The following is a 72,089-nucleotide window of genomic DNA, read 5'->3' on the forward strand; positions in this document are numbered from 1 at the left end:
GCCAGAAATGGTCTTCCAAGAATTAATGAACCACGAGGCTCTGTATCTCCCCATCTCACAAACAACAAAATCGACAGGCACAAGAAATTTTCCTATTCTTACTAGAACATCCTCTACCAAGCCTTCCGGGTACCATGTGGTCTCGTCGGCTAAACGGAGTGTCAGCCTTGTCGGTTTCAAACTTGGTAAGTTCAATTTTTCAAAGTGATTTGAAGACATGACATTAATCGAAGCTCCGAGATCGGCTAGAGCATTTTGAGGATCCATGTTCTGTATAGAACAAGGAATCAACAAAGCTCCCGGGTCGCCCTTCTTTCTGGGGTGACCCTCAGTCAAACAAGCCGAAGACTCTTGGCTTAAGCAGGTAAAATGATCACAATTGTCGTCCTCAAATAACTCGCGACATTCTTTGTTATTGAAAAATTTTCGAATAAAAGCATTAATTTTACCTTCTCGTGCCGCTTCCTTTTCCTTTGCATTTTTGGTTTTGTCTCGTGATAGCTCCTTTTCTGTGGGGCGGTTTTCAGAAGTGGTTTTCTCATTGCTTTCCTTCATTGAAATTGTGCACGAAGCGCTCGTAGTCTTTGATTCAAGATTGGGGCTACAAGAGGTAGTCTCATCTCCCTTGCTTTTTTTTTTCTACATTGGCATATTCCGCAAACAATATCCATCGGGTCACAATTCTCGTGTTGTTCTTCCTTGGCATCAATAGCGTTGACTCTCACTTTTGGATTATTCTCTGTGTTACTAGGGAGTTGTCCGTAGTGTCTCTCAGACATCATCTTGAACATTTGTGAGATTTGATTCTCAATGGTCTTGAGTGTAGCCTTGGATTCTTGTCTGATACTAGAAATCGCTTGTTTGATTTCCTGAGTTATCTCTTGTTTAAGATTTGCTCGATCATTTTCTAATTCCATGATCGTCCTGGTAAGCCTTTCATCTACTTCACGGATATCATCCCTTCTCTGTTGAGTAAAGTCAAGTTGAGAGTTGTGTTGTGGCCTGAACTGGGTCATTTGGCCTCCATTGCCTTGATTTTGATTATACATCAATCTGCCCTTGTTATTTTGTCCATAAACAGGCTTGTTTCCATAATTGTATTGTCCTCGCTTTTGATATCCATCATTGTTGTTCCATCCCTCGCCCTGTTTCCAATTGTTATTCGACCTTTGATTTTGTCCATAGGCATTTTAGTTAGAGTTCCTTTGATAGTCCACCGCCTTAACCTGCTCAGATGCAGATGGTGAAATGCAGATATTAGTATCATGTGTTCCTCCACAGATGTTACAGTAAAGTGCCAAAGCCATACAAGGCTTGGGTTTTCCTTCCATTTTTTCTACCATGGCCTGTAACTTCTTGATCTCATGATTCATTGCCTCTATTTTCGCCTCACTCGCCACATGCCATTAATCTCATACATGCCTCCGTGCTCTCCTCGTCGGTCATACCAACAAGAGGTATTCTTAGATATTCTCTCGATCAATTCTTCAGCTTCGGGCAAAGCTAAGGAGACAAAGGCACCGCTGGAGGATGAGTCAAGTAACATCTTTCCTTCATCGGTTAGCCCTCCGTAGAATGAGCTAATCACGTCCCATGGGTGCATCAGATCTTGCGGGCATTGTCTTTTGAGAACCTTGAATCGTCTCTAAGCCTCCCCTAAACTCTCAAGCCTTCCTTGCTTGAATTCCTGTATTAGCCTTCGAATCCTCATAGTCTTTGTGATGGGGAAGAAGTTGTTCATGAATTCACGATGCAATTGTTGCCATGATCTGAAATGATTGTCGTCTTGGCTTTCCAACCAACGTGCTGCCTCTCTTATAATTGAAAATGGGAATAATTTAAGTCGAATTATCTGCTCACTAACGCCTTCTTGTTTGTACATCCCACATGCTCGTATGAACCTTGTTATGTGTGCATTGGGATCTTTGGGTGGCAATCCCGAGTATTGGTTGTTCTAGACCAGTGTGAGAATAGTTGGATGCACGTGAAAGTTGACGTTTTCCATCGGCGGTACATAGATTGAGTTGTGCATGTTAAAATCCGGAGTCATATAATCTACAATTGATCTCTGTGGTTCCTGAGGAATTCCATAGTATTCTTCTTCACGAATGTTTTCTTAGTGGTTCGCTCTGTTAGCTGGTGGTTCTTCAATAATTGGTTCTTCATGGTTAATTGGTCCTTGTGGATTAACTGGAACTGGGGGCGGGTTTGGTATAGCTGTTGCTCTTCCTTGTGGATTTCTTGTTGCACTTATGAAGCCATTTGTGACCTTTGGGTATTTTTCTTTCTAGTTACTCTATTGATTTCTGGAATGTGAGGTAGTAAGCCTTGATTTCCCTTTCCTCGCGTGTGCATTCACCTAGTAAGATTATCAATGAAGCAAAGATTCCACAATTGACTAGAAGTAGTCAACTAGGTAAGTAGCAAAAACAAATAAAATAGAAAATGAAACAAAAGAAAGTGGTATGGATTAACAATGCTCAAATCTAGCAATCATTCAATCAAAGTAAACAAAAACGTTTGACAACCTATTGCCTTCCCCGGCAACGGCGCCATTTTGAAGATGTAGTTTTGTGTAGGGTTGAATCGTCAAAAGATATGTGTGTGTTAAAACGGAAAGTCGGTGACTCCCCAAGTGTCGGTCTCGAAGGAAGGACGTGGAGGTGTGTCAAGTGTTCGGATGTTTACGTGATTGAGTCATGCAATGGATTCGAGTGTGGTGAATGGTGATTTGAAAGCGAAAGGAGTTCATTAGATTGGGTTTGGGTGAAAATGGTGTAAAGTAAAAGAGATTGAGAATTATGTAAAGAGGTAGGGATTGGATAGTGCTCATCTATGTTGCATCTTGGTGTGTCTAAGATAATGGATAAACAAGACAAAGATGTTGGCTATTCAAGAGTGTGTGTTCTTAGTCCTTTTCCACCTTTGTGTACTAAGGCTTCATGGACTTAGGAATGCCTTCAAGCAACCAAAGTTCTAAGAAGAATTTTATCAAACACTTTAGCTACACACTATCCTACTATTCTTAAAAAGTCCATAGGATCTATGATTGCTACAAAGCTTCAATTCCTAACTCTAATCAAAGACATGAAAGAGTCAAGATCTCAATCTCTCATCTAGATTGGCCAAATCCAAACAAGATATCATCAAAACAACAATCAATAGACAAGAATAGATAACCCAACAATCTAAGCATTTAGATCCAAAAATAGATATAAGATCATCACACTAGCAACATATCTTCACACAATCCAAATCCCTAGATTAAACTAGCCACTCATGATATGAAATTCAAGGCAAAAGCTAATTCAATCCAAGAACAAAATAATAATATATAATAGAAATGGAATAGAAATCACCTAGAGTGAAGTGATCCTTCAATCCAAGCTTGTTGTCTTCTACAATGGAAAATTATCTAAACTACTCCTAAAATTATCTAATGTAGATCCCAGAATTGGGAGAGAAAAAGGAAATTCTAAAAAATGGAAAAAGCTCTCGAAAATGGAAAAATCCCCCCTCTGAAAATCTATCAAGGGGGGTTAAATAGTCTCCGAAAAGCAACCCTAGAGAAATTCGCGCATTGTAGTCTCTACGCCGCTCCACACGCGTGTGATCGTGCGTGGGAGGCTATTGGATTGTGGCCACGCGCACTCACACGTGTGTGGCGGTCCTCTTGGGTCCTTCGGGGCTCCGGTCTTGCTTGGTTCGCTCCTTAAGCTTGGTTTTCGTTCCTATTGGCTCCCGGAACTCCTGTATCACCTCATTTAAGCTAAAAGTAGCTTTGCGTGTTGGTTAGTGAATTTAAAGCATATTTGATCACAATTCATCATGTAAGGATGCTATAAACGTGACGAAACACCCTAATATGTACTCAATTTATGGGTATCTTGGAGTCTTATCAGTGGCCGAGGTGCGGGACCTCGACCATGGCTGAGGTGATGACCTCGGCCAAAATTGGCCGAGGTGATGACCTCGGCAAAAATTGGCCGAGGTGACTACCTCGGCCCAAAATTGGCCGAGGTGAGGACCTCGGCTGAAGATTGGGCGAGGTAATGATCTCGGCATATTTATTTATTTATTTTTACGTAATTTGAGAGGTGACGACACTCGATGAGAAGGCGACGCCGTGGATTAGGAGACGACGTCATTGAGGATGCGACGTCACTTGACAAGCAGGACGCTGTTGTAGAAGGCGACGCCGTGGATGCGGAGGTGATGCCACTTGATGAGCAGGACGCTGCTTGAAGAAAGCGACGCCGTGGATGAGGAGACGACGCCATTGAGGATGCGGTGCCACTTGACGAGCAGGCACCGCTGGAGGAGGCAACGTCGTGGATGCAGAGACAATGCCACTAAGGATGCGACACGACTTGATTAGCAGGAGGCGACGCCACTTGTTGAGCAGGATGCTGCTTGAAGAAGGCGACGCCATAGCGAACCATCAGGCGACGCCATAGCGGACCATCAGCGAATGATATGTCTTTTGCGTTGCGCGAGCTTCTCCTCCAGCTCACGGTGTGACACCCCGTAAAATTATTCCAAATAAACGATATTATTTTAATACGAATATTTTCAAAAATAAAATTTACTTTTCAATCATAAATATTTTTTGCTTAAATGCTATTAAAATCAATTATTTTGTTTTAGACTTTAAATAAACTATTTTATGATCCACAAATTTTCTATCTAAAATCTATCTAAGAGAAGCCTGCCAACATCATTTTTATAACTACCAAACTTTCTAAGCCCAAATAATTTTTATTTCTAAGTCCAATGACTTTGCTTGAGCCCAAAATATTCCTAAGCCCAATTTTAGCCTTGACCCAATTATGAAAATTAGAATTCTCTAGAACCATAATCCTTACTATATATATAATGTATGTATTGTTTGATTAGCTCATTTTTTTCCACCATCCATCTCTCTCTTCTCTCACGCATCTCTCTCTCACTCTCAAAATCCTTCTCCAAGAAGCAAGATGAAGAACACTAGTCATCTCCTTCTTTCTTAAAAACTTGGTAAGGTTCCTTTTTCTCTTCTCCATTTCTTTCTCCATTAGGATGGATTGTGATGTTATTTTGTGTGGGTTTGTTGTGGTTTGAGGAAAGGGTTTGATGTTATGGTGGTGTTTTTGGCTTGAGAAAAGAAAAGGAGGGTTTAGAAGAGAAGATTAAGAGATGGATTTTTGGAGCTTTAGCTATGGAGGTAAGATTTCATGGATGCCCAAATTCAATTTTGCCCTATCTTGTGTGTTCTAATCTATGAAATTTATCTTTGATGTTGTTAATGGCTCAAATTTTAGATATATGTGTGTATATACATTACTATTTGGTCATTAGGATGTTTTTGTGGTTCAAAACTTCAAATCTTGAGTCGTGCATCTCTGTTTCTGCTGCCATTCATTTTTGGAAAAACTATATATATTGTATGCATTTTATTTGTGAAGTTCTACTGTTAACTTGTGATATAAGAATAAAATGATTTATTATTCTTAGAGTGACATTTGAACCTTGGACCTCATACTTAAATAGGTTGAGTTTCTTCCAATTAAGCTACTTGAACACCTTTAACACTATTTTGATGAAATAAACTATTATGTAAAATTTCCAGAGTTGTGTACTAATAAATTATTATTTTGGAAGGTTTATACCCTGCATATTCTTTAGTTTGATAAATTTTGCATCCATAATTAGAAATACTACGTCTTTTGAGAAAATATGAGATTTGGAAACTTATGTACCTAAAATTACGTATAATTATGTTTCGTGGGATATTATTGTATATTGCCATTATTATTATTAAGCCTGAGATAGGCCATTATTATTATTCAGCCTGAGATGGGCCATTATTATTATTAAGCCTGAGATGGGCCATTATTATTATTCAGCCTGAGATGAGCCATTATTATTATATATGCCTAAGATGGGCCATTATTATTGTTAAGCCTGAGATGGGCCATTATTATTATTAAACCTGAGATGGGCCATTATTATTATATATGCCTGAGATGGGCCATTATTATTAATATTAAGCCTGAGATGAGCCATTATTATTATTCAGCCTGAGATGGGCCATTATTATTACATAAGCCTGAGATGGGCCTTTACTATCATTAAGCCTGAGATGAGCTATTAATATTACTAAGCTTGAGGTGAGCTAGTATTATCATATAAACTTTAAATGAGTTACTATTGTTATATAACCTTGTTGATGAGACTTTTGTTATGCTTTGTTTTCTTCTTGTGTATATACTTATGTATATATTGAGTTATTGAAGTTATCATATGCTTGAGAATTGTTCTTGTGGAGTTATGCCTTTTTACTAGAGTCAAATTTGTTTACTATACGAAATAGATGATTGTATGAGGAAAAGTTTGTTCTTAAATGAAGTTCTTGCATCAGCTTAATGTTGGCTTATGTATATTGCACTTTGATTTGACACTTCACAAGTGTTCTAGTCTCTTTAAACGATTTACTCCTTTCCTATATTTAGTTTCCAAGTCTCATAGTATTCGTTTTAAAACTACCTTTTAAAAGTACATTATTTCCAAACTAAAATGTACATATTTTACGGGGCAAAATGAACCTTACTTAGCATTTTATGCTAATTTTGTTTGTTTGTGTTTTTCAAACCTTACTGTTTTCAGGATTTGAAGGAAGTGACTCGTTTTGAGAGCGCGATGTAGAGCTAGTTGTCATTGGAGTTGTCTCTTGGTTTAAACGGATTAGTTTACAATCCAAATTGTTGTATTATAGTTGAATTTTAATCTAGATAGAAAATTGTTGTAATATAGATTGTAGTTAGAATGCTGGTAGCCTTTGCGTTTGGGTTTAGTGAGTTGGCCCGAGCGTGGCATAACAACCCTGTGGTTATAGTTTGGTTTTGCTTCCGCATTTATTTTCAATATGGTTAGTAAGAAAGATAGTTTGTTTTGGCGTATTCAAGCTTATAAAATTTGGGGGTGTTACACACGGTCTCTTCCTTCCTCGTCTTGCTCGCACCTTCTCTTCTTGTCCCGGATACTTAACGAATTGAGTAAAGTATCTGCTCTACACCAGTTTTTCTACTAGTCCTTTTAAAGTATGGCACTCGCCAGTATCATATCCAACCCGCCTGTGGAACCGACAGTACTTGGTTTGGTTCTCGCATGTAGAAACTACCATACACTTTGAGGGAAAATGCACCATTCCCATTTCCTCAACGTGGCTTAGAATCACACTAACCAGAGAAGTAAGAGGTGTTAAGTGTCGCGGTGGGGCGAGACCAATTTTGTCAGGTCACACACCTCTCTTGCCCTCTTCCTCATATTTCTTCTTTTTATCAGCCTCCTCGGCCTCGGCATAGCGGTTTGCTATCCTCATTAGCTCCTCATAGGAGCGTGAAGGCTGAGTGTTCAGCTGTCTATGAAAATTTCCTAACCTCAATGCATGGATGAACATGAGGATTGCCACCTTAGAATCGAAGCTGCACACATTGTTGACCTCCGTCTTCCATTTGCTTAAGAAATTTCTTAAACTTTCACCCCTGTCCTGTTTTATTCCATAGAGATGTGAGAATGGTTTTTTATGTTGTATATTTCCGGAGAAATAGGTCAAGAAACTTTTGGACTGCTCTGCAAAGTTCTAGACCAAACCATTTGGAATCGTGTTGAACCAATCTTGGGCGGTTCCATCCAGAGTGGTTAAAAATTCTCTGCACATTATAGCGTCGCTTGCCCCGGTCATTACCATGGCTGCCTTGTACCTTGTCATGTGGACACACGGATCAGAAGTCCCGGTGTAGGCCTTGATAGTGGGAAACCTAAAATCTTTTGGGAGGGGAGCTTCCATTATACTAGGAGAAAATGGAGCGGTCATCCTCACCTCAGGTTTTGATGAATGTTCTCTTGCTTCTACCCTTCTTTCTAGCTCTTCTACCTGTTTTTGAAGTTTTTCCACCATTTTTTTCTGCATGTTTGGGGTTTGCGTGAGTGTCATGGGCTGACACGGCGTTGGCCCCCTAGACTCACCCGTTACTTCCATCTTGGTGCTGATGCAACTGCTCACCTTGTTGTAGACCTTTGGCCCTTTTGGTTTTCGGTTGTGCCCACAACTTTGGCTGGATAGTAGCCTTTTCACCCCACCGTCCCATGACGGGCATAGAAACAGTCGGCCGACGAGTTGCACCATGATACAAACGTTGGGTCTTCTGTTCATCTATTTCCTCCTTTTGTGCGGAGACCTGGGGTGGTTGAGCTTGAGATTGTACCTCCACCTCTGGAGGAGGCGGTGGCGGTGGCAGTTGAGCTTGAGATTGTACCTCCACCTCTAGAGGAGGCGGTAGCGGTGGTGAGGCCTTACCTCGCATCCCTGCTACTAGCTGGGCTATCGTCGTCACCGGCTGTTGAATGACGTGCGCCGCTGCTTAGAAGTCTGTGGCTTCGATGGGAGCAGCGTTCACTGGGAGAGGAGCACGGCCCCTATCGTGGTTGTTGTTGAGTTGGCTAAGGAGTTCGCCCTCGCTACGATCTCCAACGCGGTTATTGTTGAGCTGCTCACAAAGAGCACCCGTGGGGTGACCATTGTTCTCTTGACGAGAGTCATGAGAGTTGCTGGATCCAGATTGCGCCATCGACAGTGATGAGATGAGATGTGTGTTTTGTGATTTGTGAAGTTTGCCTTAGATCTGATCTCGGCTCTCAATGAAAACACCAATGACGGTATATATGGTTACCGGAGTATTTTTGTATTAGAATTTCTATAGTGTTGAGTACAGTGGTGAAGTGTTCAGCACAGTGTTTGTGTTCAATACAATGCTCAATTCAATGTGTATTCTAGTCTAGTACGAATGTCTTCCTTCTGCAAGTGTTGTGAGCGTCTTTTTATCTTCCTCAACGCAGTAATGGAGCGTTAATGCTAAGGTGCTTAGGAGCCGTTGAGCATTAATGCTGAGGAGCCATTGGATTGAAGTGTTGAACGGCTAGTTTGAACGTCCGTTGTCTTGTCTTCGGGTTAGTGCTGAACTGCTGATGATTTGGGTCAGTTCTGATGCCCAATTATCCTGTCAGCCGCCTCGTAGAAGGCGGTCGGATCAGTTTTAGTGTGGGAGGAAGAGAAGTTGTAGCACCTGGTCTATTATGTGGGACAGATGTTAAAGGGCGCAGAAATTAGATACTCGCCTCACGAGAAGGTGGTGTATGCGCTAGTCGTCACTACCAGGAAATTCGTTCCTTACTTCCAACCCTACCATGTTAGAGTCCTAATTGACTGGCCACTGGCAAGCATCCTCTAAAGCCCCAACTCTTCAGGAAGATTAGTCAAGTGGGCAGTTGAACTCACCCAGTACGGCCTCAAATACCTACCTAGGCCGTCTATCATGGCCGAAGCTCTAGCCAACTTCATAGTGGAATGCTCTGCACAGGCTGATGAATCCCACCTTGATGATGACCCCGAAGCCGCCGAGTGGTGGGAGGTTCATACCGATGGAGCCGCTAGTGCGTGCTACTGTGGAGGAGAAGTCATGATCACCACCTTAGAAGGTTTTCACCAATATTATGCCCTGCAATACCAATTTCCCACCTCAAATAATGAAGCCGAATATGAGGCAGTCATTGGCGGCTTGCGCCTCGTCCAGGCACTAAAGGCCACACGGGTACGAACCAAGACTGACTCTCGCCTGGTGGTTAGACAATTGACGAATGAGTGCGAGACTTGGAAAGAGAGGTTAAGGATGTACAAAGACGTGAGTCGTGACTAAAGGACTAGTGGGAAAGTTGACCACCTACGAAGTAGTCCACGTTCCCCGAACCAAAAATGTGGAGGCTGAGATCCTTTCAAATAAAATTGGCAGTAGGCGTGTAATACCCCGCATTTTCCTAATATTATTTTAATTGTAAATATTTTAAAAAAGGATTTATTTTCTTATTAATTACTACCACCGTCCCATTTTGGTTGTCTGATTCGTTTAACGAGCCTTGACTGAAGTTATTTTTAATCCAATTTTGCATAATATTAAATTTAGCATTAAATGTAAAATTTATATATTTAGAAACTACAATAAAAGTACTAATAAACACAAAAAATTAAATTTAAAAATAAAAAAATTACTAAAGAAAATAAGCAATTAAGAAATTGTTGATTTGACCAATGAATAGTAAATAAAACATGTAAAATAGGACTATTGACACTTAAAATTTGCTAAATATTATTATTTTTTTAATATTAGTATATTTAAATAGATTTTGGATAATATTGATATTATCTAATTTGTTAATTAGATAATATCAAAAGAGTTTGAACCTATCAAACTTCTTATATCTTACAGCTATAAATAGGAGCTTTTATTTCTATGTAATCATCCTAGGAAAATCATAATAAAAACAGTAAAAGCCCCCAGCTCCTCCATGCCTATCATATTGATCCAAATCTCCAGTTGAAGATCAAGCCACTTGAACCCGGAGGCCCTTCAGAAGAACAAGCATATAAGTTCTTCTCTGAAGATCAAGCCACTAGAAATCCGGGTGCCCTTCAATGGAGCGTGAAGACATCAATTGAAGAATCAGAGGATCATCCAGAGATATTGTACCCACACAACTCGTACCCACACTGCACATTGATATATTACATGTAACAGGAATTTTGAATCCCATATAGATATATTCAAAATTTCTTTGTTCACAAATATATCAATGTGCAGTGTGGTACAAGTTGTGTGGGTACAATTGATATCTACTATTTTGTACAATAATTCACCCCTTATTTTAGTTGTTTTAATGCTTATTTTCCTTATTCTAATGAAATTGAGAATTGTTTGTGTGTTATATTATCCCAAGAGTTGAATTATCCACAAGGAGCAGCAAAGGAAGAATTTTGGAGCAGTTTGGACAAGTTTTGGAAGAAAAGGAAATTACCAAGAAGAATAGGAAACAAGAATAAGAATTGGAAAAGAATTAGAAGTTTCCTAATGGGCCAAGGCCCATCTATCTCCTATATATTCTACATATTCTCTACAAGTTAATGAAGTTCCCTTTACAGAGTTCTGAACCCTAGCTTTTAGTTTATATTTCCCCAGCATAGTTTAGACTAGTTTTACATTAGATTATTTTATTTCAAACTTGGAATCTTGGATTGAAGTTGGATTTGTTATTTATCAGTTAAGTTTCTCTTCCCTTTATATTTCTTGCAATGTTTATCTTTAATTCTTGCTTTGTTGTGTTTACTCCCATCATGAGGGAGTAATTCGCTTATGGGTTTGGATTTGGGGTTCATTGTTAATCTTGATGTTCGGTTTATGATTAATTGCATAAAGGGATTGAATCTTTTGCCTAGGGTTTATGTTGATTTGGGGATTTCTCTGCACTAGTTATTGGTTTGTGGCCAAAATTAATTGCTAGTCTAGGAGAGGGATTCATTACAACGACAGTTGGATGGAGACCTCGAGCCTTACCAATTTCAACCTAATTTTCCTGCTATGAAAGTAGAGGTAATATGGGGGGCTTACAATGCTTAGGTGCTTAAGGTTATGATTGATGCATTACGACAGTGGGGCAATCTTAGCCTAATTCTCTTATTGATTACGAAAGTAGCTGAGTAGAATTCTTCTGTGCATTGCCCATATATCCCTTGATTAATTATTATTTCCCTAATCCTGAGCTTGTTAGAACATCAAGGTTACAATCCCCCTAATCTGGCCCATACTTTTACCATATAGTTTACATCCTAATCAATTGTTTTCTTTTATTCCACATCATTCAGTCTTTGTTACTTGGATTCTATAAATTCATATACTCTAGTGCCTAGTAATTCATACAATTTCGTGCCATAACACCAATCCTTAGCGGAACGACATTACACCCTTTTACACTCATCATTTGTGCACATCAACAATATCTTTGGATGATCCTCTGATTCTTCAATTGATGTCTTCACGCTACATTGAAGGGCACCCGGATTTCTAGTGGCCTGATCTTCAGAGAAGAACTTATATGCTTGTTCTTCTGAAGGGCCTCCGGGTTCAAGTGGCTTGATCTTCAACTGGAGATTTGGATCAATACGATAGGCATAGAGGAGCTGGGGGCTTTTACTGTTTTTATTATGATTTTCCTGGATGATTACACAGAAATAAAAGCTCATATTTATAGCTGTAGGATATAAGAGTTTTGATAGGTTCAAACTCTTTTGATATTATCTAATTAACAAATTAGATAATATCAATATTATCCAAAATCTATTTAAATATATTAATATTAAAAAAATAATATTTAGCAAATTTTAAGTGTCAACAGGGACAGAGGGAGTAATATTTTAGTAAATGTATCTAAATTTAATTACTTTGTTATGGGCTTTGAGTTAACACTATTTTTATAATTTACTATTTTGATACCTAAACATCCATACTTCAATGTGTGTGTGCGTCTATATATATATATATATATATATATATATATATATATATATATATATATATATATATATCACCCAATAAATTATTATTGAGCCCAATAAATTAGCATTGAACCATGTGGTTGTGGTGTCTTGCTATATAATTTATACACACATTTACTTTAGATAAAGTTATATAGATAAAAAAATTTCACCAAAATTGTTCTCATCATATTGATTACTATAAATTGGTTGATTTCACCTTACGATGAAAAATGAATATGTTTATTATGTCACATCAGATGATGAAGGTGGTAAAAAATATTGGTGAAATTTTTTAGTCTTATCATGATTGGTTTTTATTTTATTTTTAATTAATAGAGCAAAAACAATTCTTATAATACATAACTACAATAAATCATAATAGATTGTCTAAAGTAGGATTACAAGACTCGTGTAATCCCTACACACCATAGGTGAAGCAACAATAATTCTACTACCTAATTGATCATTAATATTACTTCCTAATTAAAAATAATATGTAATTCACTTAATATTACTTCCTAATGCAATTGCAAGAGAGGTTGAATGATCAACTTCAATCTTTAAAAAAAATTTGAACATATTTTCTGTATAAAAGTAAAACTTTACGATATTATAAGAAATGAAATCTTTAATTGGATTAGCTCAACTCATCATTCTCACGACTACATGAATGGTACTTAACAATAATTCTAGCTACTACTACAAAAGTCACGGTAATTTCTTACTAAATTATATATTTTTACACAAAATTAATGTTGGGCGGAAGCTTGGAAGGCTGATTCCAATATCCTGCCATACAAACATGGTGTTGAAAGCTAAGCAACACAAGTATATGATAATAAATGTATGCATTCACTATTTACTATAGGATTTGGCATAGTGAAAAATGCTTGAGTCTAATAATTGGTATCAAAAGATCAGAGATCATTAGTCTGAATAAACCCATTAAAAGCTTTAGGTTGAGGCTGAGATTCTAACATCGAAATTGAGCTCCAAAAACTATAATCTTTCGTGTAATAATAAGCGTTTTGATCCTAACAATCTACAAATTTATCAATAAGTTTTGCCTTTAGTAATGAAGTTCGAAACCTCTCAATTTCAAACTAATTCAAACCTTATCAAAGATATCTTTTATGAAATTTGAACCGCTAACCTCAACCAAGAAGGCATATTAAATATGTCATCAGATACTCAGATCACACTCATCCTTTTGTTATAGGATTCATTTTCATTGTGTTTCAATTCGGAATTAATCCTTGATGGAGATTGAACTTATGAAGTTGCACTATGTCCAACTTTGCACACAATATCTTCTTCTTCTGCTGATCTTTTTCCAGTCCACAATTTCGGAATAAAATCTACAACCTCAAATTAAACATGAATTTTGTTTTTTGTATATAAAACAAAAATCTGAATTCTTAGATGGAAATAAATACTAAAATAATTTCAGTTAATGTGAATGTAAGAAAATTAAGAGAAATAAAGACAAATTTTGGGGCAGGAATACAGGATTATCATATCGGCACACTTGCTTGCATAGTTGCATTAATTTTATTCTTTGTGTGGAGCCCATGGTACATTCTAATTCTGCCCGTGACTCTTCCATCCAACTATATATATAATATAATAATGTAGTTGAAGAAAATTATTGTTGTAATCTTGAACATAGGACGTGATGTTTTGCGAATAATATTATTTTAACAAAAAAAAAAAAAAACAAAGAAATATATCTAGATCTTAGACATAATGGATTACTGTGATTTTGTGAATGTGCACCAATTCAGCATCTCTCATGCTAGCTAGATAAGTGAGAGTTTACACTTAACCATGTTAGTTACAGATGCTTTATTATTATATTACAATTATTATTTTTTTTTTGAAAACTATTACAATTATTTTAATTTAACGGAAATGATTAGATTTGAAAAAGATTATGAAAATTTTGATATAATATAGCTACTAAATTTTAAGAAAAGCATTCATTCCTGAAGAATATATAGTCAAATAGATTAGAGAATCTCTCAAGTGCAAGTACTAAAATACCTATTTCTTTTAAATTATGATCTTTTCAATTCCCTCTGCACTTTAACAAGCACCGGATAACTATTTCTCATAATGTGCATGCCTTTCAATAAGAGAATCAATGATATGTATACGTACAAACCAAATGAAACAAAGCATGCATAAACCCACCAACGCGCATGGACAGAACTTTGAGCCATGAGAGTTTATTAGACCAGGCTCAACAATATGACAATATCGTCTCTTTACTCATCGTAACAAGATTGTTAATGACTAATGATTAGGGTAGTAAAGAATTTGTGAAGTTTACTATATTTACCCTCTGAGCTAAGTCGGATTGAATAGCCTCGATTTTATAAGAGAAAGTTTGTTTAACTACAACTTTAAATAAATTAAACTTAATTGGTAAAATTGGCATATATATATATATATATATATATATAAATTGACAAAGTAACAAAACCCATGCATCATTAGATAAATACGGGGATGGTCAAATCCCAAGGCCGGGAAGAATCGTCAAATCCAAAATGCTAGTTAGTTCAATAAATGAGAGAATATCTCAAGTTTAATCATCACAGCACAATTTCTTGCAAGTCAAAGATAGTCAATCAACCCCAAGGGAATCTGAAAAGACCAGCCAAATAGATGAGAAAAGTTTTCACATTAAGTATCACTCCATAATCTCTTCTGAGATGCAAGATCATATAAAATTCATAATTTATATATTTTTACAAATATCATATGATTTATTCGTTAATTTTCAAATTGAACAATATTACCATTAACCACACGATTTGTTAGTTTTTGTAATATTGAAAGAGTCTCTTTTAGAGCATCTTCAACCCTCTACACCAAATTCTGCACCAAATTTTACACCAAAAAGAATATTCCCAGGCTCCCAGACATTCTTACACCAAATTTTTTTCATCTCCAACCCATTACACCAAATTTTATTTCTTCACTAAAATAATTTGTTTTCTCATAAAAACTAAGACTTTATATTATCAATAAATATTTTAATATAAAATATAATTATAATGCAAATATTATTTTATTCCACAATAATAAATCATAGAACATCCATTACATTTAATTTTCATAATTACATTTAATTATTGTTATAATTAAGCTTTACGTATTTTCATTTTTAATTAAATTATATTCAATATTAATATTTTTTTAATTGTCTTTATAAGATTTTTCAAATGATATAAATTTATTTTTAATAATATAAAATTTAACAAAAGGAATTAGAAATAAAGCTAGAGGGCAAAATGGGAAAAACATTGAGGCCAAATATGGTGTGAATATGGCGCTACACTGTTCACTCTCCGCCATTTTTTCGGCAATATGGCACGTTCGTTGGAGACCTTCTGCGTCATTTTTTTTTTTTTTTTTTTTGATGTTTTGGTGATATGGCATACCATTTGGAGATGGTCTTATACACATATATAGAAATATTTTAAATTTCCCAAAACACCAACACTTTGCATTAGTATGGGTAGCATTTTTATTAATAAAATGCTAATTACTATTCATTGCTATCTATAAATATCTTGACGTCTTTTTGACGTTATAACATTTTATTAGAATATCAGTGTACGTCTTTTCAATTTGTACTTCTAATGAGAAAAATGATATATTCCCCTTTCAGCAAACGAATTGAAAGAGTCCTTGATAGAAATTGGCAAGCCACTTTAATTGGGTAAAGCTTCAATAGTATATTTGTAGTTCCATGTAATAATGATACTCATTTTGTTATTTGCGTGTAGTTCTCATCAAAGCAGTGTTCGTTCTGGTGTCTGTATGTGTGATACTTTAACTAATCTTGATCTGAAATGCTTGTCTGATCTGTACTGTCCTTTCTATGGGGTAAGGCTGTTAGCAGCCATGCAATTGTCCCAATTGAAATCATGTGTTATTAGTATTATTTGTTTTTTTTGAAATCCATGTCTTACCAGCTTTGCAATTCTGCGCTTTGCATTTTTTGTTTACTATTATTAATATTAATATTAATATTATATAAAATAAAATAAAATTATTATATAATTACAATAATATTTTTTTGAAAAAGTAATTACAATAATATTTATTTTACTTCTAATTTATATTTTGTATTTTATACTTAATTTAAATAAATAAATTATATTTTAAAAATTATTTTTCGTTAATTTGAAAATAATATTTATTTTACTTAAATATATCAATGGTTGAAAATATACAAGGCCACTTGATTCGACAAGGAATACATTCAAAATAATGCAAGGATTTGCAATAGGACAACAAATTGTCAACCACAATATATAAGGGCTAGACTTGATCGAAGAGACTTAGCTTGGAATCAGGTTCTCCTTATGTGAGTACTATGGTCTAATATGGGTTCTTCATTGGGAAAGATCTTATGACTAGGATTAAATTTATGTTTGATTACCATTTTTTTTTTAAATTTAATATATAGGGGGCAATGGTGTATTTTGCAAGTTATGTCCTTGCATGCGGTTTCCTTAGACGGTTTGCACTATTATTTTAAGGAGTTTTTTCCCAGTTTTCTTTATTTCTGTTTGGCTCTGTCCTCATTTTCCTTTGTTCTCGGTTTGGATTTTTCGGTTACAAGTGGTGATTGCTCAACAAGACTTTAGGTTTGTTTTCTTCGATTTTTTTTTTTGTTCATTGGAGTATGCTTTTGATTAGGTTTGCTGATTAATATGTGTTTTTAGGATTTGTGTGCATCGTAGAATATTGAGTCTACATTGGTGCGTTAGTTGTAGTGAAACGTAGGGTTTTCGATTGTGCATTGGTTGGAGGGTGTCAGCAATCATTGCCAGCGTGAGGCTATGAGTTTAGTAGTTTTTCTTGTTTTGTCATTTGGGGATATTTGTTGGGGGTGGTGCATCGTATGACGTAAGGATGTGCATAGGTGTGTTTAGTGTGGTGTACCTTAAGACGTTGGGATATGGATTGGTTGGAGGGTGTTAATTGTGCGCCGCATGATTAGTTTTGTGGGGTTTAGGCGTTATGGTTTAAAGTTTGGACGGTTTAGGGTATAGGGGTTTAGGGGTTTAGGGGTTTAGGGGTTCAGGGTTTAGGGTTTAGGGATTTAGGATTTAGAGGTTTAAGGTGTGCACTAACAAAATGTTTTACATATGTGTGCACTTCTAGTGGTATAATTGTGTATTGCTAGGAGTAAACTTATGCATTATGTGGGGCACTATTGTGCATGAAGTGTTAGTATGGGTGAGCAATGTGTTCGGGTTGTGTTTGCAAAAGTTTCGCGAAATGGATGCACAACCAAAGAATTATCAATACACTACCTTCGGTATACGAATGAATTAAACGGCCAAAGCAATATGAATCCACGGCGAGAACTATGTGCGTTTGAAAAGGATAGTGGACGAAGATTTCGCTATTTTGTTAGGTGCACGTTCAAATCAAGACTAATTTTCCCTTGGGATGCATTTTTTTTTGAAACGCTACTCCAGTTAGCGCTAATTAGATGGGTAAGGAGATTTGATCTATGCTGCCCATTGTCTAAATACAATAATGAGCCATATTAGACCGTAGTTCTCACCTGGTTATCATGAGAGTTGACTATATAAAAGGATGAGGACTCCTATATAAAAGAGAATGATGAGGACAAATGGTGTACATTGGATTGTATTGTTGGATGGTATGTGATTAAAGATGATTTTGGTTTAGTTTAGGGTTATGCGTGTAAAAATTAGACCGGTGGGGGTAGTATTGTCATTGTAGTACTCTTATTAATTTAGGAAACTTTAACTTTACGTGTATTTTGGTAAATATCTATTCCCATGAAATCTTCAAACCAGTCGTCTCCTCTTCCGTCTTCGAACAAACGTCACTGTCGAAGCCGACGTTTCTTTCTTCTCGGAGGTCGGAGGGAGCGGGGCAGTCATTACCTTCTTCAGTTGGCGAACAAACCCCACGTAGATTCTCTTGTTGAAGTCGGCGGTGTTTCTACTTGTCCGTCGGAGGCTCGGAGGGAGCTATTGGTGTCGGAATGGCAGTCGTAGGTTGCAATAATAGCGGATGTTTAGGGTGGCAGTCGACGATGTCAGGAGTTGGAACTTAGATTTGAATATATCTAATTGCATAAACTTAAGAAGGTATCGACTAAATTACATAAAAATGATGGTGAGCTGTGTGTCTTATCGAACCTTTTTATAATTTGGTAGTTTTGTTTTTATTATCATTTTTTTTAGACCATGAGATATCCTGAGCAGGCCCTTTCAGCCCGTATGTTGGTCCCGATAGGGTGATGAAAAATCTAGAAGGGGGTGAATAGACTTTTCTAACAATTAAAAACTTTATAACACTTCAACAACAGAGATTTCAAGTGAATAAATTCAACTTGAAATGTGCAGCGGAATATCATACGGTAAAGTGCTATAAAATAAAACTGCGTAGAACTGAAGAGATACTTGACATGCAATACGTTGGAATGTCTTAGAATAGCTCAAAGAATATGTATGCAAAGTTTGAGCCACATGCGAACGTGGGAACACACAAACCCAGATGATATGATCAACACAGTACGTAAAGGGTTAGTGAGTTAAAGCATACAAATAATATAAAGTGCAGTAAAGTAAAGAGAGGCAGAGATTTATAGTGGTTCGGAGATAGTGTAATTCTCCTACTCCACTTCTTCCTTCTCCAAGGAAGATTTCCACTATCTTCAATCACCCAGATACAATAGTGAAACTCCCGAGTGCTACGCACAAAGTTACACTCAACCACGAGCTCTCCGCACAAAGCTAAACTCCCGAGCGCTACGCACAAAGCTACGATCCCCGAACGCTACGCACAAAGCTACGTTCCCGAACGCTATGCACAAAGCTACGTTCCAACCAAGTGTTACGCACAAAGCTACACTTAGTTCACCCGAGTGTTACGCACCCATCTACACTCATTTCTACTCTCAGTAGAGATACAATTTTTGTTCAAAGAAATAAAGATTTATTTTCTAAGACTTGAATTCATCTCGTGCATAGCTCAATATCTCAGCACTTTGTATTTTTCGTTGTAAGTCCGATCGTTGTTCTTTAATCTCTGTTAGTGCCTCTTCTACTTGTCTTCAAGTCTTCTTGGGCTTTTTATAATTCAAAGAATTATTTGCCCGTTATGAACATTTAAATTTTGAACGTCCACTTGATCTGATTGGTCATTCCAATCTGATCTTGATAGCCATACCTCATCTTTTAATGACCATATCATTGATCTGATAACTTGCCAATTTGGTCTGATAAGATCTCTATTTTGATCTGCACATTTAATGTCGCTGGTAATTTTAGAAAAATTACCTCTGCAAATTGCTCACCAAAGTCTTCTATTTCGGCTTGATTGATCTTGAAACTTGTAGCCTCCAAATTTAGACTTGTTGTCTTGACAGCCTGATATTGTGGACTTTGCATTCTCCAGAGCTTGATATTTTTGACTTTGTTACAATCTTGATTTGATCTTGGGCAAGTTGATCTTAAAATATTTTTCCGGATGGTTCTTTCTTGAGTATTAACAATGATATTCAGAAAATCACCACCTTCAAATTTCTTCTGGTTCATAGCATCACCACCATAGCATCACGTACTGGAATAAATATGAACCATGCAAAAATGGTTAATCACGCGTGTAGAAATGATGTAGTGTTCACGTGCATGTAGTCTAGCCAAAGTTGCTCCATGTTGACCTTGACTAGCTCCAAAAGTCTTGGCCTCCAAGCTTCCTCCATTAGGCTTTAAAATGCAACAAATAGGATTCAAACACTGGACTCATAGATATATGCTCAAGTTCCTAACCATTACTCTATTTCAACTCATTCAATCATATCCATCAATATAATGTATTTGATCCTTCTTTGCATTGTGTAGCATATGGTGTAGAGATAGTGGATCTTGAACTTCTTCCTCCCTTGACTTTGACTAGCTCTATAGAGCTTGACTAGCTCCACGACTAGCTTCCTCCATTGACCCAAAAATTGACTTCCTCTTGGAGTTGGATCGTGACACTTCTAGCTCTTCAAAGCTTAAAATGTTTTCAATAGGATTCAAACTCGCTCTAGCAATGATAATTCGGCCTTGTCCATTGGATCATATACACTCATGTGTATAGTGGAAGCAAATGACTTACAAGAGTCATGACAAAATGTAATCTATAATACAATAATTCGAACCAAACTATTGTCATGACTTGTCTTTCGGGTCTAAACTCTACACTCTAAAAATAAAATAGTGGATTTCTAAAATTACAAATTGGCTCATCAAAACTATTACAATTTTATTCGTAACACCGTACCATACTCAGCCTAATCCCATTCGCACCGGCCCGGCTCAATTAAGGAGCAAAGTGCTGGCCAGATTGGTTTTTCTATACAAGAGGGGGTTCAAACTCCCAACCTCTTTTAAGGGACACAAGTGCTCGACCACTCATGCCAACCAAGCTGATTTCACGTACTCTTAGTTTTATTAAATACAAAGTAATACATTATTGAATGCTTTTAAAAAAAAAATACATCGATACATAAAACATGTGAAACAGAATAGGTCGTTTTCGATATTATTAGTTTAAATATTTGACCGCGTTGGATTCACCATTAGCCAATCAATCTAGTTTGGATGCATATATCCCTCCAGTAGGTTACAGAGATGTCAACTAAATTCTTCAACAATATTGTCTGGTCAGCTAATAACTCCACCAAATTTTGCCATTTGCAAACCAAAAGAAATCAACTAAATTGGGTAACGGAATTATTATATTCTTGAACAATATAATTAAACAATATATTTTGATGGTGACAATGCAAGTACTTTATTAATTTTCTTGTCTTTAGTATTTACAAGTTGTACTATTTTTTCCCCCATTGTTATTAAACGAAAGTGAAAAATCGATCAGACCATTTTCATGTAATTCTAAATATGGCATGATAATGGAAAATAAAAGATTGCGATAGGTTATGGTTATGGAAGAAAAATATGATTTTAAACAATACAGCCAGAGAAAATGTGTAAACAATAAAAAAAACAAAAAGTGTAACTATAAATATAAAAAAAAAGTGTAACTATAAATATTTTTTCTTTAAAATCGTATAATATTAAATGCATTCTAACTTGATAATTAGGGGTAATTAATATATTATAGGGTTATATACACTCTTAAACATTTTTTTTTGGGTAACACAAAAAGTCACAGTTATCTCCCCTACAGCTCGAACCCACTCCCATCATTCATGTAGGAATGTTAACCGGGACAACAAATGCCACTAGACCACAAAGTCTTTGGCACACTCTTAAACATATAGAACTCAGTGTAAAGATTTCTTCGTTGGAGATTTATATAGTAAATCTATGTTTGAGTATTTCAAACATGTTACTAAAACTTAAATAATATTTGAGGTGTTATGGAGTTGTAAATAGTATTTTAAGTTTGGCAGAAAGTTAATTGGGAAAAAGAATCATGCAGAAAGTTCTAGAAGGTTGATTTCGCGAAGTTGATACCGCATTACCGGAAGGTTAGTCCGAGAAGTTGATTCAGAGAAGTTAATCCCAAAAAGTAATATAACTTCTCGGTGATTTTTACGGGAAGTAATTAACTCTTTATTAATTATAAGCAAAAGGGTCAAATAGACCCATGTACTAACACTTATTGTTCATCCAGCACCATGAACTAAAATATGATCCATCTAGGCTATTGTACTCCTAATTATTTTTCATCTACAATTTCTAGCCTATTTCTAACAAGTAACCCATCTAATTTGTTGACATGGAAAAATAAAATAATAAAAAATGATGACATGCTATTTATATGAATGTTTTGGATGATTTTACCCTATTTCATTAGCGAAGAAAATGATTTCTTGCAATGAAATAAGGTAGAAATCAAAGTTGCTATATAATATTTTAATTACAGTGTACTGCACTACTGTGTATGTATAGTGGGGTATTCAAAGTCGTTCGACAATGAAATTCCATAAAAATCGATATATGAAAATTAAATTATTTTTATAATAACTTAAGATATTGTATTGGGTAAATTTTATTATTTTTTAAAAAATAATATAATTTTCATATATTGATTTTCATGGAATCTCATTGTCGAATGAGCCTGAATACCCCGCTATACATACACAATACATTGTAGTTGAAACTTTATATAGCAACTTTGATTTCTGTCATATTTCATTGCAAGAATTCATCCAAAAATAGAATATATATCTTAAGTTATTCAATTATCCAAAAATCCAAAAATATTAATTTATTTTTAAAGTAAAATAAAATTTACCCAATACAATATCTTAAGTTATTATAAAAATAATTTAATTTTCATATATCGATTTCCATAAAATTTCATTGCAGAATGATAGTGAATACCCCCCGCTATACATACACTATAGTTAAAACTTTATATAGCAATTTTGATTTGTACCCTATTTCATTGCAAGAAATTATTATTTTTCATTAATGAAATAGGGCAGAAATCATCCAAAACATCCATATAAATAACATGTCATCATTTTTTCTAATTTTATTTTAACATATCATCAAATTAGATTGGTTAATTACTTGTTAGAAATACGATAAAAATGTTATATGAAAAATAATTAGGAGTATAATGACCCAGATGGACCATATTTTAATTCATGGTGCAGGATGAACAATCAATGGTAGTACATGCGCCTATTTGACCCTTTTGCCTTAATTATAACTTCCTGAAGCTGTAAGGAGAAATTCTATTGCCTAACTTTTCGGATAAGGATGCATGAAATTTTACGTAGTTTTGTATGCGGTGCATAGTTTGCGTAACTTTTCGGACAGGTAAAATTATCAGTGGGTCACACTTGTGTGAGACCAATCGTTATACCCTGCACCACGGTGCACATAGCAATGTGCACCACGTACGTAAAACGACGTCGTTTCGGTGTTAGTGGACGCGGACGCGAATGACTCAGGGAATTCATTATTTATAATACACATAATCATTATCTATAATACACAGAACGTTTGCCTAGAATACACGGAATGTTTGCACAGAATACACAAAATATTGACACAAAATACACAGATGTTAGTGGATGTGGACGCGAAGGGAATTCATTATCTATAATACACATAATCATTATATAGAATACACAGAACGTTTGCCTAGAATACACAGAATGTTTGCCCAGAATACACAGAATATTAACACAAAATGCACAGAACTCATCCTCCTAACATTCGAATGCACAAACACATCACAACTTGTGTTAATAACATGAATACACAGAATATTTACACAAAATACACAGAACTCATCCTCCTAAAAATTCGAATGCACAAACACATCACAACATGTGTTACTAACATGAAATTACAACATGTGTTACTAACATGAATACACATAACGGTTGCCTAGAATACACAGAACGGTTGCCTAGAATACACAGAATGATTGCCTGGAATACACAGAATATTAACATAAATACAGAGACCGGCCGAAACGGGAAACGTGATTTCCAAAAAAACGGACAATTAGTTTACAATGCTCAAAACGACGTCGTTTAGGTACGTGGTGCACATTGCTATGTGCACCGTGGTGCACAGTATAATTTGCCGTGTGAGACCGTCTCACGGATCCTTATTCATGAGACGGGTCGGGTCGGTCGAAGCACCATGCAAATGCCACACTTATATGTACAAATGTCATACTTATATGCTCAAATATAATACTAATCAGGAATACAATTTTTGTTACTTATACGAAAAAAAGTATTACAATTTTCATAATAAGTAATGTTGACAAGTTTTCTTTACTTATAAGGGAAAATATAATACTTTTGAGGAAAAATGTAATGCGTACTTTTAAATCGAAATGTAAAAGTATTGTATTTTCCCTTAAAAGTATTACATTTACCCTTATAAGTAACAAAATTTTAATTCCTGATTAGTATTACATTTGAGCATATAAGTATGACATTTGTGCGTATAAGTGTTACATCTACATCGTGATCCGACCCGACCTGACCCGTCTCACGGTGAGACGGTCTCGCACAAGTTTTTGCCATTATCAGTGTATAACTTTTGGAGGTTCATGTTCTTAACCACCATGAAACATCACTGTAACTTCTCCAAAGAATGTACATATATATATATATATATATATATATATATATATAGAATATTAATCAAATGTGGCCTTGCTATTAGGTGCGGCTGTGTGGCCGAACTAGCGTCATTGGATTGTGATGATCCGACGGTGGTTGTGATATATTAGGATTAGGAAGTTTTATTAGCGCTAAGGTAAGTAAGGACTTTATGGTAATTTTAGGTTGTGTTATGTGCATGTATATAATCGATAATTCTATTGTTTTGGCAATTCTCACCGGCAAGAAGATCTCGACGAGATTGCTGATCGCAATTGCGAGGAGATCACAGCTGGGAGAAGATCGCGCCGGAGAATTTTGAGCTAGGCGCGGTGTGGAACTATGGAGACTGGTATATATATATTCCTGTTCCAGTGTTAATTTTAAATAATCTTGATTTAGATAGTTTGAATTTGATATTATATGTTGATTGTGTTTTGGAATACTTGCTGTTTTTGTTGTAATGGCGGTTTTCCGGCGACGGTGTGTTTGATGACGATGGTCTTTATGTTGTTTGTGCGTGGTGACGGTTTTGGTGTGTTTTGTATGTGGTATGGTGTATTTAGTAGTGAACTGTTGTGGTTTTTTTTAGTTGATATTATTGAATGGTGCATATTGGTATGTGTGGTGACGGTGTGGTGTGTTTTTGCATGGGGTATGGTGTATTTTGTAGTGAACTGTTGTGATATATTTTAGTTGATATTATTGAATGGTTAGTTTTGTGATGTAGTCAGAGAACTGGTGCATATTAGTACGTTTCATGGTGTGTTTTAATAGGTATGTTGGTGCATGGCGAGCTGTCGTAGGCTCCCAAATTAAACCTTAAAAACGTAGTAGTGAGAGTAAGGATCGTTCCCACGAGGAGTAACTAGTTTGATTTATGAGTTCAAATTAAAGAGGGGGGTTTGGTATGAAATTAACATTCAAAATAAGTAAATAAATAAATAAATAAGAATAGAAAAGATGATAGTCAAGCCAAGGTTTACGAAAGAAATCAATTGAACTTTTAATACTTGGTCTAAGAAAACATTCACCACTGGATTTTAGTAACTGATCATAGATTCACGGTTAATTCATAACAATTGAACATTCGTTGTGAGATTAATTCTCGATTTTCCTTAGTCATAGGCAATCAAACACAAGCGGTATCAACTACCCCTAACTACCAAATAACACAAGACAAGCACTTATATTTAATTTGATAGCAGCATTAAATGGAGAAAATCAACGAAACTAAATAACATAAACACATGCGGTTATGTTTAATTTAGATTAATATTCTTCCTATGATTAAATTAACACTAAGCCGTGATAAAATTAATCATAGTTGCTACACAGATTAGAAAACCAATTAAACGAACCGTTAACTAATCTAGCAATAAACTCTTCAAGAAATTAAACTAGTAGGCCTCCTAGCAATTAACTGGAACAGTCATATAAAATAAAACAAATGAAAGCACAGGAGAATATCAATTACTCAAATGTATATGAATTCAACATTAAGAACAAATTCAATCTCACAGTACAGAATGATCCAGGGTTCATGTAATCTTTTGACCAAGTTTAGAGAATTAGCCTCGCAGGGCCATGAACCAGAAAATTTTAACAGAAAAATAAAAACTTGTAAACTGGAGAAACTATCAAATTATGCACAGCTAGTCTGATTCCTCAACAACAAGAACTCACTGCTATTTATACACTTCTAATCCCAACAAAAAAACTCTTAAATTGAGGAAAATAATTAATTTGAAAATTAATTTGAACTTCTCAAAATTAGACCCAAATGGTGAAAATAATCCTTGCCATCAGTTTCCCTTGTTGACCAACGAAATCCTCCAAGCTTTAACCGTCGAAATCTTTGCTGCTGTTTTGACGAAGTATCCTCCAAGTTTCGTCGCCGGTTCGTACGTACGTTAAGCTGCTGCGCAGAACAGAATTACAAATCCAAAATATTTGAATTCATTCCTTTTCTTTTAGTTATTTAGGTTATTATATATTGTGGGCTAACTTTATTAAACAAATAAATAAATGGGCTATGATGTTATGAGCTTATTAATCCACACTAATTAAAATATAACTCTTATTTTGGGCCAATAATTAAAACTAGCATCTTAAACCTTACTAATGCCCAATAATTATTATAAAATATTTATTCTAACTAATTAACTCTAGAATCCTAAAAATATTAAAATAAAGTAAAATAAAAATTAATAAATATAAATATACTTTAAAAACATACTTAAATTAAAGTGTAAAAATATGTTCATCAAATTCCCCCACACTAGGACGTTTGCTTGTCCCCAAGCAAAAAGATTATTTGCTAAAATAAAATTAAATTTTCAAAACTCATAACACATCATGAACAACAATCTGAAGCACCCTGCAATTAATAAGTTAGCACCCGAGTTCAAAATATGGAGAGAACTAAATAAGTAAGCCCTCACAGGAATATCACTCATCACGCTCAAGTGTTTGATGGGTGTAAATTCTACTCAAGTTCATTCCTATAAAATTGCTCTACCATAGGCTTGCATATCTTCTCAATCACCACTACAAGAGCCATGCATGACACAAATCATAAGGACTTTTCGTAGCTTGTAATGGGGTTAGGGCTAAGGTAGGGAAAATTTAGGAAAGTAGCTCAAAAAGCTTTCAAACTAGAGGAGCAACAAATACAAATAATCCAACGCACTCAGTTCCCATTCAGAAACACTCTCTTATTGACATTCAACACTACTATCATTCTCAAAAATAGATAAATCTTCCTCCAATATCTCAAGATCTTTCCCCATACTTCATTTATTCAAAAGTAACTTCAAACTCAAAACTAACTGATGATTCTTTCTCATTTTCCCCTAAATTCCAGCAACATTGTTTCATTTTCAAACATATATTCTTCATTTTTCCATTCATTTTTCAATCTTTCATACTTTTTTTTTTGTTTTTTTTTGTTTTTTTTTTTACTCATGAACTGCCTTCACTTTCTTTGTTTGTTTTTTTTTTAACAACAATTGCCTTCATTTTTTTTTTATAAAAGACAAAAATAATTAGCAAAAAAGATACAACCCACCTTACTCTCAATCTTATTAACAAAAGCAAGTGATCTCCCCCACACTTATTCTTCACAAACCACGTAGATTACATAAGGAATTTAAAATTTGCTCCACTAGTTATTCAGCTGGGTCAAGGCATTAATTTATGGTATAAAAGGCTTGTAATGTGGTTTAAATAAAGAAAGGAATGGCCACAAAGCTCAAAGTGGCTTAACAAAGGAAAATAAATCATAGGACAAATCGGTTATTTGGCTAGTGAGGCTCAAAATCAAATAATGGCCTTAATCACACTCGAATCATGCATGGTCAAATTAGCTTTAACAGAGAATCAAGGCAAGTTCTAGAGAAACAAAATTATGGAAGAAATCACACAATAGAAAGAAAATAAGATCGAAGTGTCAGTCAATGGCTCAAAGTCTCTCAGGTTTATTGCTTACTTAATCTAGCCACTACATATCAAACAAGAAATGCTAACAAACTAATCACAGCTTGCCAAACTATTTATTCAATCATGTTATGAATTTCAAGAAAGGAAAATATAATAATTTTTTTTAAAATTTTGCAGAAAATAGTAGCCGTAGTAAAATATTTCTGAATTTTTTTATATAAATAAATCTAAACTCCCTCCCCCACACTTATTATCAACATTGTCCCCAATGCTGAGTAAAAATGCACACTTATTATCAACATTGTCCCCAATGCTGAGTAAAAATGCACAGAAAATATCAACATTGTCCCCAATGCTGAGTAAAAATGCACAGAAAAAGGATTATTAAAAATAATACAAAGATTAAGAAGAAACTTCCCTTTCAATTGCTCTTATTACTCAAAATAAACTGGATCTTCAAGAAGTACTTCTGCAACGTTTTCAACTCGAAACTCATCATGGTAAGGTTTAAGCCTATGGCCATTCACCTTGAATATCTTAGAAGTCTGCAAACTTTGAATCTCTATTGCACCATGAGGAAATATATTAGTAACAATAAATGGACCAACCCAACGAGAACGTAACTTACCCGGGAATAGACGAAGCCGTGACTGGAAGAGTAGGACTTTTTGTCCAATTGAAAATTCTTTTCTCAAAATCATCTTGTCATAGAATGCTTTCGTCTTGTCTTTGTAAATTCTTGAATTCTCGTAAGCCTCATTGCGAATTTCCTCCAACTCAGAAAGTTGCAACTTCCGGTGCAGGCCACTTTCATCAATATTCATGTTAAAGTTCTTGACAGCCCAATATGCTTTGTGTTCCAACTCAACTGGAAGGTGACATGCTTTCCCAAACACAATGCGATAAGGGGACATACCAATAGGTGTTTTGTATGCAGTTCTGTACGCCCACAATGCATCATCTAATCGCAAACTCCAATCCTTCCTGTTTGGGTTGACTGTTTTCTCAAGGATTGACTTGATCTCTCGGTTAGACACCTCTGCTTGCCCATTAGTCTGTGGGTGGTAGGCAGTTAACACCTTATGGGTGACATGGTACTTCCTAAGCAATGCTTCAATAGTGCGATTACAAAAGTGAGTTCCCTGGTCACTTATTATAGCTCTTGGAATCCCAAACCTAGAAAAGATGTTAGACTTGATAAAATCTGCAACAACTTTAGAGTCATCAGTCCTGGTGGCCTTAACTTCCACCCACTTTGAAACATAATCAATAACAAGTAAAATATAGCCAAAACTAAAAGATACAGGAAATGGGCCCATAAAATCAATGCCCCAGACATCAAAAACCTCACAAAATATGATCGGAGTTTGTGGCAATTCATTTCTCCGGGATAAATTGCCTGACTTTTGGCAAGCATCACATGACTTACAAAATGAATATGAATCTCTAAATAAAGTTGGCCAATAAAAACCACACTCCAACACTTTCCTTGCTGTTCACTTGGCACCAAAGTGACCTCCACAAGCATAAGAGTGACAGAAAGCGAGGATTGAAACAATTTCATCATCAGGTACACATCTTCTTACTACTTGGTCAGCACAATGCTTCCACAGGTATGGTTCATCCCACACATAGTACTTGGAATCACTCTTGATTTTATCTTTTTGGGCTTTAGATAACTCATGAGGAAATTTGTTAGCAACCAAAAAATTGACTATGTTAGCATACCATGGTAAAATCACTGTTGGAGCAAGTAGGTGTTCATAAGGGAATGCTTCTTGTAGTGGAGGTTCAGGTTCGATGTGCACCAAACGACTCAAATGATCCGCCACAGGATTTTCTAACCCTTTCCTATCTTTGATCTTCATATCAAACTCACTCAAGAGGAGTATCCATCTTATCAATCTTGGTTTGGCTTCCTGCTTTTTCATCAAGTAGCGAAGAGCTGCATGATCAGAATAAACTATAACTTTAGTACCCAACAAATAAGACCTAAATTTTTCCAAAGCAAAAACAATGGCTAAAAGTTCTTTTTCTGTAGTAGAATAGTTTTTCTGAGCATCATTTAAAGTTCTAGAAGCATAATAAATAACATGGGATGCTTTCCCGATCTTTTGACCCAACACAGCCTCTACTGCGTGATCACTTGCATCACACATAATCTCGAAAGGATAGTTCCAATTAGGTGGCTGAATGACCGGGGCAAACGTCAACAACTCTTTTAATTTGTCAAATCCTCCTTTACACTCTTCATCAAACTCAAAGGAGGTTTCTTTTTGCAGCAATTTGCACAAAGGTAGGGCTATCTTCGAGAAGTCTTTGATAAATCTTCGGTAGAAACCTGCATGTCCAAGAAAAGAGCGGACTTCCCGCACATTAGTAGGACAAGGTAGAGATTCAATAATATCAACTTTAGCTTTATCAACCTCAATCCCTCTAGATGAAATAACATGCCCCAAAACATTACCTTGATCAACCATAAAATGATATTTTTCAGAATTTAACACAAGATTACTTTCTATGCATCTTCTCAGAATAAGTGTAAGGTTATGCAAGCAATTATCAAAAGAATCTCCATAAACGGTAAAATCATCCATGAAAACCTCTATTATATGCCCAACATAATCAAAAAATATGCTAACCATACACCTCTGAAAGGTGCCCGGGGCATTACAAAGGCCAAACGGCATGCGTCGATATGCAAAAGTGCCGAAGGGGCATGTAAAAGTTGTCTTTTCCTGGTCATCTGGAGCAATTGCAATCTGAAAATAACCTGAATAACCATCAAGAAAACAAAAATAAGAACGACCAGCTAACCTTTCTAGCATTTGATCAATAAAAGGTAAAGGGAAGTGGTCTTTTCTTGTTACAGCATTCAACTTCCTATAATCTATACAAACTCGCCATCCATTTTGAATACGAGTGGGAACCAGTTCATCATTTTGGTTTTTCACAACTGTAATTCCTGTTTTCTTAGGAACCACCTGAGTTGGGCTAACCCATTTGCTGTCTGAAATTGGATAGATTATCCCAATTCCAAGGAGTTTAAGGACATCTTCCTTCACTACTTCCATCATGGGTGGGTTTAGCCTTCTTTGCGGTTGACGAGATGGTTCTGCTCCTTCCTCTAGTAGAATTCGGTGCATGCAAGTGGATGGACTTATTCCTTTGATATCTGCAATTGTCCACCCAATAGCAGTTTTGTGTTCTTTCAACACATGGACAAGCTTTTCTTCTTCTGCTGCAGAAAGTTTAGTTGAAATTATGACTGGTAATGTTTTATTTTCTCCCAAGAAAGCATATTTAAGGTGTTCGGGGAGAGGTTTCAACTCGGGGATAGGTGCCTGCACAACAGAGGGTAACAATTTTTTGCTAGAAACAGGTAAAGCCATATAAGAAACATTATTATGTTGGTTCAATTTAGGACAATAATTCAATGATGCAATAGCCTCTTGTAAATTGGCACTCAAAGCAAACTCATTATTCCCCTTTTCAAGGTGGTCACTAATAACAACTTTCAATTCATCCTTACCATCAAATTCAAAAACTTCTTCAACTAATGAATCAAGAATATCAATAGAATAAGCAGAGTTATCATCACTAGGGCATTTCATAGCATCATAAATATTGAATGTAACAATATTACCATCAAACTCCATAGTAAGTGTACCACTGTGAATATCAATTTTTGTTTTTGCAGTTTTTAAAAATGGTCTTCCTAGTAGAATAGGTGCAGAATGATCATTATTTTCCATATCAAGCACATAGAAATCAGTAGGGAATATCAAATTATTAACTTGCAACAATACATCTTCAATAACACCCCTAGGATATGCATTAGATCTATCAGCCAATTGGATGACCACACTAGTTTTATTCAAAGGTCCAAGTTTTAAAGAAGCATACACAGAATATGGCATAACATTAATAGATGCTCCTAAGTCTAACATGGCTTTCTCAAGTCTAGTATCACCTATCATATAAGGAATAGTAAACATACTTGGATCCTTGCATTTTTCAGGAAGCTTGCTTTGAATCACAGCTGAGACATTCTTTCCCATTATCACCTTCTCACCTCTTTTTGATCTTTGTTTCCTTTTTGTTGTACACAACTCCTTTAAGAATTTAGCATATCTAGGAACTTGTTTTATTGCATCAAGTAATGGAATATTTACTTCACAATTTTTGAAAGTTTCATATAACTCTACATCTTTCGCTTCTTTTTTAGATTCTGACAAAGCTTGAGGGAATGGGGGAGTTGGTTTATAATCAGAAAAACTATGAAACTTACCTGGAGAATTTTCGTTCTTGCTAGTTTCCTCTTTTTCTTGGTCTACTGATGGGGTAACATTTGCAGGACCTTCAATTTCCTTACCAGTTCTCAAAACAATTGCACTTGCATTTTCTCTTGGATTGACCACCGTTTGAGAAGGTAATTTTCCAGAACTCTGTGCCTCCAACCGACTTACCGTAGTTGCTAGTTGGCCCATTTGTCTTTCTAAGTTCTGGATGCTAGCTTTCGTTTCTTGAAAATTGGACTTTGTTTCTTGTTGGAATAGTTGTTTTTCTTGCTGAAATTGTAAAGTGTTAGTGGCAAGAGACTTAACAATGTCTTCAAGATTCATACCTGAGTTAGAGCTTTGGGCCGGTGGTTGTCTTGAAGGAAATGGTTGTCTATACTGTTGAAAATTGGAACGATTTTGAACAATCTGGTTCCCTTGTGAGTTTCCATAGCTAAGGTTCGGGTGATCCCTCCAACCAGGATTATATGAATTAGAAAATGGATCATACTTACCTTGAGGTTGTCCAGGAAAACCTCCAGCCGCATTGACATGTTCAATAGGTTCTTCTTGAAGAGTTGGGCAAGCATCAGTTTGGTGTCCAACTACCGAGCAAATTCCACAAGCTTTCACAGTTTGCATATTTCCTACAGCTAATTGCCGAACAAGAGTAGTTAAACCAGCCACTTGTTGTTCAAGATTGGAAATGCTTACCTCATTCATTTGCTTGGATGGTTGGACAAACCTACTACCAAACTGTTGAGAATTTGCAGCCATGTTTGCAATTAGATTCTTTGCAGCATCTGGTGTCTTATCAACTAATGCACCTCCACTTGCAGCATCAATCATGCTTCTATCAGTTGGAAAAAGTCCTTCATAAAAGTACTGAATAAGTAATTGTTCCGTGATTTGGTGATGAGGGCAGCTTGCACATAGCTTTTTGAAACGCTCCCAATATTCATACAATGACTCTCCGTTGTGTTGCCTTATACCACAAATTTCCTTTCTTATGTTGGCCGCCCTTGAAGCTGGAAAGTATTTTTCAAGGAACACCGTCTTCAAGTCATTCCATGTGGCAATGCTCCCGGAAGGTAGATAGTATAGCCAATCTTTTGCTGAATCTTTCAAAGAAAATGGAAATGCTCTCAACTTGATTTGTTCTTCAGTAACCCCTGTGGGTTTCATACTTGAACATACCACATGGAATTCTTTTAAGTGTTTATGAGGATCTTCACCTGCAAGTCCATGAAAAGAGGGCAAAAGATGAATTAATCCATATTTTAATTCAAATTGTACATTACCATCTAAAGTAGGAAACGTAATGCATAAAGGCTGTTGATCTAAATTTGGAGCTCCAAGCTCTTTTAAAGTCCGATTTTGAGCCATGGGTTTTTCTTCTGAATTAGAATGTAAGGAAGATGGGGAATCAGTAGCCAGTGCACTAAACTCCAATTTCCTCCGAGATTGTTTTCTTAACCTGCGTAGAGTTCTTTCAATTTCTGGATCGTATGGCAATATTTCTTGATTAGCAGATCGAGTTATAGGCATAAACCATAAAAGATATTGCAGAAATTAGACAAAGTAATGAAGACACCAAAAATTTATTAATTTTTTGTTTTTTTTTTGTTTTTTGACAAATAGCGAAGAAGAATAAATGAATAAATAAGCAAACGAATAAACACAAAAATAAACTAGAAAAGCTCCCCGGCAACGGCGCCAAAATTTGGCGAGCTGTCGTAGGCTCCCAAATTAAACCTTAAAAACGTAGTACTGTGAGTAAGGATCGTTCCCACGAGGAGTAACTAGTTTGATTTATGAGTTCAAATTAAAGAGGGGGGTTTGGTATGAAATTAACATTCAAAATAAGTAAATAAATAAATAAATAAATAAGAATAGAAAAGATGATAATCAAGCCAAAGTTTACGAAAGAAATCAATTGAACTTTTAATACTTGGTCTAAGAAAACATTAACCACTGGATTTTAGTAACTGATCATAGATTCACGGTTAATTCATAACAATTGAACACTCGTTGTGAGATTAATTCTCGATTTTCCTTAGTCATAGGCAATCAAACACAAGCGGTATCAACTACCCCTAACTACCAAATAACACAAGACAAGCACTTATATTAATTTGATAGCAGCATTAAAATGAGAAAATCAACGAAACTAAATAACATAAACACATGCGGTTATGTTTAATTTAGATTAATATTCTTCCTATGATTAAATTAACACTAAGCCGTGATAAAATTAATCATAGTTGCTACACAGATTAGAAAAGCAATTAGACGAACCGTTAACTAATCTAGCAATAAACTCTTCAAGAAATTAAACTAGTAGGCTTCCTAGCAATTAACTGGAACAGTCATATAAAATAAAACAAATGAAAGCACAGGAGAATATCAATTACTCAAATGTATATGAATTCAACATTAAGAACAAATTCAATCTCACAGTACAGAATGATCCAGGGTTCATGTAATCTTTTGACCAAGTTTAGAGAATTAGCCTCGCAGGGCCATGAACCAGAAAATTTTAACGGAAAAATAAAAACTTGTAAACTGGAGAAACTATCAAATTATGCACAGCTAGTCTGATTCCTCAACAACAAGAACTCACTGCTATTTATACACTTCTAATCCCAACAAAAAAACTCTTAAATTGAGGAAAATAATTAATTTGAAAATTAATTTGAACTTCTCAAAATTAGACCCAAATGGTGAAAATAATCCTTGCCACCAGTTTCCCTTGTTGACCAACGAAATCCTCCAAGCTTTAACCGTCGAAATCTTTGCTGCTGTTTTGACGAAGTATCCTCCAAGTTTCGTCGCCGGTTCGTACGTACGTTAAGCTGCTGCGCAGAAAAGAATTACAAATCCAAAATATTTGAATTCATTCCTTTTCTTTTAGTTATTTAGGTTATTAGATATTGTGGGCTAACTTTATTAAACAAATAAATAAATGGGCTATGATGTTATGGGCTTATTAATCCACACTAATTAAAATATAACTCTTATTTTGGGCCAATAATTAAAACTAGCATCTTAAACCTTACTAATGCCCAATAATTATTATAAAATATTTATTCTAACTAATTAACTCTAGAATCCTAAAAATATTAAAATAAAGTAAAATAAAAATTAATAAATATAAATATACTTTAAAAACATACTTAAATTAAAGTGTAATAATATGTTCATCAGTGCATTTTTATTTGATTAGTTGTGTACGGGAGGTAATGCTGGGTGCTTTTTATTTGACAATGGTGTAGGTGTGAATATGGATTCTGCTAGTGGTGGTTGTGATGAAGGTTATTCCACAGACATTGGTGTAGAAGTCAGTGCTTGTGATATTGAAATATCACCTGGTATGACTAAGTATTGGCGTCCAATTTGTGCCAACAGTTTGAAGCCTCATGTTGGGCAATAGTTTGATTCTTTGGATAGTGCTTTTGGTTTTTATAAACAATATGTTGGTTCTGTTGGTTTTGACTGTAGGCAGAGCACAACTCGAAAGGGTAGAGATGGTGGTATTGTGTTGAAGCATATTGTATGTAGTCGTGAGGGGTTCAAGCATAGACATCGTAGTGATGCGAAGAGGCGTAGGGTGTCAAGTAGGGTTGGGTGTAAGGCTAAGGTGGTTTTTAAATTCATACCTAAAGGTTGTTATTCTGTGCATTTTTTTGAGGAACGGCATACCCATTCGATGTGTTCATCTATTGCTAAGCAGTTTTTAAAGGTCAATCGCAATCTTGATGTTGGCCATCAAATTTTTGTTGCAAGTTGTGTTCGGGCAAACATTGGCCCTACTCGGTCGTATAGGTTATTTAAGGAGATTGTTGGTGATTATTCTAATGTGGGGGCTACAAGTGTGGACTTTCAAAATTTCAAACGTGATTTAATGGCGTACATTTTGAATGGTGATGCTCAATTGTTCATAGATACGCTATTTAAAAGGCGTGAATTGTGCGAAGCATTTGGGTTTGAATATGATGTTGATGAGGTTGACCAGCTCTCAAGGGTGTTCTTGGCGGACGCAGTATCAAGGAAGAACTTTTCTTTGTTTGGTGATGTTGTTTCGTTTGATGCTACATATCGTACTAACAGGTTAGGAATCTGTTTTTTGTTTGTGCATTTTGTATAGAATAGTGGTGTATTATTCACTGCTATATGGTGTGTTCTGAGACGTGTTATTGTGTTAACTGTTTTTCCTGTGTTTTTCCTTATGTAGGTATAATCTGGTTTTTGTCCCATTTACTGGCATTGATAATCATAAGAGATGCATCACCTTTGGTGCTGGGCTACTTACGAAGGAAGACATAGACTCATACGTGTGGCTTTTGGAGAGTTTTAAGAAAATTATGGGTCATGATCCTATTTCCGTTGTTACAGATCAAGATCCAGCTGTGAAGGTTGTCGTTGCTCAAGTGTTTGGTGCGTCAAAAAACATATTTTGTATGTGGCATATAATGTGTAAGGTGGGAGAGAAGGTTGGACCAGTTTTGTCTAAAGACGAGGTGTTTAGGAGGAAGTTGAATTGCATCGTTTGGGATAATTCAATTGATCCCGAGGCCTTTGAGTTGCGATGGAATCAGATTATGGAGGAATATGGGTTGGGTGATAATGGTTGGTTTTGTTACTTGTTTGAGTCCCGTACATTTTGGGCATCTCCATACTTTCATGATGAGTTTATGGCGGGTTTGGTTAGGACCACATCTAGATCGGAGTCTCAAAACAGTTTCTTTGGTAGCTTCTCTAATGGACATTCTAGCTTGGTTGAATTTTTGGTGCATTATGATAGTGCTATTGGTGCACAGCGGCATGCCCAAGCAAAACTAAATGCTGATTGTGAAGCTTGTTTTCCCGTGTTGAAGACACCATTGGCGTTGGAGCGGCATGCCATGGGTTTTTACAGAATTTCTGTGTTTTATGATGTTCAAGAGGAGATTTGTACAGCTTGTTTTTCTTGTCAAGTGGTATCTTTGAGTGATTCTGATGGCAGCGTGTCTTACATGATAAAAGATGGTGACCATTGAGTATGGGCTGTCAATTTAGTTTTGGATGATAATTGTGCAAGGTGTTCTTGCAAGATGTTTGAGAGGATGGGTTTGTTGTGTAAGCATATCTTTTTTGTTTTTAAAGATCGTGGTCTTGAGAGTATTCCTTCTAGGTATTTGGTGCATCGGTGGACAAAGGGTGCATGTTTGCACCCAATATTTGATATTGATGGTATAGTTGTTGATCAATCTGCGAAAGTGGGAACGTTAGGCTGCTTACTAATCTTATGTGGTCTGATATTTATGCTTGTGTGGGGTTGGCCGATGGTAATATTGATCGTTTGTCACAGATACGAAGCGTTATTAATGATCAAAGGAAATTATTTCTTCAAGATGGGAGTGATAATGGCAGTAGCGTGGCTGTTGGTAGCAAGCAAAGTGTGATTAATTCGTTTTGTGGGTCTATGTCCAAGGCCTCTTCAGTGGAAGTGCACGACCCTGTCAAAGCTAAGAACAAGGGTAGTGGTAAGCGATTGAAGAGTGTAAGGGAGAGAGCTGCAAGCAAGTGTGCAAAGCAATCAAGGAGATGCCACACTTGTGATGAATATGGCCATAACAGTAGGACATGTCCTTTAAATAATTGAAATTGATCATTGTATTACTGTATATGATTTGTGGTAATTCATAGGGTGGTGTGTTTTGATACATATGTTAATACTTTTAATCTGTGCACTGGTGCATTTTAATACAACTACTGGTGTGTCCTGTTACGCACATGCGTACTTGACGTATGGTGAGTAAGTGGTGCTTTTTAATATGTTTACAGCTTGAGTGTTGTGTTTTAGTGAGGTAAGTGGTGCATTTTTAAACCTTGAGTGGTGTGTTTTTGAAATGTCAATGGTGTGTTTCACACTTTAGGTAGTGTGTTGTAGTAAGGTCAGTAGTGTGTTTTAGTTAGGTCAGTGTTGTATTTTTACACCTTGAGTGGTGTGTTTTAGTAAGGTCGGTGGTGTGTTTTACGCCTTGAGTAGTGTGTTTTACACATTGAGTGGTGTGTTTTAGTTAGGTCAGTCGTGTGTTTTACAGATTGAGTGGTGTGTTTTGGCTAGTTCAGTTGTGTGTTTTACACATTGAGTGGTGTGTTTTAGTATTGTCAGTGTTGCATTTTACACCTTGAGTGGTGTGTTTTAGTAACGTCAGTGGTGTGTTGTCCACCTTGAGTGGTGTTCTTTAGTAAGGTCAGTTGTGTGTTTTACATCTTATGTGGTGTGTTTCACACCTCAGGTGGTGTGTTTTACTAAGGTCAGTGGTGTGTTTTACACCTTGAGTGATGTGTTTTAGTAAGGTTAGTGTTGTATTTTTTACACCTTGAGTGGTGTGTTTTAGTAAGGTCAGTGGTGTGTTTTACACCTTATGGGGTGTGTTTCACACCTTAGGTGGTGTGTTTTAGTTAAGGTAAGTGGTGTGTTTTACACCTTGAGTGGTGTGTTTTAGTAAGGTCAGTGTTGCATTGTTACACCTTGAGTGGTGTGTTTTACTAAGGTCAGTGTTGCATTGTTACACCTTGAGTGGTGTGTTTTACTAAGGTCAGCGGTGTATTTTACACCTTATGAGGTGTGTTTTACATATTGAGTGGTGTGTTTTAATAAGGTCAGTGTTGCATTCTTACACCTTGACTGGTGTGTTTTAGTAAGGCCAGTGGTGTTTTTTTACACCTTATGTGGTGTGTTTTAGTAAACTCAGTGGTCCATTTTGCAACTGTGGCATAATCTGTGCATTCAACCAAAAAGTAGTAACAAATAAAGTTCCTAAACAACATAGTCAAAGCTATTAGCAGTTAAAAAACTACGTACCAGCTGTCAGTCAAAGCTATTAGCAGTTAAAAAACTACGTACCAGCTGTCCTAGACAGCTATTAGCAGTTAAAAAACTACGTACCAGCTGTCCTAGACATATATTAGCAGTTAAAAAACTACGTACCAGCTGTCCTAGACATACCATAATGTCAACCAAAAAGTATTGTCTAATCATCAGTGTCAAAGAAGCCACAAAACAGATAGTGCAACATCAAACTTACCGCCAAAGTCAGTTTTCCAGTCCAAACTCTGCTGCTTGTTGTATGTTCCAGGCTTTGTGCTCATTTACATCTGACATGACAAGTGCAGTTAAGTATTTGATTCTTAAAACATTCAACTGGTCCTTGTTTACTTTTTCCAAATCACAGTCCCATAGTTCTGGTAATTGCCCTCTGAATGTTTCCATATGGTGCATGAGGAACACACCACAATCAACCTTGTTTTTGTTATCCCTCCAAGACATCTTCATTCTCTTTAGTTTCAACTTCGCAATCTTCTCAGATTTGTAAGTTGATTTCAAACCAGTCATGAACATTGAAATAAATTTTTGCTGCATACAATTAAAGGCATAGAAATTGTAGTTATTGAATATAGTGTTGTGTATGAGAAAAGCAAGAGGTCAGTGTGTTACCAATGTCGTAGGCACAATTCCATATTTGTCATCAGTTTTGCAAACTTTAGATGAGTTGTCTATTGCCTCAAATCTCTCACACAGTGGATCAAAATGAATCATGTAATAGTGCTGAGATGCTATTATTGGAAACAGAAACTATCAAAGGAAAAAAATTGTGTCAAAATGTGTACCAAAATCACCAATCAAATAATAGAATGTACTAAGCAATTCGTAACACTTACATGTTGAATGTTTTTCCATTGGGTCTCCACTGCAAAGGTTTTATCCACAAGGTAGTTGTCACTGAATTTCATAAATCTCTCATCCTCTTCGCCAAGGGGATCCACAACTGTGTACAGTTGCAATTTAAATGTTATTATTGTTAGAACTTGTACGTTTTATAGGATTTATTTGTTTTATAATTTTAACTTACAGTTGTCCACGTGGAAGCAAAGAATCTCGACGAAAGCCGATCCTCCTCATTATTATTCAAAATAGCTGCCCAAGCATCAATGATACTTGTGGGGATCTCAGAGTTTGGCTTTAGTAACAACATATCTTCCCAGAGAATAACTCTTGATTGAAACTTGAATAATTCTTGGCTCCTGGAAATGGATATGCACAAGGTAAATAAAAATAAATGTACTGACTCCAAACACACCAATCAATGTTATAAAATACACGACTAAACAATTCAAACACAGAAAGCCCCACCCCATGATACCCAAATAGTAGTCAACTGCAATTTACAAACACACGTATTAAAACACACCATACTATGCGATAAAACACACCAGTTTTCATGTTAAAACACACTAATTAACCACACATAACACCAAATGCATCTACCATCGCAAAACTCACCACCATTTTTACTAAAACACACCACTAAACAATTCTATGTTTAAAAGCAGTAACCATCTAGTATAGACACACCAGTAATCAAAACATGCATGAACAAAAGACTTACACATCAGGGTTTGGATTTTCAAGCACCCACTTCCACACTGCCTCCTCAGTTGCATTGATTGGTGCATTTATGTCTATTATTGGGAGGGGCTGTCGGGGCCGAAGTGGGGAGTATTCCAGCACTGGTCATTTTCCCTTGTCCTTTGCTTGGATTTCTGGGGGTGGTTCTGATGAACTTCCTGGTGGGGCTTGATCTGGGGTTACCTGCTATATTCATTTATAAGTTTTTTTTTCACTGTTTTTTGTATTGTGTAATGAAATATAGTGGCTTTACCTCATCACTTGGGGCTAGAATTTCAGTTCTGATTTCCTGAGGCCTTTCAGCTGCCCGAGGTATCTCTTCACCTACTTCTGCTTCACCTCCATCAACATTCACTTCAACAGCATCTCGTTCTTGTCTCTGCTCACCATCACCATATTCTTTGGCTACAGCATTGACGTCATCCCAACCATGGTTTTGCTCTTCCTGCGTCAGTCCAAGACTAAATGATGGGATATCATTCAGATAAGTCCTTTTCTGGACTGCACGCACAATTTCATCAACTGAATTTAGGACATCTGGGTTACCCCAGTATGCGTCCTCCTCTTGAGAGAATGTCAGGTCCTGTTCTTCCTGAGCTTTAAATCCAAGCAGCTGCCTTGCTGATTCAAACATTTTCTTGAATCTTTCATTCTCAAGGATTGCAGAAGGTGCGGTCTCAACAAGAGTTGATATTCTTAGCAGCGCTGTTGCAATGGTCCTTGTGGTGCTGGTGATTTCGTCAACAAAATCCTGTATATAGAATAGCTGCTGGTTAGTAATGAACCAATATTTTTATTAAAACACACCATTCAACGTTATAAAATACACGACTAAACAATTAACCACTCCCCACCCATGATACGCAAACACACAATACTCTGCTCATATGCACAAAACACACTATTCTATGTGATAAAACACACTAATAAAATATCAAGATATACACTCGTGTTTACCTCTAATCCTTCTGGTAGTCTGGGTTCTGTTCCCGCGGCTCTGGTTGGGGTGGGACATCAGCTTGTGGAATCGATGGACTTGCTTCTTCAAGTGGGGCATTTCCCAGCTCCAAAGCACTATCAATGTGCCCAAACCCGAAGCCACCAGATTTTATTTCAGCTTGCTCTCTCATTGACAGCAGCTTGAATGTCCAAGATCGGAAGGTTGGGTAGCTTCTTGGCACAGTACGTCTGTAAAGCACAACGATCAGCATAGAATACCTGCATATTGTGTTTCACAGTATTATTAGTTGGATTGTGTGTGATGTTTTAATGGATTTGGAGGTGATGGGAGTGGGTTTACCGTCAGGAGTAGAATTGGCCCTCCAAAGATCTTGTATGCGCTTCTCTCCCAGGAAATCTTGCTAGTAACCAGTGAATTGATCACCATTTGACCGCAGTTGAGGTTTGGGATGTTGTCCACATCCTGAAGATGGTCAATGTAGTTTTGGTTGACATAACCATTTACCATCGGGTCTATTAACACAGTGATTACCAGCAGGGCAAAGTGTCTCTTGAACCAAGGATCACCAGCATCAGTTTCTAACATCCTTGTGATCATAGCACCTGGTGTAATACATGCTATTGTCTTCTCAAAAATTGCCCTCCATTCCCGCAGGATTTCTGGAACTGCCCTTGCTGCCCGCTTTGTTATTTCAATTTGTCCCATAGGAAGCCCAAGAGTTGCAGCAACATCAGCTGCAGTGATATGGATTGACTGTCCATTCTGGAGTTGTAAGGTGCAGCTCCTTGGATCAAAGTTTTCCACTAACCACAGCCCTAATATGCGTGGTAGGTTGGTGATGTTAAGGTCTAGTAGGTTACCCATTCCCATCTCCCTCACACACTGTTGTTGTGCAGGGTTAAGCCGGACTACATTCTTGGTTATTCTTGTTGGTAGGGACCTTATATGCAGCTCATCATCGCTGTTTTGTCCTGAGCCATCCTCCTCACTCTCATCCTCACTCTCACCCTCACTCTCTTGCTCCGTATTATCATTTGGTTCTGGGCTTTGAATTGGCTCTGCCTGTTGTTGGTCAGCATGCTCCTGGGCAGGCTGCTGAGTTTGTTCTTCTGCTTGTTCTTCTGCTTGTTGGTCAGTTGCTTTTCTTTTGTTGCCTACATGATATTTTTAATTTAAATTAGTAATCAAATCATTCACCAGTAGACATACTAAAACACACCATTATCATCAGTAGACATACTAAAACACACCACTATCACCAATGCCTAAATCTACTTAGTCACGCAGAATGCACTTAGTCAAATGTAGAAAATATACACCAGTAACAAAAAAAACACCAATTAAGTGAATCTATTACACCAGTACTCAGATTAAAACACACCATCTACCCAGCACACATAAAATGTGACTACTCTTGTAAAACTAATCAACATCTATAAAAAATCACACTATTATACATACTAAAATGCACAACTGGATAGATTAGGACACACCATTACCTGCCTTGCATATTGAACGACAGTAAATCACATGGAAAACACCAATATAAGTAAAAACACACTACTAATCGTATATAATGCACCAGTAGACATACTAAAACACACCATTCTCACCAATGCCTAAATCCACTTAGCCACGCAGAATGCACTTAGTCAAATATATAAAAATATACACTAGTCAACGTTTTTAAAAAGCACTAGTGCAATGCTCTAACACACCATTCCACCTCCCTCCACCACGATACACCAAATACACATATTATTGCGCAATACACTAGTATAATCTCAAATATGAACAAGATTTATCTCGATAATGCACAAACAACACTTTACATGGTGCCCTAGTCCTAAATGCAACAATAATTTGCGATTTTTTGCCCTATTTTTGAACTAAAATGATGTGGTTCCACTGTGAGAGTATACCGTTGGTTTTCGTCATTGTTCTTTGTCTGCTGAAGTCGACTTGTACGTTTTCTTCCAAACCGGCGGTCGTTGTTTGTGATGGAGTCTTCTAATGTCGTCCGTTGTCGTTCTACGACGTCCGGTGGTCGGTTCTCTGTGATCGGCGACTGCAGTTTTTCGCTTCGACAGGATTCGCGGGGGAATGTATATATGTATATATATATATATATATTGGGTCATGTTCAGGTGTGGCCGTGCTCTCCCGTGCGGCCGTGCGGTTCACACCACTCAATGTTACGAAATACACCACTCAATTTAAGAAACACACCACACAAATATGCATTGTGGTGTGTTTCTTAATATTGTGGTGTGTTTCATTGTTTTTCATTGTGGTGTGTTTCTTAACATTGAGTGGTGTATTTCGTAGCATTGAGTGGTGTGTGACCGCACGGCCGCACGGGAGAGCACGGCCGCATTTGAACCAAAATCTATATAATATATATGTATATATATATATACGCATATATATATATATATATATATATATATATATATATATATATATATATATATAGGGTCAAGTTCAGGTGCGGCCGTGTTCTCCCGAGCGGCCGTGCGGTTCACACCACTCAATGTTAAGAAACACACCACACAAATATGCACTGTGGTGTGTTTCTTAACATTGTGGTGTGTTTCATTGTGGTGTGTTTCTTAACATTGAGTGGTGTATTCCGTAACATTGAGTGGTGTGTGACCGCACGGCCGCACGGGAGAGCACGGCCGCATTTGAACCAAAATCTATATATTATATATGTATATATATATATACGCATATATATATATATATATATATATATATATATATATATATATATATAGGGTCAAGTTCAGGTGCGGCCGTGTTCTCCCGAGCGGCCGTGCGGTTCACACCACTCAATGTTAAGAAACACACCACACAAATATGCACTGTGGTGTGTTTCTTAACATTGTGGTGTGTTTCATTGTGGTGTGTTTCTTAACATTGAGTGGTGTATTCCGTAACATTGAGTGGTGTGTGACCGCACGGCCGCACGGGAGAGCACGACCACATTTGAACCAAAATCTATAAATATATATATATATATATATATATATATATATATATATATATATATATATATATATATATATATATATAGAAGTCTATTCAGGTGAGGACTAATGTATTATAGAGGATTTTGAGGATCAATTCTAGCCATTGATTTCATCTTTTTTTTTCTTTTTTTTTTTTTTTGAGAATCCTAGCCGTTGGCGGAAGGGGAACAAACGAAGAAAAAAAATGTAGGAAAAAAACATGGGCTTCCGACAGGGACGGGTAATCACATTTACACCACTAATAATTCAGGGGAGGGGCAATATACGCCACATTTTGAAACTTGAGATGCTAAATTTACACTACTAATAATTCAAGGGTGACATTGATAATTGGCATATCTGTGAGGGGCATAAATAACAATTTTCTCTATATATTAGTATCTTATATGCACAAGTCCATGCAAAGTAATTGGCCCGCACACGTGAGGGGCGTGTTGAGCATAAATAATATATAAACATAAATGTGCGATTCTGTAACACCCCGTATTTTTCAAACATTATTATTTTAAATATAAATAATTTCAAAAAGAACTCATTTCCTTATTATTAAATATGCTAGTAAAATGCTACTAAATCTAATTATTTGCCGAATGAACTTATAGATTAAAATATTTTAAACTCCTTATCTCAAATGATTTGATAAGAAATATTTATATATTTATTTATGGTTTTAAAAGCCCTATTTAGGGATAAACTTATTTATCAAAATTTTGACCCAAAAGTCTATCTGAGACGAACCTGTGATCCTTATATTATTCTTTTGAGCCTAAGTTTGAATCCAAACTAAAACTATAGCTCAAATGGATTTTAATTCCCTAAAGCCCTAAAGAATTTTAATTCTTCTTGAGCCCAAATACTCATAGTCTAATTATCCTAGCCCAAATCTTCAAACCCAATTCAATATAAACCCTAGGTATATCTATTTTTTTTTGATCAAAAGATGAGGGTGATACCCAAAACTACAAAACAGACTAGCGAAAGATTAAGTAAAGACAACACCCCCACGAGCGGGGGGGCCTCGCAACACTTGAGCGCCCACTTGGTCATCATGTAACAGAGCAAGTACACTGGTTGGAGCATCGCGAATATCCAAAATGTTCCTTCGGTTCCTTAGAGCTAACTTTACAAGGGCGTCGGCAACTTTGTTCTGCTCACGAAAGACGTGTTTGAACTCGATGAACAGGAACCGAGGTATATCCGCCTGACAACGTTCAATAATGTTTTCCACACCTCTCTTCTGATGCCCATTTGTTCTTAGAAGATCAATAATAGATTTAGAGTCACTCTCCAAAACCACTGTTTTAAAACCCAGCCGAATTGCCAGTTGCAACCCATGCCAAACAGCCCAAGCTTCAGCCTCATCTGTGGAACATACACCAATCCTGACGGTGAAACCTCCCCTCCAAACCCCAAGATGGTCACGAATAAGCCCTCCACAAGCCGCCTTCCCATCGCCGGAACGGCTGCCATCAACATTTATTGTCACACAGCCTGCGCGCGGTTTATTCCAAGACACGAACATGCTTCTGCCCACCCCCTGATCCAAACCCGGACCCTTTGCCTTAGAGAAAGCACTTGTGATCTCAGTTACCTGCTTCGTTAACCAGCACAGTTTTTGATCATTCGGCAAACGACGACCATTAAAAATACGGTCATTTCGCCATTTCCATAACCACCAGAGACGAATGGCGAACTTCTCAGGCCAGCCCTCCTCGAATCCCAGGCGTCTTTCCCCCCGAAGATTGACAGCTAACCAGTCCTCCCAGCTCAGTTGGCTAAGAGAAGCTATCATCGTCAAGCTGAAGGCGCCTCGCCAAATAGTTGCAGCGTCCTCGCATAGTCGAAACAGATGCTCACAGTCCTCAGGAACTCCTGCACAAACCGAACAATCAATGTTAGATGTTATGTGGCGTCTAGCCCGTTCAACATTAGTTAAAAGTCTCCCGTGCTTAAGGAGCCAAACAAAGACACAAATTCTATTTGGCACTTTGAGCTCCCATATCTGCATCCAGTTAGCGTGAACCTCTTCCACCGGAGGAGGTACCAAAGTAGCGTACGCCGAGTTCAGTGAGAATTCCCCATTAGGCTCCAGGCCCCATATCACCTCGTCCTCGTTTTCGGCATTCCCAGACAACATAACACTGTTGAGCCTCTGAATAATATCAGGCGGTAGGTGATGAGCGAACAGCTCCCATTTCCATCCAAGACCGTCTTTCCACATGTCGTTAACCTTTGTATATAGCTCCGGTAAACTCAGAGGCGATTGTAAGTATGTGCATAAAGGTTCGTGTGTCAACCATTTGTCCATCCAAAAATTTGTCTGCCTTCCACTACGTACCGAATTTATCATCCCCGTCTCTACAATATGTTTAGCCCTTGCAATGCCTTTCCAAACTGGCGAGCCCTCAACTCTGCTCTCCTGTGTACGCCGTCTCCTCTCAGACGCTGCGTATTTGCTTGTAAGAGCGGTAGCCCATAAGGTAGAGGATTCACGCTGAAGTTGCCAACCCAGTTTCGCCATATAAGCCATGTTTAATTCATGCATTCTTGGAATCCCTAGCCCTCCTGCCGATTTAGGTCTAGTAAGAACATCCCATTTAATCAAACTAAGTTTGTTTTGGTTCGGATTTGGAGCAGCGCCACCCCATATAAAACGTCTCGTGCACCTCTCAATTTCGGCACAAACACCCTTCGGGAGGATATTCGTTTGCATGGCATATGTCGGGATGGCACTAAGGACCGACTTCGCAAGAGTGACTCTACCAGCTAAGGATAATGTTCTGGATTTCCATCCCTGTAGACGCCCTTTAATCCGTTCAAGGAGGGTGTTGAAATTAGCTTTGGATACACGGCCGTGATTCGCCTGAACGCCCAAATAAGTACCTAAGTGATCAGTCTTAGGCAAGTTCAAACAAGTGGCAATAGCAGACGCAGCGTCTGGATCAATGTTCTTAGAAAAATAAACCTGAGATTTGTCATAGCTAATCCTCTGTCCCGAAACCTCACAAAAACGATCAAGGCTATCCCGAATAACGTCCACTTGATCCATAGACGCTTCTGCGAATAACACTAAATCATCCGCGAAACATAAGTGCGAGAGGGTAGGACTATCTGAAGCAAACTTGATCCCTCGCCATTCACCTGTCGAGACTTTGTGTGTAATGTCCTGGCTAAGCCTCTCCATACACAAAACGAAAATAGCCGGCGACATTGCATCACCTTGTCGAAGACCCCGTTCGGGAGAGAACTGTGGAAGTTCCTCTCCATTCCATAAGATGGACATCCGAGGAGTCTGAATGCAATGCATAATAAGCTTGACCCAATTAGCTTCGAAACCAATCTCCACAAGCGTTGAGTGAACAAAATTCCAGGACAAGCGATCATAAGCCTTCTCAAAATCTAGTTTGATGGCCATATAACCCGTCGGTCCTTTCTTCTTATGCAGCGTATGCATAATTTCTTGAAAAAGAATAATATTGTCGGAAATCTGACACCCCTTTACAAACGAGCTTTGGTAAGGGCTCACAATGGTCGAAAGTATATACTTCAAACGATTAGTAATAGTCTTTGTTATAATCTTATAGCTAACGTTGCAGAGACTAATAGGGCGAAAGTGTCGGACCATCTCCGGAGATTGGATTTTGGGAATGAGAACCAGGAGGGTATCATTTAGCCCCGGAGGCAAAGATCCCGAAGCGAACGCCTCCTTGACCAACTGATAAATACTATCGCCCACTACACCCCATAGGCGTTGAAAAAACGCAGCGTGGAGACCATCAGGCCCCGGTGCTTTGAAAGGCGCCATATCGGTCAAAGCCGTATGCACTTCCTCAACGTCAATAGGTCTATTAAAAAACCGCCATTGAGAAGGTGAAGGATGAGGGAATCCGGCACCCCCAATATACTGACAAGTAGGCCCGTGCTCCTCAGTGAAAATCGTCATGAAATACTCACGCACAAGGTCCTTCAGACTGTCTGCTTGCGTGATCCAAACCCCCGTATCATCTCGCAGACTTGAAATCTTTTGGCAACCCTTCCTAATAGTGGCAGCCGCGTGATAGTATGCAGTGTTTCTATCCCCCGACGTAATCCACTCCTCCCGGGACCGTTGAAACCACAACAACTCCTCCTGATAAAGGATTTCCTGGTATTTAGTAGCAAGTTTCTTCTCGAGCTTTGCAAGGCCACCATGATAAACCATGGCAAGGCGTGTCTGAACACCTCCAAGCCGAGCAAGAACAGTGCGTTTTCTATAATTGATATTACCAAAAGTTGATTTGTTCCAACACTCCAACGCTTCAGTGATGCGAGGGACACTTTCTGTGAAAAGGGAAGTCGGATTCCACGTAGACTTGATCACCTCAAACAGACCCTTATGAGTAAACCATGCAGCTTGGAATTTAAAAGACGATGACCGCCTCGTATCCTCACGGCGTGCCATCTTGAGCAAAAGAGGCGTATGGTCCGAAGAAAGCCTAGGGAGGTGCGTAACAGAAGCCTCCGGGAAAGAATTCCGCCACTTAATATTTCACAGGGCTCTATCAAGGCGGGCCCCCTTAGCTGTACCTGTGTCGGTGCCCCGCATCCAAGTGAGCTGCGGACCACTAAAACCCATGTCGATGAGGCCTTCACTCTCAATCCAATCCGCAAAATCGGAACAACGTTGCGACGAAAAAGCACTATAGTTACTAGTTTCATCCTTGTTCAGAACTGCGTTAAAATCTCCCACTATCACCCAGGGCTCCACCACACCTTGATTAGCCATGGTGAGGGCAGACCAAAGACGGCGACGAAGGTTATGGGTGGGGCTACCATACACCACCGCTAAATGCCTATCTACTCGATTGTCCTCCCGTACCTGCAGAAGGATAAATTGAGGATGAGTGGAAACAATCGAAACCTTACTAGAATGGTTCCAAAGAACCCATATGCCGCCACTAAAACCCACTACCTCAACCCTGACCCAGTCCGAGAAGCCTAATTTCATGCAATTGGAGTTTGCATGGGATCCGGAGACCTTAGGCTCAACGAGACCAAGAATAGAGGGTTTATGAGAACGAATGAGGTTGCGTAAGACACGGTTGAACTCGCGACCAGCCGCGCCCTGACAATTCCAAAAAAGACAATTCATAGATAACAAAAAAAACAAAGAAAAACAAAGACGCAAAAACGCGACAGAAAAACACAAAAAACAAAATCAAACAGATGAGTCACTGGCCCTCTCGGCCGAACCCGATGCCCTGCACATATCGTCTTCCATAACAACATCCCCTTCCGCATCCATTCCATCAGGCGGATCAGCATGGGGTTCAAGAGGCTCGGTATCAGCTGCAATCGGCAGAACGGTGGCAGGCTCCTGCGTCAAGACTCTAGTAGTACGAATTACATTCCCCCCCATCCTCGCCTCGATTCACCACATGCTCGTCCTCTTCCGCAGCTCGACGTGATCCTCTCCTTTGAGAAGACTGACCTGACGCATCCCCGTCGTCCACTGGAACTCTCCTTCCCGAATTGGGTTCGTTCACAATTTGCTTCTCATTGGCGATAACATTCGAACGACGCTGACGCCCCTCCAAAGTACTCCGTTGTGAAGCCTGGGGCATTCCAGTATTGACACCATCCCCGTTCCTAGTTCCATTATCGGTTTCCAAATCATGAGCTACGTCGTCCACATTAGTCACCTCCGGAACCCCCTCTGTTTCCAAAGGACCAAACCTGGATCCCGATGCACCAGATGTCTCACTCGCCTTACCATGTGTAGCCTTCTGCCCCCCATTCATACCACCCTTTCGATGGTCAACTGGTCGACCTTGTTAACGCCGGTCATTACGCGTGACAAGCATCCAAGAGCCATAAAGAGTGACGCGAGAAGAAGAAGCCTTTCGTGCATTGTTCGCAGGTGGTCTCACAGCCGGATCCAGTGGACGATTTGCCTCTACGCCTGCCGGCTCGGCAACGCCATCCTCAGCGAGCGACGTTGGACACGACTCCTGTCGATGGCCATACATTCCGCACGCAAAGCAGACAAGGTGAATACCCTCGTAAGCGACTTTCCAGATTTTGTCTTCCAGAGTAAACGTGGAGATCAAAGGCTTTGTGATGTCAATCTCCACACATACTCTAGCGAACTTACCTCGTGAAACAAGACTGGTCGTGTGATCCACCCTCACAGTACGCCCAAGCTTATTTCCAATTTTTCGAAGGCAGAGGAGATTGTAGAACTCAACAGGCAGATTGGGAAACCGAACCCAAACAAGAACCTTCTCCGTTGAATCAGCAAAAGGATCAAAATTTGGCACCCAATTCTTTTCGATCAGATAATGATCTAAAATCATCCACGGTCCTTCGTATTTTGCGAACTCCAAATCATCCCTCATACCGAACCTGACTAGAAAATAATCGTTTTCAAGAGCGATCAGTTCCATTCTTCCCTTCGGCTTCCACATGGATGTTAATCGTCGGAGGAGATACGCATAACCTACCCGCCTTCCCATAACCTTGATAATAAGTGTTTGACGCCATGGTTCACGGATTTGTGCCTTCTCGGCAGCAGAGAGTCGGACGATCGGGCAAGTTGGATCCTCATCCTCTTCGACAAAGTCGACCTCCTCTTCAAGAGCCGTTGTGGCAGCATCATAGACGTTATCGATTAGAAACGGAGCCGCATCAGTCCCCTTGCCAACTACCGATTCAAGATAAGTCCGAGGCTGTGCATTCCCCGAATTCACAGGAGGTGGATTAACTTGCGGAGCCTGTCCCTCGCCGATCTCAGTGACGGATTGAGGCGTGGAATCCGCCTCGTCTTTCATATTAGATCCCGGGGGATTCGCCTCAGGCATCTCCAAAATCGGAGTTTCAGCGACCATTTCCTCGAGAACAGCAGGTGTCATAGCCGAATCCATCGACGACGGTGATCCCCCTGCAGTATCCGAACCCATTTCAGAGTCCAAACCATCACCCTCTTTCGATTTCTTCGTGCTACGTTCAAGCAGATCCTCTTCGTCAGAGTACCGTTGGGAGAGCATTTCAGAGCGTTTCATCGTTTTACCCTAGGTATATCTATAAAGCTATGTACATTGATTTAAAAAGAAATATTCATCCCAATAAACCCCCAAATCAGTAGCCCTGTTATTTCGTATCTCCCCCTCTCGTCTCTCTCGTTCATCGGATTCGCAGCAAACCGGCCGACGACTATGGTTGGCCTTCAGCACCGGACGAGCGACGGCGGCGAAGCTCCGGCGGGGAAGCCCAGCGGTGGCAACGGCGGCGGCAGATCCCTCTCTCTCGCTTCCTGTCGCGGCAACTATTCTGGTCGGGGAAGCAACAGTGGAGCGGTGGTGACATTCTTCTCCTCTTCTCCTCTAGCGGTGGTAGTGGTGTATTGAGGAAAATGATGGACGGATGGTGGTGGTCGGAGCTACGTTGGACGAAAGCAGAGAAGAAGCAAGATTAAGATGGATTACTTGCAATGATTAAGGTAATCGCTTACTAATGACTATAGTAAAAACTAATTATAGTTTATGATTAAAGTTGGGTAGATTATGGTTTAAGATATTGATTAGTTGATGAAGCTTGATTAAGGTTATTAATAATGATGAAATCATTATTGTTGATCGGTTAATTATAGATTATGCATTATTAATTAAATATTATGAATTACTTATGGATTGTGGTTAAGATTATTGATTTATGAGGTAGATTAAGTGTTTAATGACGATGATATGATTTAAATATGATTAATGATGATTTTGGATGTTAAACACTTGATGATTATGAAGAAGATGGATTAACATAGATTAATGAAGTAATTAGGTGTTATTGATTTTGATTAAGCTTAAATATGGTGATTATAGTTTATTAACTGTGGATTATAGTAAAGTATGATGTTTAGTTGTTAAATATGATGACAAAAATGCTAATGATAATGATGAGTGGTTATTGGATTAATGAAGGAGACCATGGATTATGGATGGAATTAATGGTGTAGTGATGATGTTTGATGTTGGAGGATGATGCATTAAGGACTAAAAGATGATTAAATAGGTAAGGATGATGGTGATAAGTATGGCTTAAGATTATGGATGGTTGTTGTTAGTTAATGATAAAGATTAACATAATGATGACGCTATGATTCAATGGATACTAATGATGATTAGTCTTTAATTACTCATGACAGTAATTAGAAGAATAATGAAGTGATTGGAAATTATGAGATTATGAGTTAATGGTAAGTAGTGGTTGATTATGGAGGATTGAGGATTATGGTTATTCAGTTAAGAAGGGCAATTAGCGATGAGAATAATAATGAGGTCATGATTATTAATGATTGGTTGATTATGAATTAGTACTATTATTAATAGTGTTGGTAAATGAATAAAGTCTTGATTGGTTCTCAGGTTCCCTGTTAGCCTTAGATTGGATTCTTGCTTTTGAAGCTTAGTTTAAGGTAAGTTTCTATGTTCGTCAAAACTACTTTTCCCTATTAAGTGTGCTATTTATCTTATTTGTGTCCTTAAACTATTTTAGAAATGTGTTTGGGTTTAAAAGTGTGATAAATAGCAAATGAGTATATTTCGGTGTCACCTTATGATTTACAAAGTATGAATATGTGTATGGTTATATAACCTTATGATTTACAAAGTATGAATATGTGTATGGTTATATAGTGAGGACATTAACAAAGTATGAATATGTGTATGGTTATATAGTGAGGACATTATGGTAAATTATTTGAGTATGAAGTTATATAGTGAGGACATTATGGTAAATTATTTGAGTATGAAACTATATGGCGAGGACATTATGGTAAATTATTTGAGTATGAAACTATATGGCCTTTGGAAGGTATAAAATATATTTATTGCGAGAGATATAAACTATATTATGATTGGAGGATAAATCCTATGTTTGATGTATACCCTATTTTGGAAATGTATATATTATATATATATTCTATCGTGTTTTGGGAAGTGTACTTGAATAGCCTACGGGCAATGGAAAATATCTATGAAAACTATTCTGAAAGAATATTACTATCTTGGAGGAATTATATAATAATGTACCTATTTTGGAGAATATTCTTATGTTATAATCTATATGGAGGTTATCTATATTTTTATTATTGGAGGTTACGAGAATCTTGGGCTGCGGTCCAGATTATTGTGAGCACTTAAAGCTGCGGTTCTATTTGCTATTGATATGAGAACCTAGGGCTGCGGTCCTATTGGTAATTGATTGGGTGGGTAACCTGGTAGCAAAAATCCTGGGTTACTAGGGCTAGTAACTACCTTTGGGGTTTGGAATCCCCGGGGTGTGCGCACGTAGGTTTCTAGTTCCTGTTTCCATTTATATTGTATAGGTGTGAAGGTTCGGTAGTGGAGGTAAGCTCCGTTCCTATTCTCCTATTGGTGATTTGAGTACCTCCATACTTATGTTTTACTTGTTGATTTAACTATAAACTAAGAATTGTTGGATACCTCCACTTATGTATTATTATGCTATGTTGATATTGGAGAATGAGACTTGAGTTATCTATGATTATGAATATATGTTGAGAAGGATATTGAGAAAATCTATGTTTTGAACTAGCTATATGGATGTGAATTCCTCCTTATACTTACATATATTTTAACCTATTTGGAAAGTGATTATTTGGAGAACTATGCTTTTAAATGATATTGAGAAGTATTGAGAAATGCTATATTATGAACCCTCCGTACTTATATTTATTTTGAAAATGAGTGAATAATCTACAAACTAGTTATACCGTTTTGTAAGAGTAAACCTTATTGTTTTGGGGACTATATTACCTCGTATTAAATCTAGTATTATTGTTGAGTACGTAGTGTGTGTGAGGAAACTGTTTTGGGAAAATATCTATACTAGGTACCTTTGTTGTGAGTCAAATTATTCTACTGAATGGTTTCAAAACCTATTTAAAAAAGTATATCTAATTTCAAAAGTATATATGCATTTATTTTACGGGGCGAGGTAGAGCTTACTTAGCATTTCTGTGCTAATCCTTTTTATCTCTTGTTTTCCAAACCTCGAATGTTTTCAGGATCTGGACTTGTGGCTAGTTGAGAGCGTGGCGTAGAACTTGTAAACCCCGAGAAAGGTTCATGTCATAGTTTGTGTAGATTGGACTTGAATTGTCTTGTAGTTAGTTGTGATTTGAATAAATGAATATTGTAATGGAAGTTGTAAATAGAAACCTTTGTAGCCTGTGCGTTTGAGCTTAGTTGTGACCCAAGCGTGGCATAATACCCCCAGTTTAGTTGTTCGGTTTCGCTTCCGCATTTGAAACCTATTGAAAATCTATATGATATCTATATTTTCCTCCTTTATTCCTTTATTTATGGTCTTAGAATTTGGGGGTGTTACAGATTCAATTATAAGTTTAGACTTTTAGCAATGTTGTAAAAATCGAGCCTAGGCGCCGTTAAAGGCACTAGGCGACGCCCAGCCGCGTCGAATAACTTCGGACTCGGCCTTCTCCGATCCGCGGCCGGGCGCCTAGACCGCCTAGCCGGCTGTGTAATTATTATGCAGCCATTTTTTTTAAATAAATCGCAACGGAGATCTCATTGCAGATAGTGGCTTTGACGGAGAAGACAGAAATGTTGGGAGATCAAGTCTAGGAGTCGAGAAACAGGGAAACGAGAGGACTAGACTCTGCGGCTTCAACGCAAGTTGGGGGAAAATTTCTGCCAGAGACGCGAGGAGGTCAAACATGAAAAAGGAAGCCCGTGAACTATTGAAGGCTGGAAGACCTGCTTCCGTGAGAGTGGCCGTAAGAGGGGCAGAGTGCGAGGAGGAACTAAGGAAGAGAGGGCAGAGAAGACTTGTTGGTCGGCGGAGAAGATAGATCAGAGATGCGTTGACGTGAACTGTTGAAGGAAGAGAGGGCGGAGAAGGTGCAATCTCATTGGAAGGTCGGAAGACCTGCTACGTTGCCATGAGAGTAGTGGTGCGGCTAGAAGAGCTGTGACTGCTGTGAAAGAAATTGTTGGTGCCTTGGTGGGCAGGGGTGGAGAAGACAGAGATGAGGCTTCTGGAAACTATAAAAGTTATGGGGTCATTTACCAACTTGGATAAATGGAAGAATTTCCATAAATTGGAGAAATTGAGGAGTGGAATAATGGAGAATGAAAAACTTGTTTACTAAAATCATTTCTCTACTACCTCTTTCCATCTCCATTCTTCAGTTTTTGTAAAAAAAATGGAGAAAGGAAATTCCAAGTTCTCTATTTGGAGTAATGGAAAACACATGGGTGAATAGTGCATTATATATGCAAGGTCTGGGTTTGAATCTTGCTAGGCACAAGGCTTTGTTACGTGCATTGTAGTTTTCTTCGTTGCATTCCTTTTTGCAGTTCGAGCTTTGTTCTTTGCATTAGTTTGCTTTATTATTATTATTATTATTATTATTTTATCGTTATTATTATTTTATCGTTATTATTATTATTATTGTTATTATTATTATTTTATTATTTTTATTATTACTATCATTATTATTATTATTATTATTATTATTATTATTATATTATTATTATTATTATTATTATTACTATTATTATTATTATTATTATTATTATTATTATTATTATTATTACTACTAGTATTTACACCCGTGCGATGCACGGAATGGGTTTGTTATAATATATTAAGAATATTTGAATGAATATACAATTATTTAAATTATAACATCAAATATTATATAGTGCAAGTGAAGATATGAGTTGAGTCATTTATGTTTGTTGATGCTACCATTGCTTGAATTCGAGTAAATAATTGCTCAAATTAATAGCTAATGTGTAGATGTAGGAATGCGGTGTTGTAACTTTAGAGATTTTATATATCATTGTTCGGAATTTTTTGAAATTAGCCCAATGTGCTCGTTCTCTGGCAACTTAGTTATAGTAATGAATTTCTATCCTAATTTATTTGTATAGATGATATATTTTTTGTGTAGATATATAACAACTTTATCATTTTGAAAAAAAAAACATAATATCATTGATTATATTTATACATTATTGAAAACCTCTTTGTAAACGACATTGGAAGTCGCAACACAATTTTGTCCATCCTCGTCTACCGCTAACACCTCCAGGCTATTAGGATGAATAACTCGAGAGAAAGCCACATACAATTGATCGTGACTAAAGACCGGTTTTTTTAGCAATAACCCAACGTGAGTTAGTGTTTGGCATTGGCTTTTGTTTATAGTCATGGCATATGCAAGCATCAACGGGAATTGTTTACGCTGGAACTCGAAGGACAATCTCGTATCAGAAGGACTAAGAGACATTCGGGGGATAAGAACTTTGGTCCCTCCATGTGTCCCATTAACTATTCTTGTTTCGACAATGTGATCTGTCAATCTTGTGATAATGAGCCGCGTTCCGTTACAAAGACCAAGAGAGTGGTCAATGTTCCGCAATAACATAACAGGTGCACTGATCTTTAATGTCAATGAATGATTAGGAAGACCCGACAATCTCAAACTATTTAAGAATTCAGGAGTGTGCACTTCTGATAGATTTTCACTATCTGATTCTGCCTTACACAAAGAGTCACAACTTAAATATGTTCGTTCTTCTGCAGTATTCATGTCGCACATGTACTGATTAATTTGATCAATGACATCTAAAGTCGGCAAGATGATCGCTCGGCCTTCTAGCTGCGACTCATCAAGCATGTTATATCTTGAGCTTGGGAATGTGCTCTCAACTATAGTTGCTATGGGATCGTGTCCACACTTAAACAAAAACCTTGCCGGAATATCGATATCAGATGAACCATTGTTTACAACCCCTGCAATCCCATCTCCGATGTCTGCAATTGGTTGCAGCATATTTTTAACACAAACAAATACCCGAGTATTCCGGGGTTATCGATCCACAGGGAAGCGGGGCGTATCGAACACTAGTTACTAACATATTCTTATGAAGCTAATGCTAACGAAAAAGGTGTTTGAACGGTTGCTAATATTGGAATAAAATAAAATAAAGAAAGTTAGTCGATGAAAACAATATAGAGAGTGGGATTTTCGGGTTTAAGTGTTTATTAACCTAATGCCAAACTAAGGTGTGATATGTAATTTGGGTTCTAACAAATGTGGATGATTGCAATCACAAAAGGGAAGGAATTACTCCCATAATTCAAACCCACAATAAGGAACTAATCAAGAACAAGCAATCTACACGAAATCCCTTAACATATATGCCCTCTCCCAAGGTGCAAATGTCAAGTGCAAAAGTGAGTGCTCTAGTATATGCCCTAACTCCCATCAAGACACAACTATAGCAAGATACAAGTAATTTAGGCCTTTAATCACAAGCATCACAATAGAAATCACAATTGCATCATAAGTATAAAACTCAAATATAAAACATAACATTAAAATATTAAGAACAAGGCACAATAGGTTCATAAACAACTTTCACCCAAAAATCCCTAATAAGCTTAGCCACTCATGGCTAGTATTGAATTCAAAGCACAAATGTTAAAGAGTTTACAAAATCTAAGAAAGTAAAGGAAAAGGTGAAGAGATTCTCCCGAATGTAGTCTTCCTAGCCTCTCCTTCTTCCTCCAAAGCTCTTGTAGCTCTTTAATGGGGAAAATCTTCTCCAAAAGTGGTGGATTCCTCCTTGACTCCTTAGAGAGGAAAACACCCTTTACTCTCACTCCCTTTGTCTCAAAAAACGCAGCTTAGGTCTAGGGTTCTTGGAAAATGAACTTTATATAGTGGGAGCAAAAATAGGGGCAAAATAGGCAATTCCGCCCAGCAGAGTTCTGGACTGTCACAGGATTGTCGACGCGTCGAGCCTTCGAATAATTTCCGAAAATTCCTACGGCATGGACTCGACGCGTCGAGCCTGTGTCTTGGCTCAAGTCCTCACGCTTTGAAGTATTTTGTCGCGACGGGCGGGATTCCGGACGCGTCCAGCTCTAAAATCAGCATTCTTCAGTCGTTTTGACTCCAATCATGCCTTCAATTGTTCCTTTGCTTCGCGTTTAATCTAAAATGGTTTCAAAACACTCAAATCAAGAATGAAACCATATCTAATAGAGAAATCAAGGAATATGCATTGAAGATAGCAATTTAATCCATTTAAGCTCACAAGTTGATTCAAATTCATTAGAAAAATATGCACAATTGAGATTATATCAGCAATCCATTTTGAAAACCAATCAACTGTATGTCTGCAATCCATTTTGAAAACCAATCAACTGTATGTCTATCTTCCTCTGAAGCTAAGGTTCGTAGTCTCAAGTTCTTGGTCAACCTTAATACCTTGCAATTTGTCCACAGGTATGAAGAATTAAGAGTTGCTCCGACAACTTCTGGTCTTGTTGCTTTCGGAATAACAGGTAGGATCTATCTAAAATCGCCGCCCAAAACTACTGTCTTTCCACCAAGTCATTTCAGCACTACCCGGTATGGCGAACCTCAATATGTCCCTCATGGTTTTGTCCAAAGCCTCAAAACAGTATTTGTGCGTCATCGGTGTTTCATCCCATATTATCAATTTGCTCCTTATTATAAGCTCAACAAGGTCACTACCTTGCAATATATTGCACGTGGAATCTTCGTTCAAAGAAAGTGGTATAGCAAATCTGGAATGCGCCGTTCTGACAAGAGGCAACAACAAAGATGTTATTCCACTGGAAGCAACATTTAGAACAATATCACCGCGGCTCCTAATCTTTGATGATAACGTTCTCCACACGAACGTCTTGTCTGTTCCTCCGTAACCATACACAAAGAATAATCCACCTCTATTTGAATCAATATCATTCATCACAGAGTCGTAAACATTCTTTTGTTCATCGGTCAATTGTGTTACCAATGTCTCATGCTCTGTCTTCAAAGATTCCTTGTCGTACGCCAACTCTTCGGCTATCAACATGTTTTCACTCAAACCCATGCTACTTTCGTCTGGAATTGGCATTTCCGGAAAGTCTTTCAAGCTTTTTCCCCACGAAGATAGCAAAGTCTCCAACTCCATCAGAGCAAAATATTTTTTATCCGAATCCGATAACATCAACTTTTAAAAGGCAAAAAAAAAAAGAAACAAAAACAAATAACAAATTAGTTTATTTATAAATAATGAAAAGCAAATAACAAAGTCGAATAAATAGATTGGATCTCGATATACCTGGATTTTGCAAAACACGTCGACGTTGAACTTGTGCATCCTCGGCAAGAAATTCCCAAACGGCATTCCAAACTACTTCTGGCTTACTGAGTGAACTTGAAGTGAGAAGCGTAACAACTAACCTTCGCAAAGCATACGCGGATGCCCAGTAACTCGAATCAATAATGTCATCAATGTACTCCTTGTCATCATCTAATAATCCATATTCATAACATGTATCCCTAAACGAATTATGAATGACTCCTGAAACAGTGCGAATATCTTCATGGCTAAAAGGTCCGCGTACCAAATTTAAAAGACATCTAAGATAGTATAACTCTCCACACCCTAGCGGAACATAGAACAATCGTCCTATGGAGGATTTTAAACCGACTTCATTAAAGAAATGAGACATTGTACTACCGAGTAAGTTTGGTTACATATGGTCACTACAAGAAAAATGCTCATAGACAACGGTTACCAGACAACGGTTACCGTTGTCTATGAGGTAAAAATTTCTGTTGTTGAAGCCGGTGTTGTTGTAAGTCCTGCGCAAAGACAACGGTTTTAACTGTTATCTTTTTTAGAAAAGACAACGGTTAAAAACCGTTGTCTATTGAGTGTTGTTGAAGCCGGTGTTGTTGAAAGTCACGCACATAGACAACGGTTTTTAACCATTGTCTATTGAGTGTGTTGTTGAAGCCGGTGTTGTTGAAAGTCACGCACATAGACAACGGTTTTTAACCGTTGTCTTTTCTAAAAACGACAACGGTTAAAAACCGTTGTCTATTGAGTGTGTTGTTGAAACCGGTGTTGTTGAAAGTCACGCACATAGACAACGATTTTTAACTGTTGTCTATTCTATAAAAGAAAACGGTTGAGTGTTGTTGAAACCAGCGTTGTTATATGTCCCACACAAAGACAACAGTTTTTAACCATTGTCTATTGAGTGTTGTTGAAACTGATATTAAAATGTCAAATTCATTGTTTGATAATCTTTGCAAACGCTAAATTTAGCAACATTTGCATATAGCGTTTTGAAAAAAATAATAATTTTCTCCAAAACGCCGCTAAGAGTTAATAGATTAAGAGTTAATACCCTTAAATAGATTAAGAGTTAATACCAGCCAAGGTCCCTGGAGTATAGTGGTTCCGCCATCTATGGTCCTAAACTTCCAAATCAACCCTCCGTGATCCTCCTTTTTCCGAATTTGACCTACTATAGTCCTTCCGTTAGTGTTGGCCGTCTAAGGCGTTAAATGTCGGGGCAAATATGACTTTTCACAATTTCCTCCCCAAATCAAGTTAGATTATATGCAATCAGATTCGATTACCCCAACCCTAACCCTAATCACGGTTCGACAACATCGCAACTATAGTAATCCCCAAATACGCAAAATCGAGTGTTCATCGCCATTAATCAGTGGGTAGGAAAGCTCTACAGTTCGTGGAGGGAAAGCTCTACAGTTCTACCTACGTAATGGGTTCTAGAGAGCAAGACCTTTCAGGTATGTCACTGCTCCGTAGATGCTCAATGTTTAGTCTCTATTCGAAAACGACTAGCTTTATATAAGCATTGATATATATGTGTATGCTTTTCGCTGTGTAGTATGTAAATGTGTATGGGTATCTGTGGGGACCATATGTTGGCCGACCTGCCATGCCATACTTTAACCTAGAAATTGATTTGTACTGTATGAGCTTTATTTTGGTTTGGGAAAAGGGGAAAAGCAGTGTAGTGTGGTTGGGTTTTAAATATGCTGTGTAATTTGAACCTTGAATACTTTTTGTTTGTTTATATGAATTGTGTGAAGTGTGAACTGTGTAGGGGACCACATGTGCTTAACCTGATTATGAGTTTAAGACCATGGGGACCACATATGTTAATATAAAACTGAAAGCAACCAGATTATGAATTATAGTCCATGGGGACCACTTGTGTTTAGTTTAGGGAACCATAAATGTTTGTGGAACATATTGTATTCACTTTAGCTGTCATTCTCATTTTTTAGGTAATGAAGGTGGTTTTACTCTTACTTTAAGACATGGTGGCAGAATAAATAAAACCAAGAGTTCATATGTTGGGGGGAAGATATGCTCTTTCCAGAATATGGATGTAAATGAATGGGGACTTTTTACACTTATGGATAAACTGGAGGAGATAGGATATGAAATGGTAGAGCAGTTGAAGATGTTTGGTAGTATGTCTAATGGATTGATAGAGTTAGTGACAGATTGTGAAGTTTGGGATCTAGTTAAGCAAATTGAGTTGCATAATGTCATTGAGATCTGGGTTGTAAGCGATGATGGAGTTGATGAGTGTGAAGATGTTAGTGGGGAGGCATTTGATAACTTTGAAAATGAAAGTGAGGGTGATTGGGAAAGTGAGGGTGACTATGAAGAAGATGACATAGAGTTTGAGACAAATGTTGATCCAAGTGTAGAGTTTGGTGGGATTGAAGAACATCAGGCTGAATTGACAGTTAATGATGGGAATATAGAAATTAATTTCTCTGATGAGGGTAGTGAGAAAGATAGTGATTTTGAAGAAGAACAAGAGTACAAACTTCCAAATTTCAGAGGGAAAACAGAGATGACTTCACCAAAATTCTGTCTTGGGTTAACATTTGGTTCTAAACAAGAATTTAAGGAGGCAGTTTACAATTATGTAATGTGTCATGGGAAGGAATTACTTTATGTGAAAAACGATAAGGTTAGGTGCATTGTTGAATGTAATGAGGTGGGGTGTCCTTTTAGAATCATCTTAGGAAACAAGCATCTGATTGGAGGATAACAACACTAAATGACAACCATGATGGTTGCTGTTGGAACAATGTAAACTACATGGCTAACTCCTCAACAGTTGCTCAAAGATGGAAAGCAGAAGTTGCATCACATAGTACTTGGACACCCTCAGAATTTCTGAAAAAAGTGCATGGCAAGGGTCTAGTGCATGACTATGTACATCCCTGTTATTTCATTGACACCTACTTGAAGAGCTATGGAGGCAGTATAAGGCCTATGGCAGGCCCTAATGAGTGGCCTGAAAGTGATAAAGAATCCCTTCTTCCACCATTGTACACTGCAAAACCAGGCAGGCTAAAGAAGTTGAGAAAGAAAGGAGCTGATGAGGTTTCCAAAGGTTTGAAATAGTTGATTTGTCCATTGTTATTACTAATAACTGATTTGCATTATTGTTAACTGATTTGTAGTTATTGATCTAGGTGGGACAGATTTGAAAGGAGTAGATCCAAGCAAATCCAAGGATGGGATACACTTGAAGAGAAGTCATGTGAAGATGCATTGCACTAAATGCAAAAAGGAAGGCCACAATAAAAGAAAGTGTCCTGAAGATCCTGCTGTGAGGGAGAGATTGGTATTGACAAGCATGAAGAATATAAGCATAGTTGGTTGGTTTTAACTGTTTTCATTATTACTTAACATGTGTGTTATTTTGCAACAGGCCAATCCAAAGAAAAGAGTAAGGGTGAAAGCAAAGAAAGGTCAAGTACATGCATCTTCCTCAACTGCCCCATCTTCAACAGCCCCATCTTCAATTGTCCCTCCTTCAACACTTCCACTGCCAGCAGAAACACAAGGAGAAGATGATGACAGTTGGTTGGCTAACATTGATATTGATGCAGTGGTGTCACAATTGATTGGTACACCAGCACCATCTACTGAAGTAACAGCTGATGAAATACCAATGACAAGCCAGCCACCAATACTTGAAGACACTCAAGAAGAAGTCACCAATTCCCCCTCCATGGACAAAGGCAAGAAGTAGTTGGACAAGAAGAAAGGAAGACTTGGACAGCCCACTAGGAGATACTTCACAAGAAACACAACAAAATCAAAGTTTCAAAATAGGAGTGATAATCCAATCACAATTGACTAAGTGTGTTGGTACTATGTATATTTTTGAGAAATGCTACTAAGTAGACTGGGAATGGTTAGACAATTCACTGTGGTAAACTGTTTATTAGCTGTGCTTTTTGAGAAGTGCTACTGATATGTACTAGACAATTGGTAGTTTATCAACTGTGCTTTTGGTCAATTTCCCTATGTTTGGTAGCCACTAAACTGTTTTTAAGTCTAATGGAATGTGTTAAAAGTTTATAATGCAGTTGCAGTTGCCTATGTGTTTTACTACTCAATTCAATTGCCTATTTCATTTAGTAGCCAATTTAGTAGCAAATGCAATAGCCAATTTAGTAGGCAAGAACATTCATTAAAAACCATTAACCCCTTACAAACCAAACTGTTGGAAACATTACAGCAGCTAACACACTAACTGGACACACATCAAATTCAATAACCTTGGAGCATTCTAACACTCACTGCCGGTTCAAAACATAAATAGCTAAACAATTGCAATACTAACATAAATCCAAACACAAATAAAATGGTAATTTTGCAACATCGCTTTGTCTTGACTTCTTTCTCCTTAGCAATGACATCTAAAATAGCCTTTAATCTCTCAATTTCTTCTCTATCTCTATTTATCCTCCTCAACAAGCCCGGTATTATGCTTATTGCCCTTGGACACATGGGAGGATCTGCCCAGTCAAAGAAACCACATCCCTTCATTCCCTACAGTAAAAACAATGAAATGTTGTCACTGCCCGTATGAAATTCAACCAGAACCAATAATATAAACACACTACTCACCGCTGATTCGGAACAATGCCAAAATCTCCTTACCGGATTGCGATCCGTCCAAGACGTTCGAATTACAAGCTGCCTCCCACATTCACACTCTCGAATCTCCATGGATTCCCCAAAATTGTATCTTCTCCTTGTATTACTTGAACTAGATGACATTGTTGCCCAATGAAGCTAGAAATCGAACACACCAATGGGGAAGAAATCGAAGCTGGAAAGTTTAAGAGTGATTAGGGCTAATATGGAGGAAGGAGGAAGAAATGGACATATTCTACACATTACTGAACGCAAACCGCACTTTATTTGGGGAGGAAATTGTGAAAAGTCATATTTGCCCCGACATTTAACGCCTTAGACGGCCAACACTAACGGAAGGACTATAGTATGTCAAATTCGGAAAAAGGAGGATCACGGAGGGTTGATTTGGAAGTTTAGGATCATAGATGGCGGAACCACTATACTCCAGGGACCTTGGCTGGTATTAACTCAATAAATTAATTACAATATAATGTAGCCTTGAGGCTCCTTAAATAGGAGCCTCAAGGCTCCATCCCACTTTTCCCACCGATGTGGGACGGTGGGAAAAGTGGGATGAAAAGAAGGAAGCAGCGCAAGCTGCTTCCTTCTTCTTCTTTATTTTTTTAATTTTTTTTTTCGCTTTCTTCTTCTTCTTTATGTTTTGTTTAATTTTTTATTTTGATTTTTATTTTATATAAATATTATTATTAGAGTTAACTATATTTTGGTCCTAAATTTATAGGTGACAGTCCACTTTTAATTTTTTTTATGAGAACATTCACTTTTGTTCCTAGTATTATTATGACATGACCATTTTTTATCATCAATCAACAAAATAGTTTAAATATCATTAAATACAAAGATATTTCGGTCTTTAATGTATTTTTTCAAAAAGATAAACATAAAAAATATAGTGGGTCAACCTATTACAAGATGTTATTTATTTACTTATTATTATTATTATTCAACCTATTGATTTATTATTATTATTATTATTATTATTATTATTATTATTATTATTATTATTATTATGTATACCTTTTAGGTCATTTTAATTTAATTACATGTTAACCGCAAACCTAAAGAGCTAATTTTAACAAACATTTTTTTTACAAACTGCTAATTAAATTCGCTGGTCAAAGCCGCTAATACAATCCGATGGTTAAATAAAACTGTTGTCTAAATAAAACATGGGTGCACAAAGACAACGATGTTAATAAACCATTGTCTTTGAAGTGTTGTATAGTCAAGTGCACTTAAAGACAATACAGAAACGACAACGGTTAAATGAAATTGTTGTCTAAATAAAAAATGGGTGCACAAAGACAACGGTTTTAATAAACCGTTGTCTTTGAAGTGTTTGTATATTAAAGTGTGGTTAAAGACAACACACAAACGACAACGGTTAAATAAAACCGTTGTCTTTTTTTTTTTTAAATAAACGTGCAAAGACAACGGTTTTAAAAAATCGTTGTTTTTTTTTAAATAAACGTGCAAAGACAACGGTTTTAAAAAATCGTTGTCTTTGTAGTGTTGTGTATTCAAGTGCACTCAAAGACAACACACCAACGATAACGGCTACATAAAATCATTGTCTAAATAAAAAATGGAATGCACATAGACAACGGTTTTTAAAAACTGTTGTCTTTGAAGTGTTGTGTATTAAAATGTGTTTATAACAACACACCAGCAACAACGGCTAAATAAAACCGTTGTCTTTAAAAAAAATAAACGCGCAAAGACAACAATTTAAAAAAACCGTTGTCTTTGTAATGTTGTGTATTCAAGCGCACTTAAAGACAACACACGAACTACAATGATTAAATAAAACCATTTTCTAAATGAAAAAACGGGTGCACAAAGACAACGGTTTTACTAAATAGTTGTCTTTGAAGTGTTGTCTATTCAAGTGTGCTTAAAGACAACACACATATGACAACGGTTAAATAAAATCGTTGTCTTTTTTAAAAAAATAAACGCGCAAAGACAACAGTTTTAAAAACCGTTGTCTTTGTAGTGTTGTGTATTCAAGTGCACTCAAAAACAACACTTCAACGACAACGGTTACATAAAACCGTTGTCTTTTATTTAAAAAAATGCACATAGACAACGGTTTTTAAAAATCGTTGTCTTTGCGGTGTTATCTTTTTACAAAATGCACAAAGACAACACACTAAAGACAACGGTTCGGTAAAAACCGTTGTCTTTGATAAAAGTGTCACGTCAAAGACAACGGTTTTGTCCAAAATTGTTGTCTTTTACACAAAAGATAACACTTTTGTCAAAAACTGTTGTCTTTTTAGTGTTGTCTATGTGCATTTTTCTTGTAGTGGGTGGTTGTAAATAGTAAGCAGTTATCAAATTAATGTCACCCTACAATTGCTTCATTTTCTTCTTTTTTTAGGATTTCGTGTTTTAATATTATTGTATTTTAATATTATTTTATTGTTTTAATTGTTTTAACGTACAATATTTTGGGCGGGAAATAGGATTTCGTTTTGGAGGATTTTGTTTTTATAAGTATTATAACAATGTACTAATCCTAATGCATAACAATGTTTTGATGTTATAGGATTTTGTTTTAATATTATTGTACTTTTAATATTATTTTATTGTTTTAATTGTTTTAATGTACAATATTTTAATTTGGGCAGGAAATAGGATTTCGTTTTGGAGGATTTTGTTTATATATATATATATATATATATATATATATATATATATATATATATATATATATATTACTATTACTATTACTATTATTATTGTAAGTGTAACATTTGTACACGTTTTTCGACCTCCTATTTGTTGGCTTAATTAATGTCAAAAACCTTAATTTAAGTCTAATAGGTTGTTATTAAGTCAAACTGTATCAGCACTGGATCAGTTCTCTGTCTACTCTGGATCTGTGATTTGCCTGCTTTGGATCAGTGTCAATATTTGATTAATTCAAATTAAATCAACTCACCTTGATCTAAGATTTATGGGGTGATCCACTCTACTGGACAGAGTTTGATTTGAGGGATTAACAGCAGCTGGAGTTGTATTCAAAAAAAAAAAAACAGCAGTTGGAGTTGAGGTTAATTGGTTGGTTCATTAAGTTATATAAAGAGCTCCAAGTCTTGGGTTTCATTACGGATTTCATTACTTTGAGATTCCAGAGATTACGTGAGAACTATATACAGGTTTCTTATATTACTTCAAGTGTTATTATCAGTTTGGAAGCATATGTGATTGTTCGGCCGTGTTGGTGAACCTTGAAGAATCGCACAATGTCAGCTTGAAGATGATGAAGGCTTAGCTAGGAGTACTTTTTATAGCCATTAGTGTAGGATGGTTGTTGTGTGACTCTTTGTAACCCTTTGTGATCATCTAGTAAATTGGGCTGACGTGAAGTGCCCCGCAGACGTAGGAGTGGAGCTCCGAACTGCGTAAACAATTACGGTGTCTGGTTCCTTTTTATTGCTTTATTGTTTTATGCTTTATTTATCTGTTTCTAAGTGATTAATGTTTTCAGATAAATAATTCTCATTAAAATAAAGTAAAAACCTTAATTTTTTATTGTACATTCAAGATGCACAATACTATTTCAATTATCTTAGTTGTAGAAATATACAAATGTTATATGAGATGATTCTATTTAATGAGTTTTGAGTATTTTGTTTTGTAATCAAACTATGTACTAAAATTAAAGAAATGGAAACTTGGAGGAATGGAGAAGTAAATTTGAAATATTGGAGAAACGAAAAACTGGAGGAATGGAGAAGGAAAAATGGAAAAATGGAGAAATGAAAAACTGAAAATGGAAAAACAGAGAAATGAAGTAAACTACCCCTATATTTCTTTTTGCAAATGGAAGGCTATAAAATTTATTTTAAAAAAAACAATTAATCGGGCGCCTAGACGCTAGACGTCCCAGTGCGCTTGAGGAACTCCCAGCGATTTTTTCAACCTTGACTTTTAGTTGAGATAAAACTTCAATTCTTGCAATACAATTTTGCAAAAAAAACTTCTCTAATTCCTATATCTTTCCGATAAATCTCGTTTTTTCCTTAGTTTCTTTAATGGGTAGGGATCTGGATCTGTCCAAAGTCCAAACCCACCACTTCCATGATTTTTATTTTTATTTATTTATTTATTTATTTATTTATATATATATATTTTTTGTGGCCGTAGCATATGGAAATAATGTTGGCTTGGTGGGAAAGAAAAAAATAATAATATGAATGCAGAGGTGGAGTGATCACCATTAGTCAAGTTTGGGGGCATGGTTAGTGGCTACACTAGATATGCCAACTAAAATATCCAAAAATGGAATCTGCACCGCAGATAACTCCGTCCAATTTTTGCTTGTCATCTTCGGTATTCAAAAGCCAGAAATATCGGCTACAACACATTTCATCACTCCTAGCAGAGTATGCTATTCAATTTCTTAATTTGAATCAATCAGATTTGTAATCTAAATTAGTTTTATCTCATTGTAATTTTATCAATCAGGATCATCACAATTACAACACATTTAGTTCACAAGATGAATTTTGAGATAATAGGAATGCTATTTCATAAGGAATGGAGTAGGCAAGAAATAGAATAAGAATTGTATTCTATTATTTGATTCGCAGGAGCAATAGACTTTAGAATTATATATATTACAGTGTTTAGTTGATTTAAGGAATAAAAATGAAATATGTTTTAAAAGACATAAATACCTTTTTAAAATATGCAAAGTAGTAGTAATAATAATAATAATAATAATAATAATATTCTAATTACATAGAGTTTATATTGATGTTAAAAAACGATTGGTACGGTAAAATTAATAACAATAATAATAATAATAATAATAATAATAATAATACAAAACAAATTTATATATAAAATAATTGTTTTTTTTAAACACAAATGAGAGTTTTTAATTCCACATCGGTAACTCAGGAAGAAGAACTCATTTGAGCTCCTCTATATAAGAGAAGCATTGTTAGCTTTTGTTTTGGAAAAAGTATCATTCCATCATATTATTGGTAGTATCATTGTTAGCTTCTGTTTTGGAAAAAGTATCATTCCATCTTATCAATAGCTTCTGTTTTTTTGTACATATTGGTGCTTTGGATGTATTAGGATCAATTGCCTTATTTTTTATTTTTATATTTTTAAAACATTTATTCTATACTATTATAAGGTCATACATAACCAAACATCAATATTGATATAATCCTTCTAATTCCACTCCACTACCAAACATGTAAAATACTTTTACAAAAATTCATACTACAACTAAGTATTTGATACATATATATTTCAATATTTATGTGTGAACAAAGCACAGTAGAGTCTTACTCAGTTGCAAAATACTTTAATTTCACAAAAATTCATACTATCACTAAATATGTATCTGATTCACATTCTGATTTTCATGTGCAAATCAAACATACCCTTATCTTTTAAGTAGTGAAGGTAGATTTCCTTAATCACGTACAAAAAAACAAAAATATGGGATACACCCGGGAAAGCTGTGATTTTCCAAAGAGTACAGTGTTTGAGTATATGAATAGTGAGAATTATATGTAAATATATAATTTTAAAATATTTTTTTGGTTATATGATTGTGGTCAACACGGTTGCAGGGTGTAAAATATTATATCTTTTGGAAAGAATTAAATATGTAAAAGATTTCATCTATAAATACTGAACATAAGCTAAGGATATTCCACACATCTAGCTAAGCCTAAGCCATTATTGCAAGCTAAGATCTCTATATATTAAAATGGCAAAGGCTGCAGCTGCTTCTTCACTTACCCTTTTCCTCGCCCTAAACCTTCTCTTCTTCACGGTGGTTAGCTCCACCAATGTGCCCTGCCCTCCACCACCACCAAAACATCAGCCACCGTCCCCCTCATCATCATCTCAGGCCGGCAAGTGCCCTAAAGATGCACTCAAACTAGGCGTGTGTGCTAACCTTTTGACTGACTTGCTCAACCTTGTCGTCGGAAGCCCCGCCACCACCCCTTGCTGCTCTCTCATTGCCGGTCTTGTCGACCTCGAAGCCGCCGTCTGCCTCTGCACCGCCATTAAAGCCAACATCCTCGGAATCAACCTCGACATTCCCATCTCCCTCAGCTTGCTGCTCAATAACTGCGGCAAGAATGTCCCTAGTGGATACCAATGCCAATAAGCCATCTTCAAGATAGAAAACACCTATAATCATATACGTGTTGTTAGCTTTCAGATTCCTAGCTCTCATGGCTTGGTTTTCTGGAGATATTACTATAATAACAGGGTGTTGTTGTTGCTTGCTACTACTGTATTAAGTTTATGCTCCTCTCATTGATTTGGCAAGTGGCTAGCTTATCGATGAGATAAAAGAATTTTATTTAATTTGCAATAAAATAATATTTTATGAATGTTTACTAGTTACTACTTCATAATTGCTCGATCTCATTTTAATTATCTTTGAACTTGAAACTTGTACGATAATGCCCGCATGCAATTATATTTTTGCATGCCGGTCTAAACGAAAACGTAACCAATACAGGAAAGAGTTACGGCAATCTGAGAAATAGTACCAAGTTGGCAAATGGATTTCAAGATCAGAACAAAATTAAAGTTATTTCGTACGTGGAACATTCTACTGTTTTCTTGTCAGTATTAATACCACAAATGGTCCCTCACTAGATTAGTACTTCTTTTAGTCATCGATTTTCAATTTGATCACAAATGGTCTCCTGACTTTCATGTTTTTCTTTACCACAAACAGTCTTCCCTTAAATTTGCATTAAATAGGTGTTAAATTTAGGGTAATATCGTCAAATTGATTAATATGATTATGATTATGATTATTTCTTTTAGAGAATTATATGACACCATAATTAATTTCAAAACATTAATAAACATCAAGTTAATAAATATAAAAAAAAAAAAAACAAAATGGACGTGACAAATCACATAAATAAACAAATTAAATAAAAACCCATGGTTAATGTTTCAGTTATGTCCCAAACAAAATGTTTGATCGATTAATAAAAAGTGGAAAATATTAATCGGTCATGTATGAACAAGCATGGAAATGATAGAAGAAAGATTTTTGAAAAAAATTTCTTCCATTTTAATCTATTGGTTAAATTAAAAACATATAGCTAGCTCTAATATTAAATCTTCATTTTGTACGCATAATTACGAAAATAACGTGTATTGTCTTTTTATTTAGGAGTATTTATATTCGTTAATTGTTTCAATTATGCTTGTTGGTGAAAAATTCTAAACATTTTTAGTTTATGACCATTATATATATCAATTGGATGATAATACCCATAAATTTAACATTTATTTAACAGAAAATTTAACGAATGACTATTTGTAGTAAAAAATGAAAGTCAAAGGACCATTTGTGATCAAATTGAAAGTCGATGACTAAAAGGAGCAATCCTTATATCGTGCACCAAGGTCCACGTACAGTGCACCGTGGACCCTAGTCCTAAACGACGTCGTTTCGAATGTTAGTAGACGGTGGATGCGAATGACTTCAGGGAAT

At 36.9% G+C, this 72,089-nt stretch overlaps 2 protein-coding genes, 1 long non-coding RNA gene, 1 other non-coding gene and 1 pseudogene across 5 annotated transcripts; 4 read left to right on the forward strand and 1 right to left on the reverse strand.

Moving 5' to 3' along the window:
• The first annotated feature begins 4,907 nt into the window (after positions 1-4,907).
• LOC116002646 lies at positions 4,908-6,977 on the forward strand. 2 transcript variants are annotated; one of them, XR_004094523.1, is made up of 3 exons: positions 4,908-5,016; positions 5,107-5,203; positions 6,646-6,977. It is a non-coding gene; the product is annotated as an uncharacterized LOC116002646 (long non-coding RNA). The 2 variants fall into 2 exon arrangements; XR_004094522.1 differs by having other exon boundaries at positions 4,914-5,203.
• Positions 6,978-28,432: 21,455 nt separating this feature from the next.
• Positions 28,433-33,826, reverse strand: LOC116001151 (annotated as a pseudogene).
• Positions 33,186-33,292, forward strand: LOC116003210. Its single transcript, XR_004094643.1, has one exon. It is a non-coding gene; the product is annotated as a small nucleolar RNA R71 (small nucleolar RNA).
• A 1,735-nt stretch (positions 33,827-35,561) lies between the features above and the next one.
• Positions 35,562-37,922, forward strand: LOC116001152 (protein FAR1-RELATED SEQUENCE 5-like). The gene is made up of 5 exons (XM_031241042.1): positions 35,562-35,659; positions 35,780-36,388; positions 36,513-37,306; positions 37,424-37,536; positions 37,629-37,922. Exons 1-5 carry the CDS (start codon positions 35,562-35,564, stop codon positions 37,920-37,922), a joined length of 1,908 nt encoding a protein of 635 aa, XP_031096902.1.
• A 32,353-nt stretch (positions 37,923-70,275) lies between these two features.
• LOC116002475 (14 kDa proline-rich protein DC2.15-like) lies at positions 70,276-70,975 on the forward strand. Its single transcript, XM_031242623.1, has one exon. The coding sequence runs from the start codon at positions 70,326-70,328 to the stop codon at positions 70,731-70,733; it is 408 nt and encodes a 135-aa protein (XP_031098483.1). The 5' UTR covers positions 70,276-70,325; the 3' UTR covers positions 70,734-70,975.
• The last annotated feature ends 1,114 nt before the right edge of the window (positions 70,976-72,089 follow it).

Source organism: Ipomoea triloba, chromosome 13 (genome assembly GCF_003576645.1).
Source record: "Ipomoea triloba cultivar NCNSP0323 chromosome 13, ASM357664v1".
NCBI classification, from domain to species: Eukaryota; Viridiplantae; Streptophyta; class Magnoliopsida; order Solanales; family Convolvulaceae; genus Ipomoea; species Ipomoea triloba.

What these genes read in the sequence shown, in the direction of transcription:
- LOC116001152 (XM_031241042.1), top strand. Translation starts at nt 35,562, where the DNA reads ATGGATTCTGCTAGTGGTGGTTGTGATGAAGGTTATTCCACAGACATT. An exon ending in GCTACATATCGTACTAACAG is followed by an intron (nt 36,389 to 36,512) that starts GTTAGGAATCTG and finishes TTCCTTATGTAG; the next exon opens with GTATAATCTGGTTTTTGTCC. An exon ending in TTGTTGATCAATCTGCGAAA is followed by an intron (nt 37,537 to 37,628) that starts GTGGGAACGTTA and finishes CGTTTGTCACAG; the next exon opens with ATACGAAGCGTTATTAATGA.
- LOC116002475 (XM_031242623.1), top strand. Translation starts at nt 70,326, where the DNA reads ATGGCAAAGGCTGCAGCTGCTTCTTCACTTACCCTTTTCCTCGCCCTA.